Below are 72,089 nucleotides of genomic sequence, written 5' to 3'. Positions count from 1 at the left end.
TAGTCCCAGACCGTCTCACATTGCTAAAGCTTGAGAAGAAACCCAGAGAGAGCTTCAGGGAATTTGGTTTCCGATGGAGAGAACAGGCAGCCAGAGTTGATCCTCCAATGAGAGAGGGAGAAATGGTAGATTAATTTCTACAAACTCTAGAGCCTACTTACTTCGGTCACTTAGTGACGTCAGTTGGCAAATCCTTCAATGAAGTGGTGAAAATGGGAGGTATGATAGAAGAGGGACTTAATTCCAATAAGATCCTGAGTTACTCGGCAATTAAGGCAACAACTCAGGCCATTCAGAGCGGCACGGGAGGTGCGCTCGGAAAGAAAAGGAAAGAAGAGGTCACGACAATAGAGGCAGGTAATTGGTCCAGATCTAGAGGTCCTTCCCCTCATTACCAACCCAGACCCCATCATCTAAACTACCTACCCAATCCATACAACCCTCCACAACCCTACTACCCACCACAAGAACAACATTTTTCCGTCCATCACGCCCAAACTTACACCCAGCCTCCGGCTCGTCCGCAATGGCGTGTACCGGCTCCCCAACATACATATATACCTCCACAAAACACATATCCACCTCCACAAAATACATATCCACCACCGAGGGCCTACAGGAATCCTTCAGGGCCAAATTTCCGCGGAAATCAGGCTTTCAGGAGCGAAAGAATGCAGAAGCCAAGAACCTTCACTCCGTTGGGAGAAACATATACTACTCTATTTCACAAGTTGAAGCAGATAGGCATACTAAGTCCTGTTGAAACCAAATTGCCAAATCCCCTTCCCAGAAATCTGGACCATTCAGTAAGCTGCGAATATTGTTCAGGTGCTCCCGGGCACGATACTGAAAAATGTTGGAAGTTGAAGACTGCCATACAAGATCTTATTGACACAAATAGGATCAAGGTTCAAGCACCAGAGACACCCAACATCAATGAAAATCCATTACCGGTGCACCATGAAACCCATATGATTGAACTAGTGCACGAAGGAGGGAAACCAAAAACACCCTCACAAATGGTAATGATGATTCGCGCCAGTGCTAATGAAGAGTCGACCAGTGGAAAGGCAGTGGTACAGTCGGGAAAGGTATATGAAAAGCCCTTTGTGGTAGCAGGGAAAGGATCGTCTATTACTGCGAAGAAGCCAGAGTCAGTCAGAGCAGTGATGCAAGGAGTAGCAAACAAACCAATGTTGGTAGTAAAAGGGGTCCACATGGAACCAGTTGTTATCAAACCGGTCATACAGTTGCCGATAACAAGTGAGAAAGCTGTACCATGGAGTTACAGTCAAGTGACAGTGACGCATAAGGGGAAGGAGATTATGAAAGACGTATGCGAGGAACATGGGTTAACTCGATCGGGAAGGTGTTTTGCTCCTGCAGAGTTGAGAAGGGTCAATACTGAAACAATAAAGAAACCGGTAACAGAGGAAGAAGCAGAGGAATTTTTGAAGAAGATGAAGGCGCAGTTTGAGAAAGACCCCAGCCCAGATTTCGTTTCTATCCTTATTAATCCATTCAAACGATCATTGTCGGGCCTTGATGAAGATTCTGAACGAGGCCTATGTCCCGACAAACTCTCAGTGAACCATTTGGAGAAAGTAGCGCACAAGATCTTTGAAGTAAACCGAGTGACATTCTCTGATGATGAGTTACCGGTAGAGGGTACTGAACACAACAGAGCACTCTATCTGATGGTAAAATGCGAAGAATCGGTGGTCACCCGAGCACTAATTGATAATGGGTAAAGTGCCAATATCTACCCTTTAGCCACTCTGAACAAGCTAAAGGTTGCTGATGATAGGATCAACAAGAACAGTGTCTGCGTCCGAGGTTTTGATGGGGGTGGCACTGACACAGTGGGTGATATCGTACTGGAATTAACCATTGGTCCAGTCGAGTTCACCATGGAATTTCAAGTAATAGATGTGGCGGTGTCATACAATCTTTTATTAGGACGACCCTAGATCCATGCAGCTAAAGCAGTGCCTTCTACACTGCATCAAATGGTCAAATTTGAATGGGATAGACAAGAAATTGTGGTACACGGGGATGACGGCACACACGCCGTCAGTGATGCTATTGTGCCCTTCATAGAAACCGACGATGATAAGGGCCCATGGGTTTATCAAGTTTTCGACGCAGTCTCAGTAGACAAAGTTCCTGAGGGCGGGGGACTTCCACATCCCAGAATCACAGCTGCAACCTTCATGATAGCCTCAGAAATGTTGAATAATGGGTTTGTACCAGGGAAAGGTCTGGGGGTTGATCTGCAAGGAATGATCCAGCCAGTTTCTTTGCCCAAGAACCTGGAAACTTTTGGGTTGGGATTCAAGACTACCGCAGCGGATGTGAAACGGGCCCGCAAATTGAAGAAAAGAATCTGGGTCCTTCCTAAGCCAGTCCCATGCCTGTCCAGATCATTTGTCAAAGCAGGGTTCAGAAAGTTGTCAGTCCCGAAAGTTCTTGGACCTCTGATAGGGCCAGATGGAGATTTGAATGAAAGCTTTGAAAGAGTGTTTGCCGATATCAACATGATAGAAGCTGGAGAGGATTCCAGTAAGGCAGACATACAGTTTGTGGGTCCTAAGGTCAAGGTCAACAATTGGATAACTACTTCTCTTCCTACTTGGAGGGAATCCTGGTAGTTGACTCTGATTTTCCTTTTCTGTTTTCTGGATTATTCCAGGGTTGTAATTCAGATTTCTTTTTATTGTGTTCAATACAGTGTGAAACCTTGTTATCCCATAATTCGATAAAACGAAAAGTTTCTTCTTTATTTCTTATCTTATTTTTTATTATTTTAATTTTGTTTCTTTCGTTTCTTTTTCTGAACAGTTCTTTTCATACTGGTTCTAATGACATGGCATGCACAACGGATCTTCAACCTAGTCTAAAAGATCAATCTGATTTCGAGTTAACCATACAAGAGGTCGATTATGATAATGAATCAGAATACGATGAGGATGAAGCATTCGAGGAGATAAACAGGGAGTTAAGCCAGTTTGAAGAAAAATACAAACCCAACTTAAATGACACAGAAGCCATCAATTTAGGGGATACCGGCAATATCAGAGAAACTAAAATAAGCATCCACATTGCACCAAATATCAGGGAGGAATTGATCAAAACACTTATTGAGTTCAAAGATGTTTTTGCATGGTCGTATGATGACATGCCGGGGTTAAGCACAGATTTAGTGGTTCATAAATTGCCCACTGACCCGGCATGCCCTCCCGTCAAGCAAAAATTGAGGAAGTTCAAAACGGATATGAGTGTGAAGATTAAAGAAGAAGTAACCAAGCAGCTGCAAGCAAAGGTTATTCATGTCACTCGATATCCTGATTGGTTGGCTAATGTGGTGCCGGTACCAAAGAAAGATGGAAAGATCAGGGTGTGTGTCGATTACCGTAATTTGAACAGGGCAAGCCCTAAAGACAACTTTCCTTTACCCAACATCCATATCTTGATCGACAATTGTGCCGGACGTGAGATCAGATCTTTTGTAGATTGCTATGCTGGGTATCATCAGATTCTGATGGATGAGGAAGATGCGGAAAAGACAACCTTCATTATGCCGTGGGGAACTTATTGCTACCGGGTAATGCCATTTGGTTTGAAGAATGCTGTGGCGACGTACATGAGAGCAATGACCACTGTGTTTCATGACATGATCCACAAAGAAATTGAAGTGTACGTAGACGATGTAATCATAAAGTCCAAGCATCAGGAAGACCACGTAGCAGACCTAAGGAAGTTCTTTCAAAGACTTCGAAGGTATGATATTAAGCTCAACCCGGCCAAATGTGCATTTGGTGTTCCATCTGGGAAGCTTTTGGGATTCATCGTCAGTCGGCGAGGTATTGAACTGGATCCGTCAAAGATCAAATCTATCCAAGATTTGCCACCACCGAAGAACAAGACATAAGTAATGAGTCTGTTGGGAAGTTTGAATTACATCAGCAGATTTATTGCTCAACTCACAGCAACCTGTGAACCCATTTTCCGGCTGTTGAAGAAGGATGCTACAGTAGGATGGACGGTGGAATGCCAGGAGGCATTCGACCAGATCAAAGAATATTTATCAAATCCACCTGTATTGGTTCCCCTGAGCCGGGAAGACCATTAATTCTTTATCTAACGGTCTTGGAGAATTCGTTTGGTTGTGTGTTGGGGCAACACGACATTACAGGAAGAAAAGAGCAAGCCATCTATTATCTCAGCAAGAAGTTTACAGTATATGATGTTAAGTACACTCAACTCGAGAAGACATGTTGCGCCCTAACCTGGGTGGCCTAGAAATTGAAACATTATTTATCCTCATATACTACTTATCTCATTTCCCGTTTGGATCCGTTAAAGTATATTTTCCAGAAGCCTATGCCCACAAGAAGGTTAGCAAAATGGCAAATATTACTCACGGAGTTTGACATCGTCTATGTGACGAGGACAGCCATGAAGGCCCAAGCGTTGGCAGATCACTTGGCTGAGAATCCTGTTGATGAAGAATACGAGCCGTTGAGGACGTATTTTCCTGACGAGGAAGTAATGAATATAGATGAGTTGGACTTACCTGAGGAACCAGGTTGGAAGCTTTTCTTTGATGGAGCCGCAAATGTGAAGGGAGTTGGAATAGGAGCAGTGCTTATTTCTGAAACAGGACATCATTATCCTGTTACAGCTCAACTGCGTTTCTATTGTACCACAACATGGCTGAGTATGAAGCATGCATTTTGGGTTTGCGATTAGCTACAGACATGGATGTACAGGACGTCTTGGTCTTGGGGGACTCGAACCTCCTGGTGCATCAGATTCAGGGTGAATGGGAAACACGGGATTTGAAGCTCATACTATATCGACAATGTTTGCACGATCTGAGCAAACGATTTTGATCAGTGGAGTTCAGAAACATCCCAAGAGTTCACAATGAGGTTGCCGATGCATTGGCCACTTTAGCATCAATGTTGCATCACCCAGACAAAATTCATGTTGACCCGTTGCACATCTAGGTTCGTGATCATCATGCCTATTGCAACATGATAGAGGAAGAAGTGGATGGCGAGCCATGGTTTTATGACGTTAAAGAGTACCTCAGGATGGGGATATACCCGGAGCAGGCCACTGGAGATCAAAAAAGAGCCATTCGGCGATTGTCAAATGGTTTCTTCCTCAGTGGGGGAGTGTTATACAAAAGAACCCCAGATTTGGGATTGCTAAGATGTATAGATGTCAGTCAAGCCACGACAGTTATGACAAAAGTACATGCTGGAGTTTGTGGGCCACATATGAGCGGATATATATTGGCAAAGAAGATTCTTCGAGCAGGATATTATTGGATCACTATGGAGCATGATTGTATCAATTTCGTGCGGAAATGCCATCAGTGTCAGATACACGGCGATCTGATTCATTCTCCACCAACGGAATTGCACACAATGTCAGCACCATGGCCATTTGTGGCATGGGGCATGAATGTCATTGGGCCTATTGAGCCAGCAGCTTCGAACGGTCATAGATTCATTCTGGTGGCCATCGATTATTTTACTAAGTGGGTTGAAGCCAAAACTTTCAAGTCAGTAACCAAGAAGGCAGTGGTGGATTTTGTTCATTCTCATATCATCTGTAGATTTGGGATCCCGAAAGTAATAATCACGGACAATGGTGCTAATCTTAACAGCAATTTGATGAGGGAAGTATGTGAATAGTTTAAGATTACAAACCGTAACTCCACACCATATCGTCCCAAGGCGAATGGAGCTGTTGAAGCAGCCAACAAGAACGTCAAGAAGATACTGAGGAAGATGGTAGAAGGATCCAGGCAATGGCATGAAAAATTACCATTTGCATTGTTGGGTTATCGCACTACCGTCCGGACTTCAGTAAGTGCTACCCCTTATTTGTTGGTATATGGAACTGAAGCAGTAATACCGGCGGAAATTGAAATTCCATCCCTTCGGATTGTCGCTGAGGCTGAGATTGATGATGACGAATGGGTCAAAACCCGTTTGGAGCAGTTGAGCTTGATTGATGAAAAGAGATTGGCAGTTGTGTGTCATGGCCAGTTATATCAAAGGAGAATGGCAAGAGCCTACAACAAGAAGGTGTGCCCCAGAAAATTTGAAGTGGGGCAACAAGTGCTGAAACGAATCCTGCCACACCAAGCAGAAGCAAAGGGCAAGTTCGCCCCGAATTGGCAAGGACCATTCATTGTAACCAGAGTATTGTCCAATGGCGCTTTATGTTTAACAGATATCGAAGGAAAATGCGTCGACATGGCTATCAATTGTGACGCAGTTAAGAGATATTATGTATGATCTCTTTTGATTGTAATTGTCATTTGTTTGTGGTTGGCATTTATCGGAGAATGAAATAACGGAGGAAATTTTTTCTTCTATCAAAACACTTTAACCTTTGCTTACCCTTTTGAGCCTTATTTATTCTTTCATATCCCTCTTTTGGAGTCAGTAAGTAAAATAAAAGATAAAAAAAAAGAAAAACAATAATAAAGACAAAGGAAAAATCATAAGAAAAATAAAGGAAGTGGGAACTATGTTTGACCTGATTCCTCAAAGAAAGATACGTAGGCGCCTCACGGCTCGGTCATAGTGCAACAAAAAATAAAAAATCCCCAAGCAAGAAGAACTGGGGCAGAAGTTGTGAAAAGAAAATTTGATTCCAAGAGTTGTACTGTTTCACCCCTCCAAATTATTTTAAAACTTTTGATACTCCTTTTCTTTTAGCCATATATATAAAAAAAAAACCATATTGATGTCCAAAAAAGACCTCCCGATCAGTATTCGAGAAGTGCCAAGTTCATGCACATGGAAGTCGGGAACAACACTCTGATCCCCAGCAGAGAAGAGGATCATAAACTGGAAATGAATTGATAGCCTAAAGGATCCCCAACAAAGAGCGTCATATCGACAACGCTCCAATCCCCAGCTGAAAAATAAAATAAAATGAGAGAGTCTTGTCGGTGAAAACCTTCACAGGTACCATGAGGCGACGAGAGTTGAGAGAAATGAGAGAGTCTTATTAGTGAAAACCCCTCGAAGGGCACTATGAGGCGACAAGGCGAGATTGGCGGAAAAGGTCCACCGTTGGCAGAAGTTGAGTATTTATTTATCCCCAGTGAGATGAGGCCATCCGAAAGATTGATTGATACAAATAGACTGGGTTGATCAATCCGGAATGCACGACATGATCGTTGGGATTGGTTATATCATTCAGATAAGTTCTTTTCTTTTCTTTTTCCCCAACATTTGTTCAGAAAGACTTCTTTTTCTATCTTTAAAATTATCACTCTTTCATTTCTTGGTTTAAAAGATTTTATTTCCCCAACAGTTTATTTTTGAAAAGGATTTTCAGAGCTTACTATCAGTTTCCAAAATGGTACAAGGCAAAATGCGAAAAGGACAAGCCAAAGATAAGGCGACAAAGCGAAAAGAAGTTTGTCGCAAGACCAAATAATGAATGGGTCTAGATCCTAAGGGACCCAAAATTCCAAGGGAAGTTATGGATCAAATTCCAAGAGGATCCCTAGCAGATTTGCGAGATACAGGAACAACTCCGACAGATTCTCTACCAAGCTCCACAATGGTCGGACAACACGGAGCGGGGAAGGAAGAGAAACGAAAACCATCCCCAGCAGGAATACCAGCCCCAACAATCAATATTCTCCCCAGCAAGTTTTATAGCAATGCAAGGAAAAGAAAAGGGAAAAACCATCTTCAGCAGAAGTGGCACGACCACTCGCCCTGTTTTAAACTAATAAATTTTTCTTTGATTTGAAACAGGGAAAGGAAATATTATTGACCGCAGGAAGACAGGGTCACAAAGAAGATTATCAAATTGGGGCAGAAAATTTTCTCTCATTAGGAAAATTTTCTTAAAATCAGATAGTCATTTGGGAAAGAGAGAAGACAACACAAGTGTTGAAGGAAGAAAAATCCCCAGCAGTATACGAGAAGGGAGATAGAAGTTTTAAGAGAAAAGCAATCTTGGAAGAAGCAAGATAATCAGTATCATCCCCATCATTGTTAAAAGGAGGAAGATAATTCCCCAGCAGTGTTATTCCCGGCAGGTTTCAGGGAAGCGAAGCACCAGCTTTAAAGGAAATAGTCTTTGAAGAAGGAACATGACATATTGGTGAAATAAAATATCGGTGTTATCCCCAGCAATTTTCAGAGGAATAAAACACCAGTTTTGAAGGAAGCAGTTGTTGAAGTCAGGAGCCCGCCTGGAGAATGGAGGCTGAATTCTTTTGAAAGTTGGAGAAGTCAGGAGCCCGCCTGAAGAATGGAGGCTGAATTATTTTGAGAAAGTTGTTGAAGTTAGGAGCCCGCCTGGAGAATGGAGGCTGAATTATTTGAAAGTTGTTGAAGTCAGGAGCCCGCCTGGAGAATGGAGGCTGAATTATTTTGAAAGTTGGAGAAGTCAGGAGCCCGCCTGGAGAATGAAGGCTGAATTATTTTGAAAGTTGGAGAAGTCAGGAGCCCGCCTGAAGAATGGAGACTGAATTATTTTGAGAAAGTTGTTGAAGTCAGGAGCCCGCCTGAAGAATGGAGGCTGAATTATTTTGAGAAAGTTGTTGAAGTCAGGAGCCCGCTTGGAGAATGGAGGCTGAATTATTTGAAAGTTGGAGAAGTCAGGAGTCCGCCTGGAGAATGGAGGCTAAATTATTTTAAGTTGTTGTTGAAGACAGGAGCCCGCCTGGAGAATGGAGGTGTTAAAATTTAAGAAGTTATTGAAGTCAGGAGCCCGCCTGTAGAACGGAGGTCGTTATATTTTTAAGTTATTGAAGTCAGGAGCCCGTCTGGAGAATGGAGGCTGAATTATTTTGAAAGTTGGAGAAGTCAGGAGCCCGCCTGGAGAATGGAGGCTAAATTATTTTAAGTTGTTGTTGAAGACAGGAGCCCGCCTGGAGAATGGAGGTGTTAAAATTTAAGAAGTTATTGAAGTCAGGAGCCCGCCTGTAGAACGGAGGTCGTTATATTTTTAAGTTGAAGAAGTAAGGAGCCCGCCTGGAGAATGGAGGTGTTAAAATTTTGAGGAAGTTGTTGAAGTCAGGAGCCCGCCTGCAGAACAGAGGAGTACATTTCAAGATCAAACAGAAGTCAGTAATGAGGGGGAGTACAACAAAGATCCCCAGCATAACAAGCTTTAATGTAAGAAGCAGTGTCCCCAGCAGACAGAACGGAATAATAAAACTTATGCTCAAAAAGGCAAAAAGGCCAGTGTCATCCCCGACAATTTTCAAAAGAAAGGCACCGGAGGAAACACAAGCCGACAAGAGCGAGACAACCAGAGCAAGGGGAAGACAGATAAGATTTTGTAATTCCTAGCTTAGTCTAGCTTCTTATTTTCTTTTGGCAATGGTGTAATAAGGAGATCGGGAGGCAGTAACAACAACAATAACAGCAAAAAGCAGTTCCATGGTAGTCCCAGCTACCACAACTTCCCGAACTACATTAACCTGATTCCCTTCTAGCCAGGGATATGTAGGAAACCTTTGAAGCAAAGGTTTGGTTAAATCTTTTTCAAAAAAATGCTTCACACGGAGAATTCCAATGGGCAAAAATCGCTCGTATCCGCTCACTTTATCTTTGCATGAAAACTCTTCATGTTTTTGGACAAAGAGGGGCAGCTGTGAGCACGTGATTTTTGCCTCACAAGAACTACTCCAAACGAAATCATAAATAATTTTTTTTCCTTGTATACGATTTTGAATTTTCGTGGCATTTTATCTATGCCTGTTTATTTTATTCTAATTAAAGAAAGTACAGAAAAAATAGTAATATAGGTACATGTGCATTTAGGAATTAATGTTGCATTTTCATAATTAATTAATCATTGGTTTATATAAAAGGATAAAATAATAAAAAAATAATATATTTAGGAATTAATTAACCATAATTTGGTTAAAAGAAAATCACAAAAATATGCATATGTGTTTCTTGCCATTGTGTTGATTTTATTTAAATGTTTAATTTGTGTGTTAATTATTATAGGTGTTAAATTATATGTGTGTAATTTTATTATTTTTTTATTTTTACAATTTATTTAGGATTTTTGTTTAATTTTTCGTAATTAAAGAAAAATGGAAAACGGGTAAATGTAAAGGAAATTCGGACTGGGCCAGGAGAAATTCAGGCCCAAAACTCATCCCTGACCCAATCCAGACCAGCCAACCTTGAAGACGGGCGAAACGACGTAGTGTGATGTCAAAACTGCGTCGTTTCGTCATCAAAAATCACAGCCGTCCACCCAAATCAATCCAACGGTCCCTAACGATCAACCCTAACCCGTAAACAGCCCCGACCCATTTTGCCCACACCGGTCCAATCCAACCTGAAGCCAAACGACCCCGTTTTTAATTAAATGAATTGATCAAAGCCGTTGGATCCCATCATCCAACGGCCAGGATTCCTCAACCACTCCACTATATAAACCTAAAATCACTACCCGCCCCCCCATAGCCATTACCCCCTTCTCTCATTTCTCATCAAACCTCGTCTCTTTCAGAGGCGAGGAACCCTAATAGCCGCCACCCCGTTCCCTCACCGTAAACCCGGCGGCGCCGGCTCCGATGGCCGTGAAATTCACACCACTGAACCTCCACACCACTCTGAACATGAATCCCTGGTCACTTAACTTCGAATCATCCCCAGTGTTCTCGAATCTTCAATCGAAGATTCGAGCCAAAACCCTAATTCACCTAATAAGTCCCAAAATCACACCAACCACCCACCTGACCTCCCTCATGCTTAAACCACCATTAATCCCGTTCGAATCTCATGAGATCTGCTCGAATCCCAAATCGAACAAGGAAGAACCCTAGATGCCAAGAAGTCGGAGTTCGTCGAGATTGGAAAAAAAAAACTTGAGGTCTCGACTGACCTTAGTCGAATGTTCTCAGTCAGAACATTCGATTAAGGTCCGTTCGGCCTCAAAAAGGTCAAAACTGGTTCAAGACTGGGACATTTTTGTTAAATATCAGAGGTATTTTTTCTTTCTTTTTGTTCATGTATTTTATGTGTATGTCGTTGCCTATTTTATTAATTTGTGTGATTTTCTACTTTTTTTTAGATCAGTTCTGTTTCATCTTCAATAGACCTCTTCATTTTTGTCCAATTCTGTCATTTATTTATGTTTGCTGTAATTGTGGTGAGTTATAATGCGTATAATCGATTCGAATAAGTTCGTCGATTAGTTGTTTTATTATAAATCCTTGCCTTTGTTAATGCTGATTTAGGCAGCCTGTTTACTATTTTTAGATTGATCGTTAACATTTGTTGTAAGTAATCATTTACTTAACTCCTGTTGATTAATTCGTTTTGTTTGCTCAATAAGCAGATCAGTCAAATGTTGTTATGTGTGTTTGATCCGGGGCCATTAGGTCTCAGGGCATTGTCATTGAACTGACAATGAACCTGCCCTCATATTACCTTCATTCATGTGCATATTAATTCAAGTTTCAATATCAGTTTAAATGATTCTATTAGAATTTTGTAAATTCAGTTTGTTTGTTTCAACTGAGATTTGACCTCAGTCATTTAGCTATCAATAAGTGTATTTATAGCTGTTAGTTAGAGTTAATGTTCACATCTTTGATAGTTGGAACAAGTTGCAGAATAAAAGTCTGCCAGGCAATAATATCAAGGGGTTTGCAGGGTTAGTTTGGGAATTAGAATACCCACTAATTAAACTAGGATCCTATTAGACTAAGTGGAAACATTTTTTAATGGGAATGACACTTTTGCTGATTTTAAGGGGCTGAAAGGGGCACTAATAATCAGCACTAGTATAATGGGTTAATTAAGAAATGAAAAGTAGAATACTAAGTGGACAATGCACTAGCTGAAAGGCTTATTTAAGATAACTGAAAATCTGATTTGAAGGGGGGAATTTTAAGAAAAAGCAGACTGAAAGAGAGAAAAACTGGACTAAAAAAAAAGAAAAGATCTGAAATACTGGAAAAGGAGAGGAAACAAATTCAGAAAAAAATCAGAACTTTTAGATTAAGAGTTAGAGTGATGAGTTTGAACTTTTGCACTAAGAGTTGTCAGGCTGCTGTTCCTAAGTATTTGAAAATCAGAAACTATTGTTTCCTTGCATCTGTCTGTGTTTCATTTTGGTACTGTTGGGTTTTCAGTTTCGTTTAAGCTGGGTTTACTGGTTGTTGTTGTACTGCTTGGTGCTGATTGTCGCTGTTATTAGCTACTGGTCTACTGATCGTCACTTTCTTCTTCTGTTTCTACTATCAAGTACACTTTCGAATCATTGTGATGCGGCTGTTGTAGTGAAAACAAATACTCAAGTAGTCAAGTATTTAATTTGTATGTTTAATAGTCAAATGATAGGCAGATGTATAATCTATCTTTGTAATTCAAATTAAGAACATGGACGATGGAATTTATATTTGGCTAGAACTATTTTCTTTTGATTATAAACTGTAATTTGTAAACTATTAATAGTTTTCCAGTGTATGTTAGTTAGAATTCTATTTCATTCCGAATTAAGTATATTGAGTTATTAGAATTAAACAAGTTTAGGTAATCCTAATTGGAGCCGGCATCAGTCTGAAATAACAAGTTAATCGTGAACTTGCTGATAAACCTAGTTAAGGCATAAATTTGGACTAATTGTGTGAATTAGGTATTAATGTTTGGTTCAGGCAGCTCGTTTGTTTAAAAATGGGATTTGTTTGGTTTGAAAGGATAATTGTTTAAATAGGTTTAGTTCTGCCAGTTTTAGGCAGAAATAAAAAGGCCATTAATTTTATAGAATCCGTAGGCTTGACATATTTGAAGCGCGATTCAATGTAGAAAGGATAAGAACCTTAATCCAATAGGTTATCCAAGTTAACGAGTTAGCTTCAACAAACTCTGGTAAGCATCAGTAATTAAGGTGGGTTTAGTTTCAAATAGTTGAAAAACATTTAGTGCCAATGAATCAATTCGTCTAACCATGCGAGTTTAATCTAGCTATAGGTTAATTAGTTTTTTTTGAATATGTTATTTGTCGATGTTGCATTTTATTTGTAATTTCAATTTTAGTAATCCTCTCTTTCAATAACATTTGTCTTAGTCTAGCAATTAATATGTCACGTTTTTTTAGCATGTAATTAACTAGGATCATTTTCTTTTATTTTAGAGAACAACCTAAATAGAAATGTGGTCGCTTTAAGACCGTTTTTTTAAAAAGAATGAGATAAGTCTCGCCGAGTAAAAATATAAAAATTGCGAGGCCCTCGGTAAATATTTACTTTAAAAATTGCTTAGACTTCGGAATGGACTGTTTAGCAAACTCTCATGGCCTTACCCAAAGTAATGATACGCCAGTCGCTTTAGGCGCGCCTTTAATAATTTAATTTTCTTAAAACTCGGGTGCACATTTATGTGACCTAAATCCAAATCTCAATAGAGTCGAAACATGTCGATAACCACGGGCACATTGATGTGACGTGGTTCGAGATATATTTTTACGATGTTGCAATTCTCTATAAAAATAATAATAACAATAAAGCGGTTTAAAGTTGAAATTGCGCTATAGTTTTGAACATGTATTAAAATCAGATATTTTAGCCATTACAACAGTTTAAGCGACCGTGTTAGAACCACGGGATTCGGGGATGCCTAACACCATCCCTCGGGTCAACAGAATGCCTTACTTAGAATTTCTGGTTCGCAGACTTCATTTGGAAAGTCGAATATTTTCCTCGATTCGGGATCAAATTGGTGACTTGGGACACCCTAAATCTTCCAAGTGGCGACTCTGAATAAATAAATAAATCCCGTTTCGATTGTCCTTTAAGTGGAAAAAAACTCCCTACCGCGTCCCTTCGCGGTGGCGCGGGCAAAAAAGGAGGTGTGACATCTTCAATCTTCAGTGTTCAACAATGTTGATCAAATCCAAACAATGTTGAAACTTGATCGCAGTTACCACCTTTGTCAGCATATCAGTAGGATTCTCCGTAGTATGAATTTTTTTCACCGTGACTCCTCCTTCTTCTATGATTTCTTGTACGAAATGATACCGAACATCAATATGCTTCGTCCTTGCATGATAAACTTGGTTCTTCGCTAATTGAATAGTACTTTGACTATCACAAAAAATTGTGATACCTTTTTGTTCAACACCAAGCTCCTTTAGCAATCCTTGAAGCCAAATTGCCTCATTCACAACCTCTGTAATAGCCATGTACTCTGCCTCTGTTGTAGACAAAGCAATTGTTGACTGCAAAGTAGACTTCCAACTAACTGGTGCCTTTGCAAAAGTAAACACATAACCAGTAGTTGATCTTCGTTTGTCCAGATCACCCGCAAAATCTGAGTCACAATATCCAACTACAGACTGATTGTCTTCCTGCTCAAAAACTAACCCGACATCTACAGTATTATGAATATACCGTAGAATCCACTTCACAGCTTGCCAATGCTCCTTCCCTGGATTGTGCATATATCTGCTAATAACTCCAACAGCTTGTGAAATGTCAGGCCTTGTGCAAACCATTGCATACATCAAGCTACCAACAGCATTTGCGTATGGTACCTTTGACATATACTCTCGTTCAGCTTCATCCATTGGCGACATAGTAGTACTTAGCTTAAAATGGGAAGCAAGTGGAGTACTAACTGGCTTAGTCTTGTCATCTATGCCAAAACGTTGAAGTACTCTCTTCAAATATTCCTTTTGAGATAAACAGAGTTTCTTTGAACGTCTATCTCTAATTATCTCCATGCCAAGAATTTTCTTTGCCTCACCCAAATCCTTCATCTCGAACTCCTTCTTCAGTTGAATCTTCAACTTATCAATTTCTTCCGAATTCTTGGAAGCTATCAACATATCATCAACATATAGGAGAAGATATACAAAGGAACCATCTTTAAGCTTGTGCAAATACACACAATGATCGTATTTGCTTCTCTTGTACCCTTGCCGCAACATAAACTCGTCAAATCGCTTGTACCATTGTCTAGAAGATTGTTTCAATCCGTACAACGATTTTTCAAGTTTGCACACCATATTTTCTTTTCCAGCAACTTTGAATCCTTCTGGCTGAGTCATGTAGATTTCCTCCTCCAAGTTTCCATGTAAAAACGCAGTTTTTACATCCATCTGAACTAGTTCCAAATCCAATTGTGCTACCAAAGCCAACATAATTCTAATGGAGGAATGTTTTACAACTGGAGAAAACACTTCATTGTAATCAATTCCCTCCTTTTGAGCATATCCTTTGGCCACCAATCTTGCTTTGTAGCGAACATCTACTTGGTTAGGAAATCCTTCCTTCTTTGCAAATACCCATTTGCACCCAATTGCTTTCTTTCCCTTCGGGAGATTGGCCAATCTCCATGTATGATTCTGATGAAGGGACTGTATTTCATCATTCATGGCAATCCTCCACTTATCTTCTTCTGAACTTTGGACAGCGTCTTTATAAGTAGTAGGAACATCATCAGCTACAATTGAGGTTGCACAAGCAACCGTCTCTATGAGACGAACAGGTTTCGTTATTGTTCTTTTTGGCCTGCTGGTTGCTATTGATTCAAGTTGTTGTTGAGGTTCCTGAGTTGGAATCTCCTCTACTGGCTCTCCTTCCAGAGGGTAATCTTCATTTGTTTCCTCCTCTGCTTCTTGTGTAGGAAAAATAAATTTTCCCTCAAACTCCACCTGCTTAGAAGCACCTTCATTTTGTTTGGTATCTTCTGTTACCTTATTTACCATAGCAGATTCATCAAAGGTAACATCCCTGCTGAATATTACTTTCTTTGTCATAGGACACCATAAGCGATATCCTTTGACTCCAGAAGTAATTCCCATAAAAATAGCCTTCTTTGCCCTTGGATCCAATTTTGACTCTGTCACATGATAATATGCAGTTGAGCCAAACACGTGCAAAGAGTCATAATCTACAGCAGGCTTTCCATACCATTTTTCAAATGGTGTCTTGCCATCAATAGCAGCAGATGGTAGACGATTAATGAGGTGGCATGCATATGTAATTGCCTCAGCCCAAAATTCTTTGCCCAAGCCAGCATTGGACAACATACACCGTACCTTCTCCAGCAAGGTCCGGTTCATACGTTCTGCCACTCCATTCTGTTGTGGTGTATGTCTAACAGTGAAGTGTCGGACGATGCCATCATTTTCACAGACCTTATTGAAATGATCATTTTTGTATTCACCTCCATTGTCTGTGCGAATACACTTGATCCTCCTGCCTGTTTGATTCTCCACCATCGTCTTCCATTTGAGAAAAATTCCCAGCACTTCATCTTTGTTTTTCATTGTATACACCCACACTCTTCGAGAAAAATCATCAACAAAGGTTACAAAATAGTGCTTCCCACCCAATGAAGGTGTTTTGGAAGGACCCCAAACATCAGAGTGTACATAATCCAAAATGCCTTTAGTATTATGGATCGCTGTACCAAATTTAACCCTTGTCTGTTTCCCTTTGACACAATGCTCACAAAACTCCAAGTTGCAAGCCTTTACTCCTTTTAACAATCCTTGATCTGATAGAGTTTTCAAGGATTTTCCTCCAGCATGTCCCAAGCGCATGTGCCATAGCTTGGTTGCTTCTGCCTCTTTGTCGTCACTGGATGTCACTGTCGCTGTCCCAATAACTGTACTGCCACGATAGCGGTACATATTATTATTCTTCCGATTAGCCTTCATTACCACTAGTGCACCGGAGCATACTCTCATCACTCCATTTTCTGCAATGATTTTGAACCCTTTTGATTCTAGGGCTCCCACAGAGATGAGATTCTTCTTCAAATCCGGTACATATCGAACATCTGTTAATGTTCTGATCATTCCATCATGGTTCCTTAATCGTATTGAACCAATGCCATATGAGGTAAGAGGGCTGTTATCCGCTGTGTGGATGACTCCATATTCTCCTTCTTGAAATTCCACAAACCAGTCCCTGTTGGGACACATATGATAGCTACAAGCCGAGTCCATCAACCATATGTCTGATGATGTTGATGACTCTGTTGTAACTAATGAGAAGTCTGAATCATCACAATCAGCTACATTTGAATCCATAATGGCCTTTCCATTGTTATGTTTGGCCTTATTCTTCAACTTCGGACAGTCTTTCTTCCAGTGCCCTTTTTCTCGACAAAAGGCACATTCATCTTTGCTGGGTCTGGATCTTGACTTGGATCTTCCCTTCTTTGTCCTCGTTTGATTTTGAGGACGACCCCTCACAAATAGTGCTTCTCCTTCTCCGCCCTTCTGTTTTTCTCGCTTTCTTTGTTCATAGCTGTACAAAGCCGAACAAACTTCTCTGAGAGAAACTTCGTCATTTCCATGGAGTAGAGTAGTTTCAAGGTGCTCGTACTCATCAGGAAGTGACGCCAACAACATCAAGGCCAAGTCACCATCATCATAAGTTGTATCCATATTTTGCAAATCTGTGACCAACTTATTGAAACTGGTGATATGTTCATTCATCGTGGTACCAGGAACATAGGTGAAGTGAAACAGTCTCTTCTTCATGTACAATTTATTTTGACTATTTTTCTTCAAAAATTTATCCTCCAGTGCTTTCCATAATTTACTTGCAGAAGTTTCCTTTGTGTATGGATATTTCTGCTCTCTAGCAAGGTAGGATCGAATGGTACCGCAAGCAACACGGTTGAGAATCTTCCAATCTTCTTCTCCAATAACATCTGGTTTCTTTTCTTCAATGGCCAGATCTAGCCCTTGTTGAAAAAGGACATCTAGAACCTCGCCTTGCCACATCCCAAAATGCCCTGACCCGTCAAAAATTTCTACCGCAAATTTCGCATTTGACACAATTCTTGTCATAAGCGAAAATGCCAATGATGACGTATTGTTGACACTTGATGTAGATTCTTCTTGTTTATTGTCTCCCATATTTGACACACATATTATTTAATAGTTGACGACACAAATCAAGATTATTTCCTTTCTGATGTAGAAGATCAGACTAAACTGCAACCACAGAGCATACTCAGACAAAACCTTGACTCAGTTACCAAGATAAATCTTTTCTGATGTGGAAGATCAGACTATGCTGCAACCACAGAGCATACTTAGACAGTACCTTGGCTCTGATACCAATTGTTGCGGAAGCCAAATGTATATAGTTTGAATAAGTCACAACTACTATACCAAAAATTATGACAGCCACCAAATAATAAATAAGACAATAAAACAACAATAAAGGGAAAACCAGAATTTACGAGGTTCGGCTAATTTTGCCTACTCCTTGGACACAACCAATATTTTATTCCACTCCAAAAATACAAGTGAAATAATACTAAAGAGAGAAGATACAAATGCCTTAAACAGATGAGAAGACAAATGAGAGGTCTATTTAAATCCTAAACATTAGGCCTTCTTTTATAGAGGGAAAATCCCCCAAACTCAAGAGCCCACCGATGTGGGACAAAGAATTTGTCAAACTTCAACACATAAGACATAATCCAAATTAATTGCGTACGAAGAAGTTGAGGGTAGCAAAAGGTATAGCCTTGTTCAACCCTCTATATAAACTAGAACATTTTCAGCTCTTTTATTCACAACAAGCTGCTCTCTAAAGAAATAATTAAAAGAGAGAAAAAAGAAAGAATTAGAGAGCAAATTAAGATGGAAGTAATGCAGGTACTTCACATGAACAATGGAGAAGGAGAGACTAGCTATGCCAAAAACTCCAATATCCAGGTTTTATATCTTCATCAAATGATTAAAACAGTTGAAATGTATTTACTTTCCTGATATATACTTCCCTTAATTTAGTTCATATATCAATTATATTTTCCGGTGAAAAAGATTTTTCTTATATTATTATATTGGTTTCCTTGGGCGACACAATATTTGTTTGTCTAACTATATCTATCAAGGTGGCCACATGAAGATTTATCAAGGTGTTTGTGGATCGAATCAATAGAACTAATAATAAAATAAAGAGGTATCAAAGAAAATATTTAAAAAAACTTAAGAAAGTTAATTAAATATTATCTTAGGAAAGAAGACCTTTTTCTCAAGAGTGAAAGAAAAAGCTACCAACTTGGCCTACTTTCTAAGCTATATGGAGTAATATATTACTATCTTTTATCTCTAATCTCTAAAGTTGGATAATTGGCTTGAGAGGTGAATTTTTTTGCTTTTCCCCTGTGTCCGTTATTCATATTGGGACCCGATTACTCTACCTCAACCATTGTTGGTCCTGATTTGATTATTTAAGGAAGCTGATCCAGTTGAAAACTCTTCTTTTAAGCGGTTCTTAAAATCTAATCAAATTCTAGTACTCATCCCAAAAAATTTCATTTAAATATTAGACCAGTGTTATTGAAATTTGGTTTAATGAATTTGTAGAGGAAAATAATATCAGCAACAAATTCAAGGCTTAAAGAAGCAGTGATAAGCATCTTGTGCAAGAACAAAAAAATTCCAGAAAGCATTGGCATTGCTGATTTAGGTTGTTCCTCGGGGCCGAACACTTTGATGGTCGTCACAGAAGTTATAAATATCATGGACGCAACGTGTCGAAAATCGGGCAGCTCATTGCCGGAGTTGAGAATTTCTCTGAATGATCTTCCGGGGAATGATTTCAATGATCTATTTAGGTCTTTGCCAGAATTCTATCGCAAAGTAAAGGAAGAGAAAGGTTCAGAAAATTGCTATGTTGCTGGGGTGCCTGGTTCATTTTATGGAAGGCTTTTTCCACTAAAAAGCATGCACTTTTTTCACTCTTCCTCTAGTCTCCATTGGCTCTCTCAGGTCAGTACAGTGAATTTTCACGTACTCTATTTCAGTTTATGTGTATTATTATTCGAGTTGTTAAGTAGATTTTTCTTTAACTATGTTTTTCTTAAATATTTTATATTTATTAGAAAGTTTTAAGAAAGTTAGCTCTTTATTTAATTTGTTTATCTCGTCCGCCTTTCTTTCTTTTCTTCATTTTACATGGTACAAAAGAAGAAAAAAAATTGATCTTGTACCCAAAGTGCGGTACACTTACACTCACACCAATCCAAACTCCCTATCATCATTAAAAAACTGTTACCCCATTTGTTTGATTTGTCGGTCCCTGTCAGACATACTGAACAACCTGGCAAAGGTTATTAGCTTACGTAACCAACTTCTCATACCAAGGCAAGATCCAACCTCATAAACTGGAATGGAAGGGTATCTCTTTTAAAATCACACTGAGTTTGTTGTTGTAGTACTGAAATTTACACTATATGTCACCAAAAAAGCAAAATTAACAAAAAGAAAGTAATAGAGATCTACTCTACCTACTAGTAGGTAGATGACCATTCTTGTCATGAGATGTTTAATATTTGTCCTTTTTCAATGACTTTACGGTATGAGTATTCTGTCATTAATTTATTATGTACCTTTTTTTGTCATAAGAATATAGTTCAATCGAATTCAATAACACATGTCAAGCTCATTTTTTCAAATGTAAAAATAATGAAACAGGTTCCACTTGGTTTGGGTACTGAAGCAAGGACAGCCCTAAACAAAGGGAAATTATACATATCAAATACAAGTCCAAGTGAAGTAATCACTAAATACATGTCACAGTTTCAAAATGACTTCTCCTTATTTCTTCAATCACGTTCGCCGGAGATGGTTCCCGGCGGGCGGATGTTGTTGTCGTTAATGGGGAGGAGCTCTATTGATCCCACGGCGGAAGACGGTTGCTACTACCAATGGGAGCTCCTTGCCCATGCACTCTCTATTTTGGTCTCTAAGGTTACTTGCTTAAACTTATCTTTTCATCTTTTTGTATTTGGATGCTAATTTATAACAACAACAACATACCCGGTGAAATACTTATTTCTGTTTTTTTTTTAAAAAAGAAGTCAAAATTCGATATGATCAGTTTTTTTCGATTTTTCCTAGAGTTAAAACCAGTGTCGCATATTTACTACTCATATTGTCCAGGATACACCTACAACTTTTAACTAAGATAGTACGTTGAAAGGTGTCTTTTAAATAAATAAAAAAGCACAGTCGAGGCCGTTAGTTATTGGTAAATTCTGATTTTGGTTCTTATGACATATAATGAAGTAAACCTTATTAAAATGTGTTTTTATTCCATTTATGTTAAAGAAGTTGTATTTAGACTTTTTTAGAAATGTATTACCCTCAAATTTGGAGTTATTATAAAAATAGCCCTAACAAATGCTGTAACAATTATTAATTCATTAAATTTATGAAAAATCAAAATAGAGAGTTTGATATTTCATATTTTAACTAATTGAAAATTAAATATGCTTACTTAGATATTATAAGGACTAGAATAAGAATTTGTCTATATTTGAGGGAGTAAAAGAGCAAATTTCCCAAAAATTACTCATTATAAGTCGTATATCCAATTTTATGGCACACATACTTATAATTTTATATTTAGGAGTCTATACTAGTACTATCGCCATTTTTGTATTGTTAGATTTGGGACCATATTTATTAATAACTATTTATTCATACCACCTTTTTGAGTGAAGCTTACCCTCACACAAAATTTCTCTTCCCTAAACATAGTAATTCATCTATGCAGGGGTTAGTAGAAGAGGAGAAAGTAGACTCCTTTAATGCACCATACTATGCACCATGCCCTGAGGAAGTGACAATCGCAGTAGAAAAAGAAGGTTCATTTGTGATTAATCGTCTCGAGGCTTTTGAGGTTGAGTGGGACGCCAGTATTTCTTTAAATTCTACACTATGCGATAGCGATGACAAAAATGGCCAATTGTGTATGAAATCAGCATCAAGTGGCCAGCAAGTTGCTAAAACAATTAGGGCTGTGGTTGAATCAATGGTGGGGTCTCATTTTGGAAATGAAATTATGGATGACTTGTTTAAAGTGTATAGTGATCTTGTGGATGATTACATTTACAAGAATAGAGCCGTTTACATCAATTTAGTTGTTTCTCTTACACGCAAAGGATAATGTTCTAGACATCTAGTAGCAAAACAAAATGATCAATATGTAAACTCCACATGTCAATAAGGGGTTGGATCATTTTCTTTTTTTTCTTTCTTTCACGAATGTCAATTGAAACAAAATGTATCAAGTAGTACATTATTGTAACACAATAAAAATTCATCCTTGTTCGATATTTACACAAAACTAATAAATATTTATATTTGTAAGCACGTAATTTTTGACCCCTCATGTTTCCAAGACACTCCAGTATTTTATACATATCTACTTGAGTTTATATTAATTTTTCTAGGATTTTAATATATATAGTATTTTATTTTGTTGTTTAATATTTTTAAAAATAAAAAAATATAAAAATAGTTTCACTTTTGATAACTAATTTTATTAGTAGTTTATCCTAGTTAATTAAGAGTGATTTTGTATTTTTATAAATGAACTTTATATTATATTAGAAGGGAAAAATTAGTATTTTTGGGCTAATTAATGTTCAGATTTTATGATGAATCGCCCCAAAGAGAGGCCCAATTTCGGAATTTTTAGCCCAACACTATTTAATCCATCAGCAATTACCCAATCACATTTAATCCAACACCTTTGACCCGACGCCTAGCACCTAACCCGCGACCCGCCCCATTTTCAATTGCAAAATCTTGGCATCCATCCACTTAGATCCAACGTCCCCTGTTATTTGCCCATACCAAATATAATAATCCTCATTATAATTTTTTAAAACGCAACCTTAAAAATTCCTAAGAGCAGCTGCAGCCCACCCCTTCCTCTCTTACCCTTTGCCGCCGCCTCCGATTTCTCACCGTGAACACTAGTAGAACGAAAGACCTCCCAAAGGCGTTCTGAAAGGAAAGTGAGATAAGGAGTTTTAAGAAAAATCCAAGAAGAACTCTAGGTCTTATTTTTTCCCTTCTGGAATTCCAAGGCAAAATACCAAAACAGAAAAGATTTTGATTCTTGTTCTAGTTTTCTTCCTGAAGATACAAAAAGTAATAAAAAGATTTTTCTAATTTTGATTTAGTTTCTTATTTGGATCCAAAAGAAAAATTACCAAAATATACTGGTTTCTTACTGCCATTGATTTCGAAAAAGAAGCTAAGAATCATTCAAATAGAGTTGAGTTGAAATGTTTCGGGTCTGTTCAGATTTTCTGATATGAGCGTTGAGCTCAGATTTGTTTGCGGCTTCGTCAAGGTTGTCGTGTCCCAGGTTTCTGGTCCTAAACATTTTCTGATTCAAAGAGCTTTCGCTTCTGAGGTGATCGAGTATTCCGATCTAAGCGGAGAGGGTCGGTTTATCGTCGGCGTGAGGTTTTGTTCGAGGCTTTGTCGTGTTCGTGTCCCCGTTGGTATCTTTGGTCGCTGCTCAATTTTTTCGGCCGGATTCTCGTTGCTTTTCAACTAAACAGAACTGTAAACTCAGAGTTCTATTAATCGGAAAGAAATCCGCTCACTAAGGTCCATTTCTTATATCTGTTTTATTTCATCTCATTATATTAGTTGATGAATTGTGTTAATTGTTTGTGGTTCTTATATCCTTTGTTTAGTTAATTTAGTTTGCTTGATCAGTTCATTACCTTGAGTTCATGATAAACTTGGAAGAATACTTTAACTCATTAGGTGGACAACTGAAACGAAAAATAGATATTATTCATTGTTGAATTCAATGGGTCGTTGGGGTAATAATTTTGAATTAACTGAAATAAACCAAATTAATTGAAAGACAAAGAATAATAAATGGTCTTGTGTTGTTGTTTCACTGCCTTTAAATTCATTTTATTTCCTTAAGTATCGCTAGTAGCATATTTAAGTCGATCACATCTGGGTAAGCAAATATTAGGTTTTTTATTTAGTTTTCTTTTTTGAAGTTAGAGGTTGACCCTTAGTTTGTTGTTTTATTTAGGGAATGCCCCGAGAAAGCATAGGATAGAACATTAGTACTTTTATTTTTATTTCTTCTTTTGTTTTTCTTTTATTTAGGTAGGGACAACCTCGAACCTTTTTGTATTTGTTTTCTTTGTATGTTTTACTTCAATTAAAATATTCTTAAAAGCCAATTTGATCAAGTATGTAACCGTACTATTTACGGGATTAGGGAATGCTTAATACCTTCTCCCCGAATCAAATGAATCCCCTTACTTTGAATCTCTGGTGCAAACTAGTTTTGGAGTCTAAAGGTGTTTTAAAAGGAAAAAATCATTCTTTAAAAAAATGGTGACTTGACACACCGAAACCAAATATCAAGTGGCGACTTTGAAAATCCTTTGAAATACAATACTTTGTCACTTTATCTTTTTCTAAGAGGGTTAAGAGTGAAAAAAAGGGTGTGATAGCTTTGGCGACTCTGCTGGGAGTTGCAGGTTCGAGCTGATACTTGATCTTGTTGGCTTTTTCGGATATTCAGTTGCGGTTTTATGTTCTTTATTTGCGTTGTTTGATTTTTATTTTGTTTATTTTATTTTATTATTTGCTAGTTGTTTATGTGTTTACAGTTTTCCTTTATGTGTTACTGCTTTATAATTGTCATCATATGCATTACCTGGTCAATTGTTTCTGCAACAAGTTTCGTAGTATGCATCACGTACACAAACTCTTTGTTGAGTCACCCTTATTTTGGGAGGGGGGAAGGGGGCGTAGGATGTATGAAGTGGGTGGAATGCTTGAGCAGCCACCATCGACCATATGCTCCCCCGAATTGCCTTGTTATTGAACCCCAAACATAGGTCAGCCTTTAGGTCACGACTATGTGCATCATATTATTATCACCTAGCATGGCCCGTTCCTAGGTACTGTGTTCCTTTGTAGGAAGACTGTCCAAATTGTGTCGAATGGGCCCACGGTCCAAAAGGACATTCAATCATCCTATGTGCTAAATGTTGCATCTTTGAAGGTAGAAAGATCATTTGGCGGACTGATGTTTGGGAAAAAAGGGTGAAAAAATGAAGTAAGAGAGAATATTGAGGGCTTTATCACTTTTAATTTTCTTGTCCAATTTTCTAAATATATTAAAAAATGATTTTACACTTTCTTACCTTTTTTCAACAACAACAATGACCCAGTATAATCTCACAAGTGGGGTCTAGGGAGAGTAATGTGTACGCAGACCTTACCTCTACCCCGAAGGGTAGAGAGACTGTTTCCAATAGACCTTTGATTTAAGAAGACAAAAAGATGAAAAGAGAAAATATATCAGTACCATCAATAAAAACCATGGAAATAATAAAGACATCACAAAAACTAGTTAATAAATAAAAAACAGAAATATTAACCAGTAAATAACGAAAGAGTAGTAAAAATACATCACTGACCACTAGCAGTCTAAGACTAATTCCTATCAGCCTAGCCTCACACTGGTAGACTAAATGAAACTCAACTACCTCCTAACCTACAACCTTAATGCTCGACCTCCACAGCTTCCTATCGAGTGCCATGTCCTCGGAGATCTGAAGTCTCGCCATATCCCGCCTAATCACCTCTCTCCAATACTTCTTAGGCTGCACTCTACCTCTTCTCGTACTCACCAATGCCAACCGTTCATACCTCTTTACCAGTGCATCCAAGCTCCTCCTCTGAACGTGCCCGGACCATCTGAGCCTCGCTTCCCCCATCTTGTCATCAATAGGAGCCATGCCCACCATCTCCCGAATAACTTCACTCCTAGTCTTATCCATCCTAGTGTGCCCGCACATCAACATCAACATCCTCATTTCTGCTACTCTCATCTTCTGGGTATATGAGTTTTTAATTGGCCAACACTCAGTCTCATACATCATGGCCGACCTAACCACCGTTTTATCAAACTTACCTTTGAGTAGCGAAGACACTTTCTTGTCACACAGGACTCCAGATGCTAACCTCCATTACATCCATCCCAATCCAATACGATGTGTGACATCCTCGTCGATCTCCTCATCCCCTAGATAGTTGACCCAAGGTACTTGAAACTGCCTCTCTTAGGAAAGACCTGCGATCCAAGCCTGGCGTCCATGCCTGCTTCCTTTGGCTCGGTACTGAACTTGCACTCAAGATACTCCATCTTCGTCCTGCTCAACTTGAAACCCTTAGACTCAAGGATCTGTCTCCAAACCTCTAGTCTCTCGTTAACACCACTCCGTGTTTCATCAATCAGAACAATGTCATCAGCGAATAACATACACTATGGCACTTCTCCTTGAACGTGGTGTGTCAGTGTGTCCATCACCAGAGCAAATAAGAAAGGGCTGAGCGGAGATCCTTGGTGTAACCCCATAATAACCGAAAAATGCTCAGAGTCGCCTCCCACTGTCCTAACCCGAGTCTTAGCTCCATCATACATGTCCTTAGTCGCCCTAATATAAGAAACCGACACACTTTTAGCCTCTAAGAATCTCCAAAGAAACTCCCTAGGAACCTTGTCATATGCTTTCTCCAGATCAAAAAACACCATGTGCAAATCCTTCTCCCTATCTCTATACTGTTCCACCAACCTCCTAATAAGGTGGTTAGTTTCCATAGTAGAACGACCCAACATGAACCCGAACTGGTTATCTGTTACAGACACCGTCCTCCTCACCCTCGCTTTTACTACTCTTTCCCAAAATTTCATGGTATGACTCAATAATTTGATACCCTTATAGTTTTTGCTACTCTGGATGTAACCTTTGTTCTTGTACAACAAAACCATCGTACTCCACCTCCACTAGTCCAACATATTCTTCGTCCTAAAAATAAATTAAACAACCTAGTCAACCACTCCAAGCCTAACCACCGTTCTATAAAACTTACCTTTGAGTAGCGAAGACACTTTCTTGTCACACAGGACTCCAGATGCTAACCTCCATTACATCCATCCCAATTCAATACGATGTGTGACATCCTCGTCGATCTCCCCATCCCCTAGATAGTTGACCCAAGGTACTTGAAACTGCCTCTCTTAGGAAAGACCTGCGATCCAAGCCTGCTTCCTTTGGCTCGGTACTGAACTTGCACTCAAGATACTCCATCTTCGTCCTGCTCAACTTGAAACCCTTAGACTCAAGGATCTGTCTCCAAACCTCTAGTCTCTCGTTAACACCACTCCGTGTTTCATCAATCAGAACAATGTCATCAGTGAATAACATACACCATGACACTTCTCCTTGAACATGGTGTGTTAGTGTGTCCATCACCAGAGCAAATAAGAAAGGGCTGAGCGGAGATCCTTGGTGTAACCCCATAATAACCGAAAAATGCTCAGAGTCGCCTCCCACTGTCCTAACCTGGGTCTTAGCTCCATCATACATGTCCTTAGTCGCCCTAATGTAAGAAACCGACACACTTTTAGCCTCTAAGAATCTCCAAAGAAACTCCCTAGGAACCTTGTCATATGCTTTCTCCAGATCAAAAAACACCATGTGCAAATCCTTCTCCCTATCTCTATACTGTTCCACCAACCTCCTAATAAGGTGGTTAGTTTCCATAGTAGAACGACCCAACATGAACCCGGACTGGTTATCTGATACAGACACCGTCCTCCTCACCCTCGCTTTTACTACTCTCTCCCAAAATTTCATGGTATGACTCAATAATTTGATACCCTTATAGTTTTTGCTACTCTGGATGTAACCTTTGTTCTTGTACAACAAAACCATCGTACTCCACCTCCACTAGTCCAACATATTCTTCGTCCTAAAAATAAATTAAACAACCTAGTCAACCACTCCAATCCTAACCACCGTTCTATAAAACTTACCTTTGAGAAGCGAAGACACTTTTTTGTCACACAGGACTCCAGATGCTAACCTCCATTACATCCATCCCAATTCAATACGATGTGTGGCATCCTCGTCGATCTCCCCATCCCCTAGATAGTTGACCCAAGGTACTTGAAACTGCCTCTCTTAGGAAAAACCTGCGATCCAAGCCTGACGTCCATGCCTGCTTCCTTCGGCTCGGTACTGAACTTGCACTCACGATACTCCATCTTCGTCCTACTCAACTTGAAACCCTTAGACTCAAGGGTCTGTCTCCAAACCTCTAGTCTCTCGTTAACACCACTCCGTGTTTCATCAATCAGAACAATGTCATCAGTGAATAACATACACCATGACACTTCTCCTTGAACATGGTGTGTTAGTGTGTCCATCACCAGAGCAAATAAGAAAGAGCTGAGCGGAGATCCTTGGTGTAACCCCATAATAACCGAAAAATGCTCAGAGTCGCCTCCCACTGTCCTAACCTGGGTCTTAGCTCCATCATACATGTCCTTAGTCGCCCTAATGTAAGAAACCGACACACTTTTAGCCTCTAAGAATCTCCAAAGAAACTCCCTAGGAACCTTGTCATATGCTTTCTCCAGATCAAAAAACACCATGTGCAAATCCTTCTCCCTATCTCTATACTGTTCCACCAACCTCCTAATAAGGTGGTTAGTTTCCATAGTAGAACGACCCAACATGAACCCGAACTGGTTATCTGATACAGACACCGTCCTCCTCACCTTCGCTTTTACTACTCTCTCCCAAAATTTCATGGTATGACTCAATAATTTGATACCCTTATAGTTTTTGCTACTCTGGATGTAACCTTTGTTCTTGTACAACAAAACCATCGTACTCCACCTCCACTAGTCCAATATATTCTTCGTCCTAAAAATAAATTAAACAACCTAGTCAACCACTCCAAGCCTGCTCTACCCACACACTTCCAAAATTCAACCGGAATCTCATCAGGCCCGGTTGCTCTGCCCCTGCTCATCTTACGCATAACCCCCATGACCTCCCCAACCTTGAAGTGCCTACAGTATCCAAAATTGCGGAGGCTCTCGGAATGCCCCAACTCGCCTAGCACAATATCCTAATCCCTAACTTCATTTAGAAGTTTATGAAAGTAAGTCTGCCGTCTCCGATTAACCTGGGCCTCTCCCATAAATACTCTACCATCATTTTCTTTGATGCACCTCACTTGGTCCAAATCCCGGGACTTCCTCTCTCTCTCCTTGGCCAGCCTGAATAATCTTTTCTTCTCGCCTTTGGTCCCTAGTTCCTCATACGGACAACTAAAATCTGCAGTCTTAGCCTCCGTGACCGCTAGTTTCCCCTCCTTCCTAGCTACCTTATACCTCTCCCTGTTCGCAATCCTCTCTACCTCGCATGTACTCCCAACTAGCTTCAGGTACACTGCCTTCTTCATTTCCACTATACCTTGAACCACTTCATTCCACCATCAGTTGCCTTTGTGCCTGCCAGCGTAACCCTTTGAGACTCCCAAGACCTCTCTCACTGCCTTTCATATGTAATATGCCATCATCGACCACATAACGCTCCTGTCCCCATTACTCCTCCAAGCTCCCAGAATCGATAACCTCCCTTTCAACTCCTGATCTTTATCCTTAGTCAAGGCTCCCCACCTGATCCTCGGTCGACCTCGTGCAATCCTCTTCTTCCTTTTCATTATAATACTGACGTCCTTCCCTAAGAGCCTATGTTGCATCGTGAGGTCTCACCCGGGATAACCTTGCAATCCTTACACAACCCTATGTCGCACCTCCTAAGGAGAAGATAGTCAATTTGAGTCTTCACCACCATACTCTGAAAAGTAAACAAATGCTCCTCCCTCTTTGGAAAACTAAAGTTAGCAATCACTAGCTCAAATGCCTTTGCGAAATCTAGCAACAAAGTACCTCCTTCATTCTTATCCCAAAACCGAAGCCATTAGGCACCTCACCATAGCCGCATGCAGTCGACCCAATATGACCATTGAAATCCCCTCATATAAATAACCTCTCAACAAGCGGAATACTACGCCCAATCTCATCCAACCTCTCCCAGAAGCGCCTCTTGACCTCCTCATCCAATCCCGCTTGCGGTGCATACACACTCACGACATTTAGGGTGCACTCTCCAACCACCAACTTAATAGACATTATCCTATCATTCACTCGCCTAACCTCTACCACAGACTCTCTAAGTTCCCCATCCACCAGAATGCCTACACCATTCTTACCTTTATGGACTCCAGAGTACCACAACTTGTAATCGTCTGTATTCCTCGCCCTCGATCCTACCCATTGAGTCTCTTGGACATACTTTATATTGACCTTCCTCTTCTGTAGGATCTTCGCTAGCTCTATAGGCTTACCCGTCAATGTACCTATGTTCCATGACCCAATTCTCAACCTATAGGCACCCTTGTGCCCATTACCTCCCATCACACCCCCTGACCCCTCCCCCACCCCCTGCCCTACCCCCTGGCCTCCCCGAGGACATGACCTTACTCTACCATCTCGGACTACAACCACTATACCTACAATAGACTAAGGAGAATCACTCACTCGCACTAGGCAAACGAACCAGACAAGGATAAAACAAGTTGCAGCTAATAGAATGCTTAACACTAATGCAAACTAAGAAAGGCGACAATTTAACTAGCACAAGGGGAAGAATAATAGGAAAGTGGTAGGTACCAACTCCCGAGAATAGAATCTGGAAGTTGTCTTAGTTTACACGATGATGTCGCGACACCTGGCTCGTTCACATCCAACTTCCATCGTCCCTTACTGCTACTCGCCCTAGTAGGGACTCATATATTTTCATGCTTGTTCCTCTTTCGTTTCCAATAGCCACCACGTACTACCTGAAAGACACAACAAACCCAAGACCGAAAAATAGGGATATTTTCCAATAACCCAAGACTTGATTCTCGTCTTTTGGGGCGAGATACGTAAGCAACCCACATAGGGTCCGTCTTCCTAGTGAGTCTCAAGTTCTTGGCTTCGGAGGTCGTAGCCAAATCTTGCACGTTTATCCATATTTGTCATATCGGCCGTTTTTGCGAAATAGGGATATTTTTGCAAAAGTAGCTTGTTAACCCATGTCATAGAGCCCTAAATCAACAATAAGGTGTCCTCTTAGTTTTAGGTCTATTCCGTTTGAATTTGCACGCTTAGCCATTTTTGACCACATAGGCCATTTCTGCAATGGGGTCATTTTTTGCAAAGTAATTTTGAGGACTATGTTGGGAGTTTGAGGCCATGTAGGCCTTAGTAAGGTATCTGTGTGACTTTGTGGTCACCTTTGTTGTGTTTGCACTTCTAGCCACCTTTTGGCCATGTAGCCATTTTGCAAAAATAGCTTCAATAATGTTGTTATTGTTTCACATAGTGTCCTGAGTCACTAACTCTATTTGTTCTTATTCTTCTAATTCAGGTATGGGTCCACTTACCCCATAACCTTCATAGCTAGGATCGTTGCATTCAAGAGCTTCTTAAGGAGACTTTTATGTTTCGAGTCTGTTTTTATGTTTGTCTTTTACTTTGTAGTCTTGTCCAGTGGTATTGAGTCTTTTAGGTGATGTCAGAGTCTGTCATAATCTAGTTGAGATTGTCGAGTCTTTTTATAGAACTTCCTTTTGTATTTGAAAAACCAAAAAAATATTATAAATAATTTTTTTTTATTTTTAGTTTATTTTGTCCATTACTTTTCCAGAACTACGCTTGGTCTGATTCATGTGGAACATGATACGTAGACAACCTACATTGGAATCGATCGAATCATTTTTAATATTAAAAGAAAAAAAGATGAAGTTGTGGGATGTGAGAAATGAGAGGAAAGAAAAGACTAATAATAAGAAAGAAAAAGAAACGGAAGAAAATGAAAAACCAAGGAGCGCAAGAAAAAAAATAAAGAGGAAAAGGGGCAAGAAGAGTGAACTTGGGATGATGCCAATACGACCTTCGTACCCTCGAAATCATTTTAGATCTGATAACTGTGACTAGGTATATTGCTCATAATGTGAGATTATCTTATGTTAAATGCCTTAACACTAACGTGATGACTTCATTTTGTTCCTCTTTGTTATGTTCATTATAGTAGAAGGGTGGTTGGTTTGTGGTTCTTAAACTGGGAACTCTTTCCTTCAATATAACATCGAAAGGCAATGACAGAGGACAACAGAATTGAGTTGGTTGATACTGGTGCCCGCCCAAAAGCAATTGTTTCAACGAGACACTATGTTGGTTGAAGAGATGAGGATGTTAAGACAACACATGACAGACATGTATGAGGCTTGGATGACTGGTAAGACATCACCCCCGCTACCGCCTAGCTTCCTAGATGCCACCTTCACCTAAGCTCCGGTCATAGTGTCAGATGATCCACCATATTCTCCAACTTTTTCCCGCTTATCATATCCTTCCCAACCTTCCTAGTAGCTCCATCATTCGTCCTCCAACTACATTTCTCGAAAATAGCCTTCCTGTCATATCCACTACCTCCACCATCATAACTTCTCAACAACCTTTCCCTCTGTCACGACCCAGAATTCCCACCGTCGGGACCATGATGACGTCTAACATTTTACTTGCTAGGCAAGCCAACATTAAATCATTCTATCCATTTTTAACAGTTCAATATTAGTTAATGAGAAAAGAACCAAGACTACTGCAATGATCCAAAGTAATAATGCAAAAGTTAAAATAGCCAAACGTTTAATACATCCCTGAACCCGGTGTCACAAGTGCACGAGCTGCTAGAATAATACACATAAGGGACTAAAATAACATAAAGTTGTTTGAAAAGAAGGTACACAACTAAATAAAAAGAAGATAAAGGAACTCCAGGAGTTGCGGGCGCTGAGCAGTTGTACCTCAAGTCTTTGTACGATGTCCAATTCGAGCTCACTGATAACCGCTGCTAGGATCGACTCCAAAATCTGCACAAGAAGTGTGGAGTGTAGTATGAGTACAACCAACCCCATGTACTTTGTAAGTGCCGATCCTAACCTCGACGAAGTAGTGACGAGGCTAAGGCAGGTCATCTACACTACAACCTATACGCATTATATAATAATGACAAAAAATGGAAATACAGAACAAAATAAAACAATCAACTGAAAATAATAGCTACAACGTCAAGAAATAAGCCAGTGTCATCCAGAATTACCAATCCTTAGCATTTCAAATGAGAACACTGAAAACCAACACAACTCATGAAATATAAACACATAGGTTGTTGCGGCGTGCAACCCGATCCCACCGTACAACACAGAATCCTCACTTATTTCACCGTAATAACATCAATAACAAAGATAATATATAATTGTTATGGCGCGCAACTCGATCTCACCATATATCAATATCAGTATCATAATTCACCCTTATTTCACCATATCAATCTACCCTTATTCCACTTGTTGCGGCGTGCAACCCGATCCCACCGTATAGTACAAATTCACTCTTATTCCACCATATCAATCTACCCCTATTCCACATGTTGTGGCATTCAACTCGATCCCACCATATCAGTACCAAAAACTCAATGTGCATAGTCAAATTAACAATTCAAACCACGGAAACCTTTACGATCAATAAATAATTTGGCGGCGTATAAGTACTCGTCACCTCGTATATACGCCGCTCACATGAAATTCACTTAGCACTTAGTCCGAGGGTTCCTAATTCCCTCAAGTCAAGGTTAAACTCAACACTTACCTCGGTCCAAAGACCACTCAAAGCTCAACCACAACTTTGCCATTCAAGCAATCCTCCGAACTAACAATATCTAGCAAATTACCAACCAAACGATTCAAAATAAGCCTTAGAAATTACCCACGATCAAAAGTTTCAATTTAGGTCATTATTGAAAAAGTCAATTACCGGGATCGCTTGGTCCAAACCCGAAATTTGGACAAAACCCCGATTACTCATTCGCCCCCGAGTCCGGTTATGTAATTCTAAATCCCCATTTTGCAAAAATCCCTAATTCTTCCCACACTCCCAATTTCCACCATGAAAACACAAGATCTTAGGTTGAAATCTTAGGAAATGTAGTGAAAGATTGAAAGAAAATGGATTAGAATCACTTACCAATAATTTGGGGAAGAAGGGTGCTTGGGAAAATCGCCTCTAGGGTTTTCTTGTTTTGAAAATTTGAAGAATAAACAAAAATCTTGTTTTTCCCTTCTTTTACCTAGCTGCAGTTATCGCAATTATGATACAAAGTTCGCAATAGCGATGATCGCAATTGTGATCAATTCCTCGCAAATGCAACGAATCTTTAAGCCAGTTGTCTTCCCAAATGCGACGCATATGTCGCAAATGCGATGCATATGTCACAAATGCAATCCAAGGTGTGAGCACGTGATTTTTGCCCTATGAGAATTACTCCCAAAAAATTCAAAATAAAATATGCGATGCATATGTCACAAAGCCAGTTGTGGATTTTTATAATATTTTCTGTCATTATTTGCATGAGTTCGTGCATGTTTGTATGTTTGCAATTACTTGTGATAAATATTATTTAAATTGGATTAGTATTTTAAGTCATTTTGGTTTTATAATTTGAGTTAGGATTTTTGGTTTTAATTTTGAAGACAATTTAGGAAGAAAAAGAATTAATAAAAGAAAAGGAAATCAAATTGGGCCAAACTCAATTTAACCACCAAAGCCCAAATCAAATACACCCCAAACCAGCCCAGACCCGTCTCCCCCAACCCGGTCCGTCTCCAACCTCAACCAAAATGACGTCGTTTGGACATGCTCTAATCTGGGCCGTTGAATCAGCCTGATCGAACGGTCCCAAACCTTTCCCACAACCCGACCCATTCCCATACCCGGACCACCCACTTAGCCACCAAACGACCCCATTTTCCCCTTGATCAATCTGGATCGTCGATCCCTTCTAATCCAACGGCCCCGGTTAATTCCCCATTTTAATATACCAAACACCCCCCACTCGTCTCTTTAGAGACCAAGAACATGCACTACCGCACGTCGCCCTTTTCTGCCCACCGAAAATCGCCTCACGGCGGTTTTGGTGGCCCAAACAACCCCAAATTAACACCAGTGATTCTCCTTAACCTCATTATCTCAAATCCTCAAACCGTTCCTTTCGAATCACGGTCGAAATCGTCGAATTTTTGATCGAAATTTGAACCCCGAACCCTAGTTTATCCAATCGACCCCAAATTGACACCCCATAACCTCCTTGACCTCCTCATACCCAATACATATCTGGTTTACCTCAAATTTGTCTAAAATAGGTCAAATTTCAAATCTTGAGTTGCGATTCTAAAAGTCAGAGTTAAAGACAAGAATTGTTGATGATTTCAGGGCCGATTTCGTCACAAAATGGTGTTAATCATTTGTTCTAACAAAGAACAAATGACTAACATCATTTGGCGATGAAGTCGGAAAAAATTCAAGTGCCAAATGAACCCGTTGAGTTGGTGAGTATCCAGTACTACTTCTTTTCTTCTCTTGTTATTATTCCACTTCTGCCCCGTCTTCTTCTCTTTTTAGGTTTGAATTAGGTTTAAAATTGTGAACTGTCCATTCGATTGTCTTTGGTGCATATTCATGTATGTCGTTATTTAATTTAATAGTGATTTTGATTTTTCAATCTAGTTAAAAGTTTTAGTCTTTTGTTTACTATAATTGTGGTACTTCGGAACTTAGGGGGGATGAATAACAGAAGCCTTGAGGGTAATTTGGGCAGGGAAACCTGTCAATAATTAATTAGAGGGCTTCTCAATAGTGGTAGGGTCTAAGAAATGCACTACTGAATTAATTATAAGCACTAAGTAGAGGAATGAATTAAAAAGGAAAAGAGGACTGGTAATGGCTAGCTTAATGCCCCTTTAGGAGCTGGAAATCAGAGAACATGGGGGATATAATTAAAAGGCTAAAAGATACAGGTGTAAAAGGGTATACAGTCTGGAAAGGGGGGAGGGGGGAGGAACAGAATTAAGAAAGGACTGAATACACCTTAAGAGGGGGACACTCACTGATTTATAAAGGGAGAAGAGAGTTGGAGAGCGAAAAAGATTGAAAGGAGAACATTCTGAGAAGGAAATAAGGAGAACAAATAGACCAAAAAGAGGGAGACTAAGAGAAAAATCCGAAAAAAAAATGAAGAAAAAATCTGAAAATAGCTGAAAATATTAGCACTGTTCCATTGAGTTTGAATTTGCTAATCTGAAATTTCTCTCCTTGAATCAATTTCTTAACTGTTTGGATTTAGAAATAGTTTGAGTTTCAGTCATTTATCTTGGATGTCGAGTTTGTTGGTTTTACTGTGAATCCGAAATTGGATCCTTGGTTGCATTTCACGATTTGAACTGATCTGTGGCACTCTTTCCTTGGATATGAACTCAATTCTGCTGTTGTTACTGCTGAAATCCTCACCCTTTCATTTCATATTTACTTCCAGGTATTTATCAATTCCATGGACACCACTTAAAAGTAGCTTGAAGCTTGGTTCTGAAATGTGAACAAATTGGATGATGGTTGCTATTGAATTCTCACTTCTGTTTCTTCCATTTCATGCATAATGTATATCATTTAGTTCGGAGATAGCTTGTTCGAGGTATATTTATGGTTGAATAGAGTATGAATAGGTTTATAATCACCTTATTGTTGGGTGCACTTGCTAAGTTCTATGTTCTAGAATTATCTTTGGTTTGCAACATAGAACAAGTTATGGCTTAGTTACTTGGATGTCATGGGGTTTGAATTGGTGTATATGTAAAAGGGGACTTTCAAGGACATTCATAATAGCTGTTGACTAATTGTTTCGTAATTTGTGTAATTATTCGATGGCATGAAATTCTAGTACATTTTATGGAGCTTAGATCTTTGAATCTGATAATTTCTCTGTTTCCCAAGATTATGGTTTGGGTTTGTTGCTGTCTTATTTTGTTCATAAAAGTTCAAAGAGTTTGTGATGAATCTGGAAATTACAGTTGTTAATGAGCGGATTGTTTAGGGTTTTAAGTGAGAATAAGGTTTGGTTTTGCTGAAATTTGCGAGAAATTAGATTAATAACTTTAACACCAGACTTTCTCCTCTAATCCAAGGCTCCTGCTTTCGTGCCTCTCCGAAATTTGATCTGCATTTGATGGCACGACTCAAAAGTTAGAATATCCAAACTCAAGCATTCATTTTATGATTTAGTATGCAACAAAACAGTGGTAGAACAATTACTTTGACCATCTGTGCCTTTTGATTTATGTCTCACATCTTGGAGGGGAATCCTAAAAATGTAGTTGGCAAGTAATCTATTAGCATTAACTACATGTGCTCATCTTTCTCGCACTTTTTAAGGAAATATGCAACCAGTCACAAACGGCTCCTAATAGGAACTATTAACTGCACCTATTTGCTGTATAATTGATATTCAGAACTCGGCCTTCCTAAGAATAACTAGCTAGAATAATGAACACTTGTGATTATGTACACGTTCACTTGATATAATTACGATTCTTTAAGGGTAAATCGAGGCGTGCCGTGCCAAATAAAATCTTAAAATGCATGGCCTTCATTTAATTGATCCTAAATATCTAAATCCTTAGAAATCGAGGCGTGTCATTTAGTTGAATTTTCATGGCCCTCGCAAAGTTGAAAGCGCGTAGATGCTTTAGGCGTGTTATTTTAATAATATTACCTTCCTAAATTCGGGTGCGTATTTATGTGACCCAAATCCAAATCTCAACAATGTTAGATAAAATATGTTGCGGACCATGGGCACATTTATGTGACGTGGTTCAAGACGTATTTTTGATAACGTTGAATTTTTCTTAAAATTATTTGAACAAAAGCGGTTAAAAGTTAAAATTGCACCATAGGCTGAAACATGTACTAAAATTAGATAATTAAGCCAAATATAACAGTTGGCACCGGTGCAATTAAGCTGTTCCAAATATAACAGCTCGAAATAGAACCTAGAACCTAGAACGGAGCGACCGTGCCGGAACCGGTGACTTGGGACATCATAAATTATCCCAAGTGGCGACTCTAAAAATTTAAATAAAATAATCCCGTTTCGATTGTCCTTTAATTGGAAAAACTCCCTTATACACCCTTTATGGGGGTGTAGGTAAAAAAGTAGTTGTGACAGCTCCGGCGACTCTGCTGGGGATCGAACCTAGAATCTCTGGTTCAGGGTTCAAGAATTCGAGCTTAGGATAATTGTTATATTGGGCCTTATTTATTATCTGGTCTTATTTACATGTTTGGGCCTAATGTGCTAAATATTGCTTTTTACCGCTTTGATATTATCTGAACTCTATATAAAATGCTACGAAATCCCTCTCTTCTATCTCCCGAGGAGCGCACGCTGGTCGTGACTTCTTTCTGTTAGTCCTATTCCAAATAGAATGAGGTTCGGACAAGTTTCAAAGCCGGATGATCTTTTGGTTACCTGTACGCAGCCCCACTCGGCTCGAGTTGTCCACTCGGGTAAGCCAGGTCTAGAACAAATAAACCCAGGTTTTTAACCTAGTATAACAAGACCTTATACCGTATCCCTAGTAGGAATGTTTGTCTGCATCACGTGTATTTTAACTTTGGAGACTCAACACATGGGTTGGGTCTGTCTAGGACAGGTGTACAAAAAAATAAAAAGACCATCCTGATGGATCTTACTTGCTACTTGTGCATTTATTTGCTTCGGATTTGCATGTTGACCGGTTTTTGAATAAAAGAAAAGAGTTTGGAAAAGAAATAGCAGTGTGAGGGCTAAGGGAGGTAATTACCCGTTTTGAAAACCTATATATACCGAAACTCTACCGAAATTTAAAAAAAAAACAAAAAAAAGAGAATTTTATCGTTTTCAAAAAAGAGAGTTGGTTTTGTGTTGTCAAAATTGCCCGAACTAGGCCAGTTTGATTCTCACAGGGTGTGAGATACGTAGGCAACCCTCATCGGGTCCAACTTCCTTTTCGCAAAAATAGTCAAAAGAACAAAATTTTACTATTATTTGAAAAATAGTTAGGGTGATGTCATTCTTGTCAGAAATAGCCGAATGTCCTTAAAAAGGGCGCCGGAAGGCTGTTTTTGCAAGAACAACCACCTGTGGTCATTTCTTTTCCCAAGGTTTTCACCAGTGAGCCAACACAACCTTAAAATCTTCGTTCTCGAAGTGCTGAAAGGCCGTATTTGCGAAACCGGGTTTTTATTTTATTTTTGAAAAAATGTGTGTTAATTTTATTTTGAGTTAAATAAGTCTTAAAGTTTGCCTAAACGCCCCAATAAACATACAGGTTGAGCACGAGTCAGAATTTGCCGGTAACAGTTATGAACAAAATCTCTTTGGAGTTGCGTATGTGGTGGGAAGATCTGGACAGGTCAGAGCAAGATAAGGCCAATCTGCATTTGGGGGGGGGTCTCACCGGGTTATTAAAGATCAGACCTAGAGGAGATATCATAAAGGCTTTGGTTACGTTCTGGGACCTGGCCCATAACGTATTTCACTTCTCGGATTTTGAACTCACCCCAACCTTGGAAGAGATAGTAGGTTATATAAAAAGTATTGCAGGTTTGAGGCATAAGTATCTGATCGCTCCAAGGGTCGTTAACTCTCACAAATTCATGGATTTGCTAAAGATAAGCAAGGGAATCACATATTCCGAGTTGGAAGGGGTTTTTTCCACTCTACGTTTTATATACCAGAAGTACGGGCATGTAAGAGGGTTCAATGATCCGGAAAGCGGGGTTTGCAATAAAGGGAGCTGAACAAAATGGGACGAGCATAGGCGTTTCGCTTTCATGGTCGCATTCTTAGGCCTTGTGGTGTTTCCCCGAAAAGGCGGGAATATCGATTTGAGGGTGGCTGAAGTCGTCAAGGTCCTGGTTACCAACGCCAAGAGTACTCTCGCCCCTATGATAGTGTCTGAGATATACCGAGCTCTTACAGCTTGTAAAGCTGGGGCAGACTTCTTCGAGGGATGCAATTTGCTATTACAAATGTGGATGATCGAGCACTTGTGCCACCATCCTCAGTATATGAGTTATGGATCCGCAGAGAAAAGCTGCGTTGAAGAATTCAACACAAGGGTTTCATGGTTCAAGTTACCGGAGGGGTTTGGATAATGGATAGCCCGCCTTCGTGCCATCACTACGGGACAAATAAAATGGACACTAGGTTGGCTTCCTGTTGAAAAAATTGTGTATACACCCGCCACAGGTCCTTACTTCCTCCTAATGGGTCTTCGAGGTATTCAGCCTTACGCTCCCTACCGAGTGATGAGACAATTAGGAAGGTGTCAGGTGATGCATCCAGATGAAGATCTCCGTATCCACGCGATTGAGATTAGCTCCGACGGCCAATTTCACGAAGAAACAATTCGTTCTATTTGGAACGAATGCCAGTATTTGGCGGAAAGCACCCAAGTGCGGAACCTATCTAAAGGTGAGGTCTCACCCGCCTACCTTGCCTGGTATAGAAAAAGAACACTGCAAGGGCCGAATTAGAAAGACCGGCCAAAAAACCGCACATTCAGGAATTCGTCGAGGCATCGCAAGAACCGTGGGCTTGGTTGGCCAAAGAAAACGAGCACATGGCCACAATAGGAAAGCTGGAAAAGCAAGTCAAAGACCTTCAATTCAAGAATGGCTTACAAGCAACAACGGATGAGGGTGAAAAGAAAAGGCTAGCCAAAGAAAATGAGGCCCTTCAAGCTCAAATTCAGAAACTGAAAGTAGCTGCAGAAAATCCAGTCCGAAGTAACAGAGATGAAAAGCTCGTAGCTAACCTAAGGCAGAAAGTGAGTAACTATAGTTTCTATTTGAACAAAGCAGAAAGTGAACTGGCCAGGGCTCAAAAACAATTGGCTAAAAATGCAGATGAACGGGTATGCATAGTTAAGCAGTTAAGAAAAAGGTACGACGATGAGGTCGTGGGGTTGAAGAAAAGGGTCATCGCCACAGAAAACAAAATGATCAAGCAGGCAAACGACTTCAAGGTTGAAAGGGAACGCTGTTATACGACATTGGCGCAGTTAGAAATAGACTTGCAACAACTTCAGGAACAAAATTATGCAGCCAAGCAAACTTTGGAGGCCAGGGCCCAGCAGATTGGGCGTTTGTTACAAGAAAAGGGCGTCATAAGAGAGAAAATTAGAAACATCGCAGACTACATCATTATGAAGTGCCACATTTGTGAGGATATGACTCGCACTATGTTCTTTGCAGCGGTGATAACCTTTGCTAAACAAATAATGAACAACTTGGACCGACTTCAAAGGGATTTTGCACATAGGCCCGCGACGAGACTGAATGATATCTCGTGGGCACCAGGAGCATTGATATACTCATGATTTTCCGTTTGAGTCAGTATTTCTTTTTCTGTCGGAGTCCGTAAGTCATGTTGGGTTTATACTTTCTTTCTGTTAGTCTGTATTTCTTTCAAGTATGATAGCTTTATTTCGGAGTCTGTATTTTGTCTTTTGCATCAGAGTCTTTTAGTCTTTTGAAATTTGTTAGTATTGAGTCTTTGTGATCGAAGCATCTGTTTTTATAAAAGCTGAAAATCCCAAAAATGTTTTATTTACTTTCACACTTATCTGACAGAACTACGCACGGTCTGATTCATGAGGGGACATAATACATAGGCAATCTCTATAGGATTCGACCACCACTAAAAAGGAAAAGGGAAAATATAGAAGGATAAAATAAAAGAAGCTTAAAAGAAGGGGCACAATTATGAGAGGCCGAAATGACACACGCAACCGAAGCAAATGCATGATAGAAAATGGTTAATTGCCTAGGTGCATTGCATCCCAACGTGTAATTGCATATATGTTAAACTCTAAGAACTAACAAGTTTGTTGATTTCCAGAGAATTCAAGCAGTTAGTTTATCTAGCGGATACTGACACATTATCATTACCAAACCAGATCGAAAGGACCAATACCAGAAATCATGTCTATCCCGGATGCCGACACTAGTGTTGAGGTGGAGGAGTTGGATGTCAATAAAATAAAGGAGGAGATGCTCAAACTTAAGCAACAGATGACCGAAATGTACCAGGCCAGGTCCAAAGGGCAATCACCCCCGTCTTACCCGGCTAACCCGACTTTTACCCCACTATTAGCTCAGTCTCAGGATCATCCTGCCACCGATCCAGGTTTTCCCATTTACCAACATTACCATGGCACTACTTCTCATATGCCACAAGCTCCACCACCAAAATCAATTCCATACCCCCTCCGCCAGTCACCCCTGTCTTTGTGGCATCTCCACCAGCTGCACTTCATATATCCTCGAGTGAACCTATGTTCCAAGCTCAGGACAACTAGTATTATCCCCCGGATCCCACCCTCAAAGTTTCCGAAACCTGCCCTTATGATCCACACTCCGATCTCCTGAGAGAAGCTAAGAGACCAGCCAAAAATCCTGAACATGAAGAGATGTTCAAAAAAATGAAAAACATAGAACAATCCTTCAGGGATATGAGAGGGCTAGGAGGTCAGGTAAGCGTGGCTTACAAAGACCTGTGTTTATTCCCAAATGTCAACTACCAGCAGGGTTCAAAATGCCCAAATTCGACTTGTACAACGGACACGGTGATCCGGTGGCTCATTTGAGAGGTTTTTGCAGTAAAATGAGGGGAGCCGTAGGAAAGGATGAATTGCTAATAGCTTACTTCAGTCAGAGTTTGAGCGGATCATCATTGGAGTGGTACACCCGCCAAGATCACGGAAGATGGTACACATGGGATGATCTGGCACAAGCATTCGCTTGTCACTTTCAGTATAATCTTGAGATCATTCCAGACCGACTATCTTTGACTAAACTAGAGAAGAAGCACAGTGAAAGCTTTAGAGAATATGGTTTCCGGTGGAGGGAGCAAGCAGCAAGCGTAGATCCCCCAATGAAAGAGAGCGAGATGGTTGATTACTTTTTGCAGGCTTTGGAGCCAACCTACTTTGGTCATTTGGTGTCCACAATTGGCAAGTCTTTTAATGAGGTTGTAAAAATGGGAGGCATGGTCGAGGAGGGGCTTAAGTCCAACAAAATCATGAGTTATTCAGCGACCAAGGCAACCACTCAGGCCATTCAAAGAGGCATTGAGGGTGTACTTGGGAAAAAGAAGAAAGAAGATGTCACGACTGTTGAATCCGGAGCCTGGTTCAGATCTAGAGGCCCGTCACCCTACTATAGCCAACCACGACCCTACCACCAAAATTACCCCCACACTCCATATAGCCCTCCATAACATTACTACCCACTGCCAGATCCCCATTTTTCTGTCCATCATGCACAAACCTATACCCAAACTCCGGCACACGCACAATGGCGTGCGCCGGCTCCACAAAATCCATACCCAGCTCCACAAAACACGTATCCACCCCCAAGAGCCTACAGAAATCCCCCTGGAATGGGTTTCCAACCAAACCAAGCTTTCAAGAATGAGAGGTTACAGAAGCAAAAGACTTTCACTCCACTGGGGGAATCATATACCAGTCTTTTCCACAGGTTGAGGCAGTTGGGCATGCTGAATCCAATTGAGCCTAAAATGCCAAATCCCCCTCCTAGAAATTTTGACCACTCGGTGAGTTGTGAGTACTGTTCAAGAGCCCCGGGGCATGATACAGAGAAGTGTTGGAAATTGAAAACAACTATGCAAGAGCATTGCCAGCTCACGCAAGGGCTTCGAGGTTCAGGCCCCAGAAGCACCGGATATCAATCAGAATCCATTGCCAGCTCACCATGATACCCATATGATTGAGTTGATACACAAAGGAGGGGATCCCAGGAAGCCCTCACAGAAGGTAATGATGATCCATTCCAGCAAAACCAGCTCAAAGGAAAAGGTAACTAGTGGGAAATCAATGGTCCAATTTAAAGGGGTAGTCGATAAGCCCGTTGTGGTAGCCGAGAGAGGGTCGTCAAGCATTGTTGCAGTGAAACCAGAGAAAGCTAAAGTGGTAGTGCCAGGGGTTGCAAGTAAACCTATTGTGGTCGTGAATGGTGCTCGCACAGAGCCTATTATTATAAAACCGATAACTCAGCTTCCAGTGATCAACATCAAGGCTGTTCCTTGGAATTATGAACGAGTGACAGTGATTTACAAAGGGAAAGAAATCAAAGAAGAAGTTTGTGAAGCACAAGGTTTGACTCGCTCAGGAAGGTGTTTTACTCCCGATGAGTTAAGAAGAACTAAAGATAATCCAACGCCGGTAAAGAAAGTTGTAACTAAAGAAGAGGCAGAGGAATTTTTGAGGAAAATGAAAGTGCATGACTATTCTGTTGTAGAATAGTTGAGGAAAATGCCCGCTCAGATCTCATTGCTCTCATTGCTAATCCATTCAGATGAGCATCGTCAGTTGTTGATGAAAATCTTGAATGAGGCTTATGTCCCCAACAAGATCTCGGTAAACCATCTGGAAAAGATAGCCAACAAGATTTTTGAAGTAAACAGAGTCACTTTTTCCGATGATGAATTGCCCATAGAGGGTACTGAACACAACAAAGCCCTTTACCTAACAGTAAAATGCGAGGATTCCGTGGTTACCCAGGTATTGGTTGACAATGGTTCAAGTGCGAACATCTATCCTCTCTCCACTCTAAGCAAGCTGAAAGTAGAAGATGTGAGGATCCATAAGAACAGTATCTTTGTGCGAGGATTTGACGGGAGGCAAAGACTCAGTCGGGGATATAATGTTGGAGCTGACTATAGGTCTAGTAGAATTCACAATGGAATTCCAAGTGCTGGATATAGCTGTTTCCTACAATTTGCTATTAGGGCGACCATGGATCCACGCTGCTAAAGCAGTACCATCAACACTCCATCAGATGGTCAAGTTTGAATGGGATAGACATGAAATAGTTGTGCACGGCGAAGATAATTTGTGCGCTCACAGCAACACCATTGTGCCATTCATTGAAGTGGAAGATGACAAGGGACCATGGGTCTACCAAGTTTCTGACGCAATGTCAGTCGAGAAAGTTCCAAAAGGGAAGTGTATCCCAAATCCGAATATAATCGCCGCATCAGTCATGGTAGCGTATGAAATGTTGAAGAATGGGTTTGTACCAAGAAAGGGTTTGGGATGAGCTATGCAAGGCATCATACAGCCCGTGTCTCTTCCTGAAAACTTGGGAACATTTGGTCAGGATTCAAGCCCACAGTCGCAGACATAAAAAGAGTCAGGAAATTGAAACAGAGGGCATGAGTCCTTCCAAAGCCGGTCCTATGCCTTTCCAGATCATTTGTCAAGTCCGGTACGAGGAGTCGCCCAGTAACAACAATTCCCAGTTCTTTGATTGATCCGGACAAGGAGTTAATTGAAAGATTTGAGAAGTTGTTCGACAATGTGAACATGGTGGAAATTGGAGAAGGTTCTAGCAACACGGAAGTGCAATTTGTCGGGCCAACAACAAAGCTTAATAATTGGAAGACTACTCATCTCCCTACTCGGAAGGAGTCTTAGTAGTTTGCTTTGATTTTCCTTTAAGTTTGTACGGATTATTCCATGGTTGCAATCCAGATTTCATTTTTTCAGTCTGTTTGAGTGTGCAAACCTTGTTATCTTTTATCATTCAATAAAATACAATTTCCCTTTCTTCATCATTCCTGATGGTTTTTCTTTTTGTTTTGTTTTCTTTTATATACAGTTCTTTTTATGCTGGTTCTAATGACATAGCATGCATAAGGAATCCTCAGCCCAGTCTTAAAAATTAATCTGATTCCGAAATATTAGTTCAAGAAGTAGATTGTGATTACGAATCAGAATACGATGATGAGGATGAAGCCTTCGAAGAGATTAGTAAGGAGTTAATTCACTTCGAAGAAAAACCCAAACCCAACCTGAATAACACAAAAGCCGTCAATTTAGGGGACACAGACAATATCCTAGAGACTAAAATAAGTGTCCACCTCGAGCCAAGAATCCGGGAGGAGTTAATCAAAATACTCATCGAGTACAAAGATGTTTTTGCGGGGTAATATGACGACATGCCGGGTTTAAGCACTGATTTAGTGGTCCACAGATTGCCCACTGATCCAGCATTCCCTCCCGTCAAGCAAAAGTTGTGGAAATTCAAAACTGATATGAGTGTGAAGATTAAAGAAGAAGTTACCAAGTAGTTGGATGCAAAGGTTATTCGGGTCACTCGATATCCTGTTTGGTTGGATAATATCGTGCCTGTACCGAAGAAGGACGGCAAGATCAGAGTATGCGTCGATTACCGCAATCTCAACAAAGCAAGTCCAAAGGATAATTTCCCACTACCCAATATCCATATTTTGATCGATAATTGTGCCAAGCATGAGATTTGATCTTTTGTGGATTGCTATGTCGGGTATCATCAGATTCTAATGGATGAAGAAGATACAGAAAAGACGACATTCATCACGCCATGGGGAACTTATTGCTACCGGGTAATGCCATTTGGTTTGAAGAATGCTGGGGCAACTTATATGAGAGCAATGACTACTGTGTTTCATGATATGATTCACAAGGAGATTATGGTATATGTAGATGATGTGATCATAAAATCAAAGCATCAGGACGACCATGTCGGGGATTTGAGGAAATTCTTCCAGAGGCTTCACAGGTACAACCTCAAGCTGAACCCCGCCAAGTGTGCATTTGGTGTTCCATCTGGAAAACTATTGGGATTCATAGTCAATCGGCGAGGCATCGAGTTGGACTCATCAAAGATCAAAGCCATACAAGAATTGCCCCTTCCGAGGAACAAGACTGAAGTGATGAGTCTGTTAGGAAGGTTGAACTATATCAGCATATTTATTGCTCAGCTCACGACAACTTGTGAGCCTATTTTCAAGTTGCTGAAGAAGGACGTTGCGATCAAGTGGATTGATGAGTGTCAAGAAGTATTCAATGAGATAAAGGGATACTTGTCTAACCCGCCTGTGCTGGTACCGCCAGAACCAGGGAGACCTTTGATTATTTACTTGACTATCCTGGAAAATTCATTTGGCTGTGTACTGGGGCAGCATGACGTCACCGGCAGGAAAGAACAGGCCATCTACTATCTTAGCAAGAAGTTCACGACTTATGAGGTTAAGTACACTCACCTGGAAAGGACATGTTGCGCCCTAACTTGGGTGGCACAGAAATTGAAACATTATTTATCATCCTACACTACTTACCTCATTTCACGCTTGGATCCATTGAAGTATATCTTTTAAAAGCCAATGCCGACAGGAAGACTTGCGAAGTGGCAGATTTTACTCACAGAGTTTGACATAATCTATGTGACTTGGACTGCAATGAAAGCCCAAGCATTGGCCGATCATTTAGTCGAGAACCCGGTCGATGAAGAGTATGAGCCACTGAGGACTTATTTTCCCGATGAGGAAGTGATGCATATTGACGAGCTAGAACAGGCCAAAAAATGAGGTTGGAAACTTTTCTTTGATGGGGCTGCTAACCTGAAAGGAGTGGGAATAGGAGCCGTGCATATTTCTGAAACAGGGCATCACTATCCTATTATAGCTCAACTTCGTTTTTATTGTACCAACAATATGGCTGAGTACGAAGCATGCATTTTGCGTTTAAGGCTAGTTGCAGACATGGGTGTCCAGGAAGTCTTGGTCTTGGGAGACTCAGATCTTCTGATACACCAAATACAAGGAGAATGGGAAACACGAGATCTGAAGCTCATACCATACTCACAATGTTTGCATGATCTTTGTCAACGGTTTCGATCAGTGGAGTTTAGGCATATTTCTAGGGTCCATAATGAGGTCGCCGATGCTTTGGCTACACTAGCGTCAATGTTGCACCATCCAGACAAAGCCTATGTTGATCCTTTGCACATTCAAGTACGAGATCAGCATGCTTACTACAACATAATTGAAAAAGAACTTGATGGCGAACCATGGTTCCATGATATCAAGGAATACATCAGAATGGGAATATACCCAATGCAAGCCACGGGGGATCAAAAGAGAACAACTCGACGGTTGGCAAGTGGATTCTTATTGAGTGGGGGAGTTTTGTATAAAAGAACACCAGACCTTGGATTGTTAAGATGCATAGATACTAGACAAGCTATGGCTGTCATGTCTGAAGTACATTCAGGAGTCTGCGGACCACATATGAGCGGATATGTGCTGACAAAGAAAATTCTCCGAGCAGGTTATTATTGGCTCACCATGGAGCGAGATTGTATCAGTTTTGTGCGCAAATGTCATCAATGCCAGATACATGGAGATTTGATTCATTCTCCACCATCGGAATTGCACACGATGTCAGCACCATGGCTCTTCGTTGCTTGGGGCATGGATATCATTGGACCAATTAAGCCAGCAGCATCCAACGGGCATAGATTCATTCGAGTAGCCATTGATTATTTCACCAAGTGGGTTGAGGCCAAAACTTTCAAATCGGTGACCAAGAAAGCAGTGGTCAATTTTGTTCACTCAAATATCATCTGTCGATTCAGAATCCCAAAGGTGATCATCACGGATAATGGTGCTAATCTTAACAGTAATTTGATGGAACAGGTATGCCAACAGTTTAAGATTACACATCGCAATTCTACCCCATATCGTCCCAAGGCGAATGGAGCAGTTGAGGCAGCCAACAAAAACATAAAGAAGATACTTCAAAAAATGGTAGAAGGTTCCAGGCAATGGTATGAAAAAATACCGTTTGCGTTGCTGGGTTATCGCACTACTGTCTGTACTTCAGTAGGTGCAAATCCTTATTTATTGGTATATGGAACTGAAGCAGTGATACCTGCGGAAGTTGAAATCCCATCCCTTCGGATTGTCGCTGAGGCTGAAATTGATGATAATTAGTGGGTCAAAACCCGTCTGGAGCAGTTGAACTTGATTGATGAAAAAAGATTGGCAGCAGTGTGTCATGTCCAGTTATATCAAAAGAGAATGGCAAGAGCATACAACAAAAAGGTACGTCCCCGGAAGTTTGAAGTGAGCCAGCAGGTGTTGAAACGTATTTTTCCACACCAGGCTAAAGCAAAAGGCAAGTTCGTCCCAAATTGGCAAGGGCCATTCATTGTGACCAGAGTGTTGTCCAATGGTGCTATGTTTAATAGATATCAAAGGAAAATACATATACATGGCTATCAATTCTGATGTAGTAAAAAGATATTATGTATGATTTCTTTGTTATAACTGTTGATTGTTTGTATTTGGCATTATTTCGAAGACTGGAATGACGAAGACAATTTGTTCTGCTATCTAAACACTTTACCCTTTGTTCCCCCTTTTGAGCCTTATTTATTTCTTTCATACCCCCCTTTTGGAATCAGTAACGAAAAAGAGAGAAAAAGAAAGAAAAGAAAGGAGAAAAGAAAAGAAATGAAAAGTATAACAACAAGGAAATTCAGGTGTGAACTACGTTTGACCTGATTTCTATTGGGGATACGTAGGTAGCTTTACGGCTCGGTCATAGTAAAATAAAATATCAAAAGATCCCCAAGCAAGAAATTGGGGTAGAAGTTGTATTTGTAATAAAGAATGTGATTCCAAAAGTTGTAATTTTAAACCCATGTCAAATTGTTTTGAGCCTTTGATACCCTTTCTTTCCAACCCCATCCGAAAGCCCACATTACGGTCCAAGGAAAGACCTTCTGATCAATCTTCAAGAGATGCCAAGTTGAGCAAATAGAGGTGATTCATATCGAGGTAACTCTCTGGTCCAAGCAAGAAAAATAATGAAAAGGAGAGAGTCTTATTGGTGAAAACCCTCATGGGCACCATGAGGCGACGAAAGCTGAGAGAAAGTAAAAATGAGAGTCTTATCGGTGAAAACCTTCACGGGCACCATGCGGCGACAAGGAATTGAGTAATGAACAAATGATAGAGGTTTGTCGGTGAAAACCCTTCAGTGCACTACAAGTCGAACAAGACCCGTAAAGATTGGCGGAAAGTAAATTGGGTTGTGGAACATCTGGGAGCACAAAGTAAAACAATTGGAAAAGAGATTGGATAAATAGACTGGGCTGATTAATCCAAAATGCATACCATGATCATTGGTGTCAGTGACTCCACTCAGATAAGTTCCTTTTTCCTATCTCCAACAGTCATCCAAATTTGGATTTTCTTCTTTATTCTTAATTCCCAAAATCATTGCGTTTCATTGCTGTTAATTTTTCGAAGTTTAGCCTTGTTTCAACAAATAAAAAGGAATTTCAAAGCTTACTACTAGTTTTGAAATTGCTCAAAGCAAAATGCAGCTAGAACATGCCAGAGATGATATGATAAAAAGTGGGACCTATGGTGTAAGCAAAAGTTAAAATGGTGGAATGGTTCAGTAATGTCGTGGGAGATGTACGAGTTCAGACAGGAAGGTCGGAAATGGAGAATGACAGTTGGGGATCCTACAGTTAAAGATCAGTCAGAAGGTGAAAACAATCCTTCGACCATGTTCAAGGCAGTCGGAACAAAGCAGAGCCTAGCAAAGAGAAAACCACCCCCAGCAAGAATGCCACAACTAAACGCCATGTTTAAACTGACAAGATTTTTTTTGATTTGAAACAGGGGCAAAGATGGAATTTGTTTCAAGAAATCATCCATAAGGAGAGCAGTTACCAGGCAGGTTTGATCGCAAGGTCCTCAGGACCCTCCTGTAAAATGGGACTTAGTTTAAAATTCAAAATAATCATGAGTAGCGGAATTTGGCATAATGCACCATAAAGGAGCTCTGAAGTTTGTATGTTTGAGATACACTTTGGACATTACCCCATGAGAACAAAGATTCTGACTTCTCTTCTTTTCCAGATTCATGATTATGATTTTATGCTTCCTCAACTTTTTCCCCAAGAAGAAACACCTTCTTTTTCCACCTTTTTCCCAATTTAATCGGAAATTCTCAGGACCCTCCTGGAGAATGTGACCTAGTTTAAAATTTAAAACAGTCATGAGTAGTAAAATCTAGCATAAATGTATCCCAAGGAATAAGATGGTTTAAAGTTCGCGTGTTTAAGATATGATTCAATCAGGAATTTTCAGGACCCTCCTGAATAATGGGACCTAGCTTTGAGATTTCCATTAGATAACAAGGTTTAGCATAAGTTCTTGTTGGAGGGTAATATAATTTAGCCGTAGAATTGTCACTCTTAAGATAAAGACTTGATTTAAGAGTTGTCAAGGCCTGCCTGGATAATGGGACGTTGTTTAAAAATGGTTTGGATAACAAGATTTAGCATAAGACATACCCTCTAGTAGATATAATTTAGCTCTAAAATTGTCGTTTAATTAAGAATTGTCAGGACCCTCCTGGATAATGGGGAGTAGTTTAAGACCTCCTTAAATAAAAAGATATGGCTTAGATTTAAAATCGCCGTTTAGTTAAGAGTTGTCAGGACCCCCCTGGATAATGGGACCTAGCTTTCAAATTCTTAGTAATATTTGGTGGTGTGATTCAGTTTAAACTCACAGATGCGCCCAGCTACCAAGCTGGGGTAGAAAATTTTCTTTTGTTTTGTCTATTTTTGTTGAAGTCAAGTGCCCATCTGAATAATAGGAAGAACAACACGGATATCAAAGATAAGAGCGTGACCAAGTACTAGCAATCGGGCGTCCACCTAGAGAACAAGGAACAATAGTTGAAGTATCAGCAATTAGGCGTCCACCTGGAGAATAAGGAACAACAGTTCGAGTTTTGGCAATCAGGAGCCCACCTGAAGAACAAGGGAAAACAAATCAGGTTTCAAGGAAGATTGGCACAAGTATTGGTAATCAGGCGCCCACCTGGAGGAACGAGGGAGAACAAGTCAAAGAAAAGCAGTTTCAAGAAGAAGATGGACCAAGTTTCAGAAATCAGGCGTCCACCTGGAGATCAAGGAAAGACGGTTGAAATTTCAGCAGTCAGGAGCCCACCTAGAGAATAAGGGAATACATTCGAGTTTTAGCAGTCAGGAGCCCACCTGGAGAGCAAGGGAATACATTTCGAGTTCAGCAATCAGGAACCTACCTGGAGAACAAGAGAATACATTTCAAGTTTCAGCAGTCAGGAGCCCACCTGGAGAACAAGGGAATATATTCGAGTTTTAGCAGTCAGGAGCCCACCTGGAGAGCAAGGGAATACAATTCCATTTTTGGAAAATAGGCGCCCACCTGGAGAGCAAGGAGATACAATTCAAGTTTTGGCAATCAGGCGCCCACCTGGAGAGCAAGGGAATACAATTCAAGTTTTGGCAATCAGGCGCCCACCTGGAGAGCAAGGGAATACAGTTCAAGTATTGGTAACCAGGAGCCTACCTGAAGAACGAAGGGAAGCAGCAAGTCAAGTGTTGGTAATAAGGAGCCCACCTGAAGAACGAAGGGAAGCAGTTCAAGTTTCAAGGAAAAGCAGTGCAAGTATTGGCAATCAGGAGCTCACCTGGAAAACGAAGGGAAGCAACAAGGTTCAAAGGAGTTCAGCAATCAGGAAATCACCTGAAAAACGAAGGGAAACAGTTCAAGTTTCGAGGAAAAGCAGCGCAAGTGTTGGTAATTAGGATCCCACCTGGAGAACGAAGGGAAGCAGCAAGGTTCAAAGGAAGACAACAATCAGGAGCCCACTTGAAAAACAGAGGGAAAGCATCTCAAGAATGCAATTCGAGTCAGCAGCAAAGGAACTAATGAGGGAAATACAAATCAACAAGGCAACAACAGTCACAAGACCAAGTTTGAAAATAAATCATTGTAAAGCATAGATTGTAGCTTAGTCTAGCTTCTTCATTTTTGTCATGATGTAATAAGAAGGTCAGTAAGCAGTATCAAAAGTAGCAACAGTAACAGTGAAACCACAGCTTTATGGTAGTCCCAGCTACCGAAACTTCCCGAACAACATTGACCTGATTCCTTTTTAACTAAGGATATGTAGGAAACCTTTGAAGCAGAGGTTCGGTCAAATCTTTCAAAAAATTCTTCCCACAGAGTATTCAAAACGGGCAAAAATCACTCGTATCCGCTCACTTTATCTTTGCACAAAAACTCTTTGTGTTTTTGGGCAAAGAGGGGAAGATGTGAGCACGTGATTTTTGCCCTATGAGAATTACTCCCAAAAAATTCAAAATAAAATAATTTTTTCCGTTGTTTGCAATTTTGTGGATTTTTATAGTATGTTTTGTCATTATTTGCATGAGTTCGTGCATGTTTGTATGTTTAAACAAATGAAAGATACAAAAAAATAGATTGCATTTGCATTTAGGATTTAATTTTATAATTTTCTTAGTTGAGTAGTAAATTACTTATTTTTACAAAAATGAAAGAATCAAAAAATAACGTATTAATTTTGAAGACAATTTAGGAAGAAAAAGAATTAATAAAAGAAAAGGAAATCAAATTGGGCCAAACTCAATTTAACCACCAAAGCCCAAATCAAATACACCCCAAACCAACCCAGACCCGTCTCCCCCAACCCGGTCCGTCTCCAGCCTCAACCAAAACGACGTCGTTTGGACATGCTCTAATCTGGGCCGTTGAATAAGCCTGATCGAACGGTCCCAAACCTTTCCCACAACCCGACCCATTCCCATACCCAGACTACCCTCTTAGCCACCAAACGACCCCGTTTTTCCCCTTGATCAATCTGGATCGTCGATCCCCTCTAATCCAACGGCCCCAGTTAATTCCCCATTTTCGTCTCTTCAGAGACCAAGAATATGCACCACCGCACTTCCGCCCTCTTCCGCCCACCGGAAATCACCTCACGGTGGTTTTGCTGTCCCAAACAACCCCAAATTAACACCAGTGATTCTCCTTCACCTCATTATCTCAAATCCTCAAACCGTTCCTTTCGAATCACGGCCGAAATCGTCGAATCTTCGATCGAAATTTGAACCCCGAACCCTAGTTTACCCAATCGACCCCAAACTGACACCCCATAACCTCCTTGACCTCCTCATACCCAATACATATCTGGTTTCCCTAGAATTTGTCTAAAATAGGTCAAATTTCAAATCTTGAGTTGCGATTCTAAAAGTCAGAGTTAAAGACAAGAATTGTTGATGATTTCAGGGCCGATTTCGTCGCAAAATGGTGTTAATCATTTGTTCTAACAAAGAACAAATGACTAGCATCATTTGGCGATGAAGTCGGAAAAAATTCGAGGGCCAAATGAACCCGTTGAGTTGGTGAGTATCTAGTACTACTTCTTTTCTTCTCTTGTTATAATTCCACTTCTGCCCCGTCTTCTTCTCTTCTTAGGTTTGAATTAGGTTTAAAATTGTGTATTGTCCATTCGATTGTCTTTGGTGCATATTCATGTATGTCGTTAATTAATTTAATAGCGATTTTGAATTTTCAATCTAGTTAAAGGTTTTAGTCTTTTGTTTACTATAATTGTGGTACTTCGGAACTTAGGGGGGATGAATAACAGAAGCCTTGAGGGTAATTTGGGCAAGGAAACCTGTCAATAATTAATTAGAGGGATTCTCAATAGTGGTAGGGTCTAGAAAATACACTACTGAATTAATTATAAGCACTAAGTAGTGGAATAAATTAAAAAGGAAAAGGGGACTGGTAATGGCTAGCTTAATGCCCCTTTAGGAGCTGGAAATCAGAGAACATGGGGGATATAATTAAAAGGCTAAAAGATACAGGTGTAAAAGGGTATACAGTCTGGAAAGGGGGGAGGAACAGAATTAAGAAAGGACTGAATACACCTTAAGAGGGGGACACTCACTGATATATAAAGGGAGAAGAGAGTTGGAGAGCGAAAAAAATTGAAAGGAGAACATTCTGAAAGGGAAATAGGGAGAACAGATAGACCAAAAAGAGGGAGACTAAGAGAAAAATCCGAAAAAAGAAAAAGAAAAAATCTGAAAATAGCTGAAAATTTTAGCACTATTCCATTGAGTTTGAATTTGCTAATCTAAAATTTTTCTCTCCTTGAATCAATTTCTTAACTGTTTGGATTTAGAAATAGTTTGAGTTTGAGTCATTTATCTTGGATGTCGAGTTTGTTGGTTTTACTGTGAATCCGAAATTGGATCCTTGGTTGCATTTCTCGATTTGAACTGATCTGTGGCACTCTTTCCTTGGATATGAGATCAATTCTGCTGTTGTTACTGCTGAAATCCTCACCCTTTCATTTCATCTTTACTTCCAGGTATTTATCAATTCCATGGACACCACTTAAAGGTAGCTTGAAGCTTGGTTCTGAAATGTGAACAAATTGGATGATGGTTGCTATTGAATTCTCACTTATGTTTCTTTCCATTTCATGCATAATGTATATTATTTAGTTCGGAGATAACTTGTTCGAGGTATATTTATGGTTGAATAGAGTATGAATAGGTTTGTATTCACCTTATTGTTGGGTGCACTTGCTAAGTTCTTTATTCTAGAATTATCTTTGGTTTGAAACATAGAATAAGTTATGGCTTAGTTACTTGGATGTCATGGGGTTTGAATTGGTGTATATGTAAAAGGGAACCTTCAAGGACATTCATAATAGCTGTTGACTGATTATTTCGTAATTTGTGTAATTATTCGATGGCATGAAATTCTAGTACATTTTATGGAGCTTAGATCTTTGAATCTGATAATTTATCTATTTCCCAAGATTATGGTTTGGGTTTGTTGTTGTCTTATTTTGTTCATAAAAGTTCAAAGAGTTTGTGAATCTGGAAATTACAGTTGTTAATGAGTGGATTGTTTGGGGTTTTAAGTGAGAATAAGGTTTGGTTTTGCTGAAATTTGCGAGAAATTAGATTAATAACTTTAACAACAGACTTTCTCCTCTAATCTGAGGCTCTTGCTTTCGTGCCTCTCCGAAATTTGATCTGCATTTGATGGCACGACTCAAAAGTTAGAATATCCAAACTCAAGCATTCATTTTATGATTTAGTATGCATCAAAACAGTGGTAGAACAATTACTTTGACCATTTGTGCCTTTTGATTTATGTCTCACATCTTGGAGGGGAATCCTAAAAATGTAGTTGACAAGTAATCTATTAGCATTAACTACATGTGTTCATCTTTCTCGCACTTTTTAAGGAAATATGCAACCAGTCACAAACGGCTCCTAATAGGAACTGTTAACTACACCTATTTGCTGTATAATTGATGTTCAGAACTCGGCCTTCCTAAGAATAACTAGCAAGAATAATGAACACTTGTGATTATGTACACGTTCGCTTGACATAATTACGATTATTTAAGGATAAATCGAGGTGTGCCGTGCCAAATTAAATCTCAAAATGCATGGCCCTCATTTAATCGATCCTAAATATCTAAATCTTTAGAAATCGAGGCGTTCCATTTAGTCGAATTTTCATGGCCCTCGCAAAGTTGAAAGCGCGTAGTTGCTTTAGGCATGTTATTTTAATAATATTACCTTCCTAAATTCGGGTGCGCATTTATGTGACCCAAATTCAAATCTCAACAATGTTAGATAAAATATGTTACGGACCATGGGTGCAGTTATGTGACGTGGCTCAAGACGTATTTTTGATAACATTGAATTTTTCTTAAAATTAATTGAACAAAAACGGTTAAAAGTTAAAATTACACCATATGCTAAAACATGTACTAAAATCAGATAATTAAGCCAAATATAACAGTTGAGCGACCGTGCTAGAACCACGAAACTCGAGAGTGCCTAACACCTTTTCCCGGGTTAACAAAATTCCTTACCCGGATTTCTGGTTCGCGGACTGTAATACAAAGTCAATCTTTTCCTTGATTCGGGATTTGAACCAGTGACTTGGGACATCATAAATTATCCCAAGTGGCGACTCTAAAAATTTAAATAAAATAATCCCGTTTCGATTGTCCTTTAATTGGAAAAACTCCCTTATACACCCTTTACGGGGGTGTAGGTAAAAAAGGAGGTGTGACACAAGGTTTTTTGCAAAAGCGAACTTTTGACTCGCAAATTCGAGTCTGCCTTGATCTGATCCCAGTCGCAAATGCGACAATTTTCCCGCAAATGCGAACCCTGCCCCCATCGCATTTGTATGCTTCTCTTCGCATAAGCGACACTGACCTAACCCCCTTCATCTTTGCAAATGCGAGCCTAACTTTGCCTTTTCGAGGCTCGCATTTGCGATCAAGTCCTCACAAATGCAAGATCTACAGACCTGATGCACCAACTATGTTTTCTAAGTTCAATTCACTCCGTAGCATATCCGAAACTCACCCAAGCCCTCGGGGCTCTAAACAAAATAAGTACACAAGTCTAAAAACATCATACAAACTTGCTTGTATGATCAAATTGCAAAAATAACACCTAGAACTACAAATTGAGCATCAAATCAAAGGAAATTTTCAAGAAAACTCATAAACTTCTAATTTCACAACTAGACGTTCGAATCACATCAAACCAACTCCCTTTCTCACCAAATTTGACAGACAAGGCATCCATATAGTATTGGACCTATACCGGGTTCCGAAATCAAAATACAGACCTGATACCCATAAAGTCAAGCATTGGTCAAACTTTCAAAGTCATTAAGCTTTTAAACATCCAAATTTTGCCAAAACGCGATAACTCAAGCTAGGGACTTTTGAATTTGATTTCGGGCATATATCCAAGTCTCAAATCATGATACAGACCCAGTGGGGATATTGAAATACGAATCTAGGTCCGTTGCTCAAAATGTTGACCCAAGTCAACTCAAATAAATTTCAAAGCAAAAATTTCAAATTTTTTCAGTTTTTAACATAAAAGCTTTTCAGAAAAGCACCTGGATTGAGCACGCAAATTGAGGAGCATGGTGTCAATATTGGATTCTAAAACATAATATGACTTATCGGGTCATCACACCCTCATAGGTCCAATAGTGAACACCAGTTCAAACCTTTTGATACCCAATACTACCCCCTAGAATTGACCCACCAGGTCCCGGACTCATATAATCATAGCTCTCAAAATAAGACTCATGTTGAAAATGAAAAATTCACAAGGAAAGAAGAGCAAGATGACATAGCCATAAATATTAAAGGTATAAAACAATTCTTAAAGAAAATACAAGGGACGGGAAATCACATTAGCATGTCTTACAATGACTTGTGCATGTTTCCTAATATTCATGTCCCCGCAACATTTAAAACACCAAAGTTTTTTTTATGACGGGTGTGGAGATCCAGTAGCCCATCTGAGGGGTTATCACAATGAAATGAGAAGTGTTGGCGGGAAAGATGAGTTGCTGATGATTTATTTCAGTGAGAGCTTATGTGTGGAAGCCTTGGAATGGTATACTAGTCAAGATGTTAGTAAGTGGTATGTATGGGGTGACATAGCTCAAGATTTTGTTCGATACATTCAGGATAATATAGACACTATCCCAGACCGCTCCTCCGTGTTTAAGATGGAAAAGAAACCCGAGGAAAGTTTTAGGGAGTTTGGGCTCAGATGGAGGGAACAAGTTGCTCGGGTCAGTCCCCCGATTGATAAAGAAAAAATGGTTAATCTTTTCCTACAAGCTCAGGGACCCACCTACTTCATTCATTTGATCTGAGCTTTAGGTTAGCCTTTTAATGATGTGGTAAAAATGGGAGAGATTGTATAAAAAAGGATCAAGTCAGGAAAAATCATGAGCTACTCTGCATTGAAAGATACTACAAAAGACATTTAGAATGTCTCAATAAGTTTGGGTGGAAGAAAGGGAAATAAAAAAGATGTTGTTGAGCCCCGCCAACGACAAGATCCAGTAGGTGTTCTTGCTTAGCGCTTTCAGCCTCAACATTGACCCCATGAATATCCACATACTCCAGATAATCCTCCCCAATGCTACTTTTCTCCACAAAATCCCCAAAGTCATACCTCACCCTGCCCACAATGTACCGTCATATGCCTTATCCTATCAACACCTGCAATGGCTTACACTACCGCCACAAATGTCTTGCCCCCCACTTCAAGTATATCAACCACTTACCCGCAAGAGGTTCCAACCGAGGCCGGAGTACAAAATGAAAAGGAAGCAACAAAGGGAAAAGTCTTTCACTCTTATTGGAGAATCATATGCCAGTTTGTTCCAAAGGTTGATGCAATTGGACATGTTGAAGCCGATTCAGATAAAAATGCAGAACCCTCTTTCAAAGAATTTAGATTATTCTCAAAGGTGTGCATATTGATCTAATGCCCCGGGGCATAGCATATAAAGATGTTGGAATTTGAAAAGAGTAGTCCAAAAGCTTATTGATGCATGTGACACTATCGTGCAAAATCCAGATGCAGTAGATACTAGCCAAAGTCCATTGTTTGTTCATAATGAAAGGCATATGGTAGGCATGATTTGTGTTGAAAAGGAAAATAAGAATGCTTCTGAGTTCCTTGGCGGGCCGCTTGCCGTGAAGTTTTCAGCGCTATCAGTCTTGGTTCCAGAAGTTGATCTTAAGAACAAGTTGGAAAAAGGGACCCAAAAGCAATTTGTTAAGGTCAATGTGATGGAGCCTTGTGAAGGTCCTAGTAACGTCGATGCGCGAATTAGTGGTTAAGATGTCGAGCTTGGAAATTGGAAAGACACTCCTTACTTGGTTAGCCATGAAGGAGTATTGGTAGTTTATTTTGTCATCATTTTTGTTGTCCTGGTCATTTTAGGGTTGTAATCCGGATATTGTCTTATGACTCAAACCCTTATATCCTTTTATTTTGCCTAGCTTAACTAGTCTAGTTACCTCGTTTAGTGTTATTTAGGTTGCTCTAGGGTTGTAACCCAAGTTTTATGTTGCTTGTTTTTTTGTTCAAACCCTTTCACCATCTGTTTAGTGCAATCATGTTCTCCGTTATTTCTCATCCGTTTTTCTTTAGTTTTCTTTTTCTTTTATATTTTTTTCATGCTGACTCTAGGGACATGACACGAATGCAGAATCTTTAGTCTGGTCTTAAAAGTTAGCCCAATCATGGAACAACGAAATAAGTTTTGAAGATGATAGAGAAACACTTGAGGAAATAAGTAAAGGTTTAGACATTTTAAGATCATTTAAAGCCCGAATTGTGTGAGACTGTGACAGATAGTTTGGAAAGTTAAGAGGATGTCAAGAATTTGTTACGAGAGAGTGCATCCCAGACAATTTGAAGCGAGCAACTTTGTATTCAAGTGCATCTCTCGTGATAAGATAATGCCAAGGTAAATCTGCTCCAAACTAATGGAGGACATTCATTGTGAAAAATAATTACCCAACAAGAGTTCAACACTCGACAAGGCACTAAAGGAAAGTGAAAGGAATATCAGTGATATCAATGCCGAAACTGTTAAAGAAATATTATGCATAATCTTTATTTTTCATCCTCGAGTTGCATGTGTTATATTTGGCATTTTTAGACATTGGGAGGCCCTCTTTCATCTACCAAATACTTTATACCGTTCGGTACCACTTTTGAGCCTGTGTTGATTTCTTTGACTTTCCCTCTTTTGGAATCAAGTTAGAGTCATTAAAAAAAAGCAAGTCCCCATAAGGTTTGTTTTAGAAAGTTCATCCCAAAAGAAAATTGATCCAAAAGAGAAAAAAAAAGGAAAAGAGATAAATAAAGAACAGAAGTCAAAAAGAAAAAAATAGAAAAAGAAGAAAAAAAGAAGGAAAAGAAAAATAGCAACAACAAAAAGTATTCTTTTGAACTACGTTCCAGATTCTTGTGTCAACAAGATACGTAGGCAGCCTTACTCTAAGGTTCGGTCACATCAAGTCAAAAATTCTAAAATTTCTCACTTCAAAAGAAATTGGGGCAGAAGTCCTGTTTTCTATAAAAGATAGTTCCAAAAGTTGTAAAGTTATACCTCATTTTGTCTTAGTTAGAATGTGAGCCTTCATGAATTTATTTCTTTCTAACCCTATTCAAAAGCCACATTACAGACCATAAAGACCTTTCAGATAATCTTTGAGAGTGTCGAGTTAAACATGCCAGGAGCATATGATATTTGTACCATGGTTAATGCCTTGTCAGTTGCACCACCAAAGGAAATGAAAAGAAAAGAAGAAATAAGAGAGTATTATTGGTGAAAACTCTCATGGGCACCATAAGGAGATGGTGAGTTGAGAGAAAGTACAAAAAAAGAGGCTTAATGGTAAAAACCTGTGTGGCACCATAAGTCGAATGATGATCGTGATTCTAATAGGACAATTGGAACATTGAAGTCAGTTTCACAGGAATAGTTGGACAGATCAGGTCGCTCAATCCAAAATTCATGTCATGGTCATTAGAGTTGGTATCCACATCTGGTATGTTTCTACTTTGTAATTTTCCTGTTAGATATCATCTCTTTCCATTGTCCCCTTACTATATTCCTCTTGCTTTATTTAAGTCCTCCTTTTGAGTTTGTATTATCAGAACAAGTGAGAAATGACTTCAAAATTTGCTACCAGCTTTCCAATTGCACAAAGCGGAGTTTAGCTAGCATATCAAAGTGGCATAAGTCAGGAAAAAGTGATATGCGCACTGAGTTGGTGGCAATTGAAGTGCTTTGGAATTCATGTAAAATTCAAAGGTTCGATAAATGTCAATTCATGAGAAAAGTGCAACAGGTAGATAGTATTAGGCTTGAATGGATCAGAGGTATTTACTGTGATAAGGGTTGACAGAAAAGTGGTTAGTCAATAACAAGAGAGTTCTTCCAAGTTGAAATCAAAGTTATCATGGCAAGTGTAGGAGCAATCGCCCTCAAGGTCAAGGCCACAAACCAAGCATCATGTTTTATACTCACAAGTTTTCTTTGTTTGAAACAGGGACGAAAACTATGTCCTGATCAACGCTTGGAAGCTTGAATTTTTCTGGTGTCATGCCCAAATTTTGTCAGCACAGAGACTGTTTGAGAAGGTTTTTACCTCCTAGACATTCCCTTAGTTGAGAAGATCATTACTTCCCAAGAATTTTCCCTATTTGAAAAGACCATTAACTCCTAGGTATTTTTCCTAGTTGAGAAGAACCATACTTCCTAGTTATTCCCCCTAGTTAAGAAAAATCGTGCCTCCTAGGAATACCCCTAGTTGAGATGAGTCTTTAGCTTTCTTTAAGTTTAGGTTCCTGCTTGGAAAATAGGGTCGCATCTTAGGTTTTCCTGAGTTGTCAGTTTCAGTTTTCTTAAGTTGCTAGTCGTTAGCTTTCTTTGAGTTAAGGATTCCCGCTTGGAGAATAGGGTCAATTTTTAGTTTTCTTTAGTTTTTAGTTTTGTTAATCGTTAATCTGTAGTTTTCATGAGTTCAGGAGTCCCGCCTGGAGAATAGAGTCAGTTTTTATTTTCCTTAAGTTGTTAATCTTTAGCTCTCCTTGAGTTCAGGTGTCCCGCCCATAGAATGATGTCAGTTTTTAATTTTTTTTAAGTTGCTAACCTTTAGCTTTCAGTGGGTTTAGGGGTCCTGCCTGGAGAATAGGGTCAGTTTTTAGTTTAGTCAAGTCCAGTTCAATCTCACATCTAGGAGACACACTTCCAAGTTTTAGTCTTTCAAGTTCATCCCTAGGAGATGCACTTCCTAGTTTGGTTATTCAAATTTTACCCTTAGGAGACACACTTTCTAGTTTGAGTCATTCATGTTATACTTTTTAGGAGACGCACTTCCTCCTCTAAGTTTGCCAGTTTTATTCTTAGGAGACATACTTCCTAGTCTAAGTTTGTCAGCTTTACTCATATGAGATGCACATCCTAGTCGAGTCTTTAGTTTTACTCTGATCATTGCATCCTTCATCAATAGCATAGGCGATTTAGAGTTTTGCTAACAATTCACAAATCTTCCTAGTGAAAATTGGGATAGAAAATTTTGTTCGTTTAGTTGTTTTAATTGCAGGGATCCACCTCGAGAACGAGGGTCAATATTTTAGAAATTGGTTTTAAGTTCAAATCAGGGAAGCACTAGGAGTCCGCCTAAAGAACAGGGTCAACCTTAAGTTTCCTTCAAGTTCAAGTAGCAGAATCCCTCCTAAAGAGCAGGGTTAACTTTCAATTTTTGAGTTTAAGAAGCATAGCTCACCTGAAAATACAGGTTTACAAACGCAAGCCTACTTCAAATTCAAACTTATTTCAAGTTCAAGTCAGAAGAATCAAGAGCCCGCGTGAAGAACATGGTCAACTGTCAATTTCCAATTCAATTCAGAAGTAGAAAGAGCTTACCTGAAGAACATGATTGGCTTTCAATCTCCAGTTCAGGTTAGAAGTAACAGGAGCCCCCTGAAGAATAAGGTCAAGTTTAAATTTTCAAGTTCAAGTCAGAGATAGCAGGATCCCGCCAGAAGAATAGGGTAAACCTCCAGTTTTTTCAATTTAAATCAGAAGTAGCATGAGCCGCCTGAAGAACAAGGTTTGCAAGCTCAAGTCTTCTGCAAGTTCAAATTTATTTCAAGTCCAAGCAGCAGGATGCTCGCCTGAAGAACAGGGTAGACTTTCAATTTCCTTCAAGTTCAAGTTAGCAGGAGCTCACCTGAAGAATATGGTTGATTTTCAATTCCGTGTTGAAGAATCAAGTGGAGATTCGAGGAAGATTCAAGACAAGAAGTACATAGGACCTTGTATTTTTCTTTTACTTTGCAGTAATTTTTGTTTTACTTTTTATGTAATGGCAGGAACCGCGGACCGGAATCTCGATGGCACGACACTTCACTCGACTCTCCACCTTGGTATCTTTCTCATTTTTCCTACTTCTGAACTACACGTGACCTGATTCCTTTATAGCCAAGGATATGTAGGCAACTCAAATACCAAGGCTCGGTCACAATCTTTTTATCCATCTTTATTTCCTTTTGAATAAGTGTAGGATCAGAAATCAATTAAGTCACTTACTTTATTCTTTGCTCAAAAACACTTCGTGTTTCCGCACAAAGAGGGTTAGCTGTAAGTACGTAATTTTTGATCCGTCAGGTTTCCAAGACACTCTAGTATTTTATACATATCTATTTGAGTTTATATTAATTTTTCTAGGATTTTAATATATATATATATATATATAGTATTTTATTTTACTGTTTAATATTTTTAAAAATAAAAAAAAACATAAAAAGTAGTTTCACTTTGATAGTTGATTTTATTTTAGTAGTTTATCCTAGTTAATTAAGAGTGATTTTGTATTTTTATATATGTACTTTATATTATATTAGAAGAAAAAATTAGTGTTTTGGGCTAATTAATGTTCAGATTTTATGAAGGGATTTTTACCTATCTATACCATATATCAAACCTTATTACTCTCAATGTTTAAGGTTTGTGTTTATTACATTTAAGCATACCAAATTACCATTTCTATACCATAATTCAAATTAGGGATATAATTAAGGGTTCATTTATATTAGGCATAATTATAGGACTGTATCTTCCCACTTTCTCTTTCCTTTCATCTCAACTGTTCACAACACACACACAACTCACGATGCTCCTATGCTTCCTCTCGTTGATCATCCCCAACTGCCCACCACCGTCGAAGAATATCATATTTTCAGATTCACAAGAAAATTTTAAATTCTTTGATCCAACCGCTTGAATTCCCACTGGAAATAATAATGGCAGAGAGTTCGAAATTCTTTGACCTATTTTTTTTGGACAGTGGTTGAAGGTTACTGGTTAACACAGTCGATTGAAATTCGAAGAAGAAGATGAGGAAGACATATTTCCAGAATTTGTAGATATTTTGTAGTCAAATTGTAGTCAAATTAGAAAAATTGTAGATAAATTGTAGACTGTTTTTTGCAGAAGATTTTGTAGAAGCTTTAGTCGTTTTGGATTTGTGAAAACAGAAAATAATGCATCTACAATCAGAATACAAATAATCTACAATTTATCTACAAAATAGATACATTGAATTTTAATATCCAAATTCTCATTTCAATTGTAGCATAATTGGCATTTTTGACATAATTGTAGAAGATTTGTAGAAGTTTTAGTCTTCCCAATCTACAATTCATCTACAATTTATCTATAATTTATCTACAATATATCTACAATTCTACAATTTAACTACAATTTCTGGAAATACGTCTTCTTCTTCTTCTTCTTCTTCTTCTTCTTCTTCTTCTTCTTCTTCTTCTTCTTCTTCTTCTTCTTCTTCTTCTTCTTCTTCTTCTTCTTCTTCGTCGAGTTTCAATCTAAAATTCAGTCAAAACCAAGTCTAATCTTCACCAAAACCCCTCAAAATTGAGATATAAACTCCTAAACATATTCCGAATTATTTACAACAACACCCAATCCAAACAAATAATGATTTTTGAAAACCCAAATTTGAATTCAAAGCTTTCAAGCTTTTTAATGGCTATCAATGGTGGAAAATATATGGAAGAACAGATGAAGATGAAGATGAAGATGAAGAACAGAAATCTCCTTTCCGTTTGATTACTGGAGCTTCAGTAGCTTGCGTTTTTTGAGAATTGTAGTTGAGTGAGAGAAGAGAGATCTCTTTCCGTTGAGGAAGGAGAGAATTACGCAGCAATTCGAATTTGATGTTGACAGAATCACACGCAGATCTGGTGCCTCATTTTAGGGCTTTTTTTATGGCAAAATCTACCTATTTTTGGATTGGTATATAATTTGTAGTAAAAGTGTGGACTACACGGGTAATAATAAATTATGAATATTTTTGGTAATAAAATTTGATATATGGTATAGATAGGTAAAAGTCCCTTTTATGAATTGAATCACCCCAAAGATAGGCCCAATTTCGGATTCTTTAGCCCAACACCATTCAATCCATCAGCCCTTACCCAATTACATTTAATCCAACACCTTTGACCTGGCGTCCAGTAGCTCCCGCCCCGTTTTCAATTGCAAAATCTTGGCCATCCATCCACTTAGATCCAACGTCCCCTGTTATTTGCCCATACCAAATATAATCCTCATTATAATTTTTTAAATGCAGCGCTAAAAATTCTTAAGAACAATCGCAGTCTACCCTTTCCTCTCTGACCCTTTGCCGCCGCCTCTGATTTCTCACTGTGAATACCACTAGAACGAAAGACCTCCCAAAGGCGTTCTTGAAACGAAAGTGCGATAAGGGGTTAAAGAAAAATCCAAGAAGAACTCTATGTCTTCTTTTTCCTCTTTTGGAATTCTAAGACAAAATACCAAAACACAAAAATTTTTGATTCTTGTTATAGTTTTCTTCCTCAAGACACAAGAAGTAATAAAAAGGTTTTTTCAATTTTCCTTTAGTTTTCTTATTCAAATCCAAAATAAAAATCACTAAAATATATTGGTTTCTTATTGCCTTTGATTTCGAAAAAGAAGCTAAGAATCATTCAAATAGAGTTAAGTTAATTGTTTCAGGTTTGTTCAGGTTTTCTGATATGAGCGTTGAGCTCAGATTTGTTCGCGGATCCATCGAGGTTGTCGCATCCAAGGTTTCTGGTCCTAAACATTTTCTGATTCAAAGAGCTTTCGCTCCTGAGTTGATCGAGTATTCCGGTCTAAGTGGAGAGGGTCGATTTTGTCGTCGGTGTGAGGTTCTGTTCGAGGCTCCGTTGTGTTCCTATCCCCGTTGGCATCTTTGGTCGCTGCTCAATTTTTTCAGCCGGATTTCCATTGCTCTTCAACATACAGAACTTTAAACTCAGAGTTTCATTAATCGAAAAGAAATCCGCTCACTAAGATCCATTTCTTATACCTATTTTGTTTCATCTCATTATACTAGTTGATGAATTGTGTTAATTGTTTGTGTCTCTTTTATCCTTTGTTTATTTAATTTAGTTTGCTTGATCAGTTCATTGCCTTGAGTTCATCATAAACTTGGAAGAATACTTTAAGTCATTAGGTGGATAATTGAAATAAAAAATGGATATTATTCATTGCTGAAACTCAGCGGGTCGTTGGAGTAATAATTTTGAATTAACTGAAATGAACCAAAATAATTGAATGACAAAGAACAATTGATGGCCTCGTGCTGCTGTTTCACTGCCTTTAAATTTATTTTATTTACTTAAGAATCACTAGTAGCATATTTAGGTCGACCATACTTGGGTAGGCAAATATTAGGTCTTTTATTTAGTTTCCTTTTTCGAGGTTAGAGGTTGGCCCTTCATTTGTTGTTTTATTTGGGGAATGCCCCGAAGACCATGTAAATATTTAATCGGGGGAATGGCCCGTAGTATTATGTAACTAGAGGCCAAAGACGGGATGGTATTGAGGAAGCGTAGGATGGAACCTTAGTTTTTTATTTTTATTTCTTCGTTTGTTTATCTTTTATTTAGGCAGGGACAACCTCAAATCTTTTTGTGTTTGTTTTCTTTGTGTGTTTTACCTCAATTAAAATATTCTTAAAAGCCAATTTTATCAAGTATGCAATCGTACTATTTACGGGATTCGGGAAATGCCTAATACCTCCCCCCTCCCCCCCCCCCCCGAGTCAAATAAACCCTCTTACTTTGAATCTCTGGTAAAAACTAGTTTTGGAGTCTAAAGGTATTTTAAAAGGGAAAATCATTCTTAAAAAAATGGTGACTTGGTACACCGAAAACAAATATCAAGTGTCGACTCTAAAAATCCTTTGAAACACATTATTTTGTCACTTTTCAAATTGAGACCCTTTTGAGCTTTAAAATCACTTTATCTTTTTTAAAAGGGTTAAGAGTGAAAAAATGGGTGTGACAATGTTTCTATAGTTAAAGGTGCTTATCAAGCGAATAATTACACTTAATGGTTTGGCTTAACGGTTATCGGATTATAAATGTAGTAATCCGCCAGCCAGGATTGGTATCGAATTAACAATTATCTGGTAGCTTATCAGCTAAACCAAATAAAAAAAATTGAATAATCATTCAATGAATACCAAGACTACACATACTGTCATACACATATTAACCAACAGATATTCCTTTCGTCCTTATATTCTCACACTTTCACTTTACAGCATACTCACCCCAAATACATGCAAGATACATAACACATGCATATTTTGGGCATTCTCAATTACACATACATCTCATTTCATCAATACCAAGAGTACACACTGTCATATACATATTGATCAAATTTGTAAAACCAGCAAAGCACATTAGTTCAGTAATCAATTGAGAATTAGGAAATAGAAATTAGGGGTTTAGCCATTTAGAGTTTCAATAGTACTTTATAAACATAGGAGTAAAAGTGTAAATATAAAAATTCTTAACGGATTAATAGTTTACTCGATAAGAAAATTGAGTAATTCGTCCCCAAACCGTTAAGCCGTTAATTATAAAATCTCAATTTGTTCCTCATTCATTACCTCGATAATCCGATACCAATAAGCCATTAATTCGGTTCGGTTAACGGTTTCGGTTCAGTTTTGAACAGCCCTAGTACTTACAGTTGGACCTCTCTATAATAGCAAACTTGCATAATAACACTTTACTATAAAAGCTAAAAAATTTCGGAATCGAATTTCATGTCTGTTATAATATATGTTTTCTATAACAACACTTCACTAAAATATTCAAAAATATCTGGAACAAACGAGACTATTAAGGAGAGGTTTGATAGTATTTATGCTACTTATATTTTGTGAAACATAATAGGCAATGCCAGCCTTCAGGTTCGGTCTAAACTCCACTCCACGCTGGATGACAGAAATATTATGGATATCCTTATGTTCATAAGTTACCGAATTAACTTAGTACTTCCTTTTTCATATTAAGATTAAGATTAAATTTAACATTATCTAATTACTAATAACACCATTATAATATTTATTTCACAAGTTTCTATATTTAAACCTAATTAACAAATAAAATCTTTTTTATTATTTGTTTACCTCGAAATATGAGTAACAACTAAATTTGTAATGTGATTATAAGGATACGTGATCTAATTCAACGCCAATTGATAAATAGCTTAATAAATAAAGGAATAAAGTGATTTAATGGATGAAACCCATGTAATTGCAAGTTATCGACCACGATCTGGATTAGACTTAAGATCAAATGCCAAGAACAGTAAGAGCAGCAATATCAGTATGAACAATAAGAACTATAAAGAGCGAATAAAAGAGTATGCATATTTCTCAGTAAAAGTGTAAGCAAGAGCTCATGTATGATGATAATGATGTTCCTCCCTTTACAAATGAATAAGGCTCCTCTTTATATAGTAGAGGAGTCCTAAATAAGGTATGACTTTAATTTCGGAAGTATGATACATGATTGATATCATTAATCGTTAATGGTTCTACTGGTTCCGAGATTTTCGCCGGGATTGGTGGTCGATTGCGGATATCTCGTGATTTTGTTACTGCGGTATCGATTTAGCCTGATCTCGATCCCTCAGCCTTCATATTCTCTGACCCCGAATTTACTCCGATATCAGCTTACTCTCGAGGCATACCCTCGAACCCGTGTAATCGGGTATCTTTACTTTTTACCGTATAAAGATAGTCCCCGTGTTTCTTAGAATGAAATGATAAGAAAAGATTTGTGCCTCGATCCTTTGATACCTAGACCATGACGTCGTCCTCATGAAGTAAGCGATGGATGTGACCGAAAAGTCCCGTAAGTTCGGTTCCCAAAAAACCATCAATGTATGTCAGTCATCGATCGACCACTAGTGGCACCGAACCGCCGTTTTAAACCTATAAATACCAGCTATTTAATAGATTCAAACTTTACTTTTCTTTGATCACAAACCCTTGAGTTCACAAACCTTCTTGCTTCCCTCTCATCTTCGTTAACCAAACCACTGTTGTTCCCACAGGAGCTGCCAGATCTACACCTTCTTTTTACTCCCTACTCATACGTAACTGGCGAAGACCTCTAAAATGGTACCATAGAAGGAGAAAGCTCCATCTTCTTCTTCCCGGCCGTCCAAATATAAAACATAGGTAGAACCGGATGTCCATGAATATGTACCTGGCCCATGTGTCCTCAAAACTAATTTTAAGGTTGATAACCCTTCATCGGTGGTCGGCCGATGCGAACATATGTCGATGTATATGTGTTCAATTACCGAGGGCCCTGTCGAGGCTATGAAGAAGGACTACAGTTGAGGTCCAGAGGTGGTGGTGCAAATTCCTACGCCTGAAGAGAACATCACACATATGTAAAGGGGTTTTGAGTGTGTACACTTACTCCTTCACATTGGGTCCCATCGACCCTGTGATCTTCGACTTCTGCAAGAGGTATGAGGTCACCCCCGGTCAGCTCCATCCCTCACTTTGGCGCATAGTGATCATGCTGCGATTTTACTCCAATGAGGTCGGAGGGCTGGAGTTCATATTGGACCACCTTATGCGGTTATACAGGCCTCGACTTTATCGAGGGCTAATCAGACTTACCTACCAAGCGAGCAAAGCCCATCTTGAATATGGACGAAGATAAAGTTCGGGGCTAGAAAAGCCAATTCATACACGCGAGGACCCGTGATATAATACCAGAACAAAAGATGCCATTTCCCGAGGAGTGGAGAGCCAAACGTAAGTGGCCTTTTGTCCTTTTGGTTGTATGTCTCTTTCAATCTTATCTAACATTTCTCTCCGATCATGCAGCCAACCCTTGGATGCCCAAGGCGGTGCCTAATTTTGAAGACTGCATCCACAAGCTTGCCTCCACCTCGACTCGTGCTGAACGAGTGTGGAGGGATTTGGCTAAAGGCAAGTGGGAAGCCAAAAACCATGGTAAGGTCCCTTATCACGTTTTCCAAAATATTTACCCCTTTTCTCCATTATTAATCTTCGATTTATGTAGGTCTGACCAAAGATACCATTATGAGGCCTTCGAGCGAAGGTGGTGAAGCCGATTCCCTGGTTCTGAGGCCACAAAAGGATAAGAAAAGGAAGAATATCCCTCAATCTGAAGTCTCCAAACCCAAGCCTCGAAGGGTGAGTAGAAAAACAATCAGACTCTCGGCGGATGCGGTTCAAACATTGAGGGACCAGGACGAGGAGGAGGAAGGAGAAGGCTCCTCACCATTAGTAGCTCGCCCCAGAAAGGCTATCGAGGTTGCTTCACATTTTGAGCTTCCGCCTGCTACAACCGAGCTTCACATTGAGGAGGCTTTGAAGAAAAGTTCGGGGGTGAACCCCAAATCTCCTAAGGTTAAGACGGTGTCTTGATCATCAACTTCTACACTGGGTGGGGCCAGTTCCGAAACCAGGAGGATCGGACAGAGTGCTCCGAGCGATTCACTTGGGGCCATGACAATAGGTCAAATGCCTCTAATGTCGGTTTTCTCCGAAGAGATAATAAGGGATGCCCAAAGGCTGAAGACCCCCGAGATTGGCTGAGGCTCTAGCGCTGGCGATCCTTTTCTGGATTGCTTCGTGGGGTTCGACGATGCCTCCGATATTACTGATGCTTCGGTCTTTATGGCGGAAGCTCAGCGTCTTTTTCCAAGTTAAGTGTTTGTTGTTTTTTGGTCATTCTTCTTCATCTTTTTTCTATTATTATTCTTTCTAACTTGTGTTCTTCTTCCTCGTTCAGGCTTCTACCAAATTCCAGGCTGACCTTAATCAGCGCAAAGCCGATCTCCGAAGGGCCTCGTAAGAGAGGAATGCTTTGAATATTCTTTGTGGCCAAAAGGACGAGGTCATAAGGGATCTTCAAGCGGACCTGTCCAAGGCTCGTGAAGACGAAGCAGAGTTGGACAAGCAGGTAACCGCCTCATTGATACAGTATAGGGTAGACTTCACTGTGAAAGCTAACCCTTTGAAATCTCAGCTGCAGCAGAAGGTGAAGAAGATTGGTCTTCTTCGGGCGAAGGTCGACCAGGTTAAGACCGACTATGATTGGTGGAAAGTAGGATGGACCTCCTTGTTGTTGAAACGGAAGCATCTTTGGCCAAGTTATCTTTGGCGGAGGCCCATCTCCAAGACCTCAGAGAAAAAGGTTCTGCTCAGGCCAAAAGGGTCGAAGAGCTCAAAATCGGGTTTGGCGAGGCCAAGGCTGAGAACGAAAAGACCAAGGCCAAGGCGGACAAATCCATAGCACAGTACCGAGCTGACGCCGTAGCTGTTCAAACCCAGCTGAGGGAGGATTCCAATCGAGAGCAGTGGCATAGTGACTTGTCTAAGTGCAAATCCAAGAGGAAACCCTCGAGGAATAATGACTTGTCTAAGTACCGAGCTGACGCCGTAGTTGTTCAAACCCAGCTGAGGGAGGCTTCCAATCGAGAGCAGTGGCGTAGTGACTTGTCTAAGTGAAAATTCGGGAGGAAACCCTCGAGGAAATTCATGCTCGAGGTGTTGACCTTTTCGAAGAGATTGCTTGGCAAAGGAGCTCAAAACTGAGGCCAGGCAGCTTGTCTCTTCCGATAATGATGATGATGGTGGTAGCAAAGAAGATGTTGGTGAAGTCGCTAAAGAAGATGCCTCCGAAGAAGCCGCTCTGGAGGAGGCCGGAATCAAGGGGACTAGCCCCGATCATAACTAGGTCGTAACTTCTTTTTCTTTTCTTTTTTTTTTTAATTTTTTTGTAAGGCCTGACTGGCCCTTTGTACATATATTTCTTGATATAATGAGAAATTTTTCCCTGATTCCTTCATAAGTTTTTTCTTCTTGCCTTTGTATGTTTAACTGCCTTCGCTGAAAAGTTCTCATTGTTTAAGTACAACTCGTGATCAAAACAAACCCTTAGGTTTTTTGTGTTTTGAGGGAAA

At 39.5% G+C, this 72,089-nt stretch overlaps 1 protein-coding gene and 1 long non-coding RNA gene across 2 annotated transcripts; both read left to right on the top strand.

The window, feature by feature from the left end:
- Positions 1–18,578: 18,578 nt before the first annotated feature.
- LOC104246796 (probable jasmonic acid carboxyl methyltransferase 2) lies at positions 18,579–22,131 on the top strand. Its single transcript, XM_009802682.1, has 4 exons — positions 18,579–18,711; positions 19,366–19,770; positions 20,476–20,751; positions 21,560–22,131. The coding sequence occupies exons 1-4, from the start codon at positions 18,637–18,639 to the stop codon at positions 21,950–21,952; spliced, it is 1,149 nt and encodes a 382-aa protein (XP_009800984.1). The 5' UTR covers positions 18,579–18,636; the 3' UTR covers positions 21,953–22,131.
- Positions 22,132–22,663: 532 nt separating this feature from the next.
- On the top strand, positions 22,664–36,539 carry LOC104246797 (uncharacterized). The gene is made up of 2 exons (XR_716056.2): positions 22,664–23,412; positions 36,120–36,539. It is a non-coding gene; the product is annotated as an uncharacterized lncRNA (long non-coding RNA).
- Positions 36,540–72,089: the final 35,550 nt, after the last annotated feature.

The sequence above is a fragment of the Nicotiana sylvestris genome, chromosome 4, assembly GCF_000393655.2.
Source record: "Nicotiana sylvestris chromosome 4, ASM39365v2, whole genome shotgun sequence".
Lineage (NCBI taxonomy): Eukaryota > Viridiplantae > Streptophyta > Magnoliopsida > Solanales > Solanaceae > Nicotiana > Nicotiana sylvestris.
Note: the sequence above shows the minus strand (reverse complement) of the source record. Positions and strands in the feature narration are given on the sequence as shown.

Excerpts from the sequence above, each read along its gene's own strand:
- LOC104246796 (XM_009802682.1), top strand. The coding sequence starts at position 18,637 with ATGGAAGTAATGCAGGTACTTCACATGAACAATGGAGAAGGAGAGACT. Across the intron at positions 18,712-19,365 it reads CCAAAAACTCCAATATCCAG|AGGAAAATAATATCAGCAAC; the intron begins GTTTTATATCTT and ends ATGAATTTGTAG. Across the intron at positions 20,752-21,559 it reads TCTCTATTTTGGTCTCTAAG|GGGTTAGTAGAAGAGGAGAA; the intron begins GTTACTTGCTTA and ends TCATCTATGCAG.